At 32.5% G+C, this 56,559-nt stretch overlaps 1 protein-coding gene across 3 annotated transcripts; it reads right to left on the bottom strand.

The window, feature by feature from the left end:
• Positions 1–556: 556 nt before the first annotated feature.
• On the bottom strand, positions 557–47,340 carry LOC132733776 (serine/threonine-protein phosphatase 1 regulatory subunit 10-like). Of its 3 annotated transcripts, none has more exons than XM_060720458.1 (20): positions 47,256–47,340; positions 34,088–34,185; positions 32,346–32,432; positions 30,177–30,361; positions 29,748–29,819; positions 26,574–27,050; positions 19,083–19,158; positions 17,918–18,090; positions 17,073–17,281; positions 16,085–16,217; positions 13,259–13,438; positions 12,773–12,837; positions 12,433–12,486; positions 11,171–11,371; positions 10,291–10,362; positions 6,632–6,913; positions 5,689–5,755; positions 4,909–5,082; positions 3,562–3,693; positions 557–3,040 (listed from the first exon to the last, which is right to left on the bottom strand). In XM_060720458.1, the coding sequence occupies exons 1-20, from the start codon at positions 47,256–47,258 to the stop codon at positions 2,919–2,921; spliced, it is 2,862 nt and encodes a 953-aa protein (XP_060576441.1). In that variant the 5' UTR covers positions 47,259–47,340; the 3' UTR covers positions 557–2,918. The 3 variants fall into 3 exon arrangements, with proteins under 3 accessions (XP_060576441.1, XP_060576440.1, XP_060576442.1); XM_060720457.1 differs by having other exon boundaries at positions 13,259–13,441; XM_060720459.1 differs by lacking the exon at positions 10,291–10,362 and having other exon boundaries at positions 13,259–13,441.
• Positions 47,341–56,559: the final 9,219 nt, after the last annotated feature.

A 56,559-nucleotide genomic window follows, 5' to 3' on the forward strand; every position in this document is an offset into this window, starting at 1 on the left:
ATTATTTTTGAACAGTGATTTTAGCAACCCATATGTTGGGCGTGTCTTTATGTTCCGAGTTTGTTAATTTTGTTGACACACGCTATTGTATATAAAATGACGACCATTTATATATTCATACGTTTTGATTATTAAATATAAATTAATTCAATCATTCACGACTTGCAACGATGGCAGTAGAGTTACAGTAAAATGGAAGGGGCGCATATTGTAGTCTGGTACTGCGCATGTTTGAAGGAGTAAATTCGACCCATAATTTTATTGTATGCAATGCGTCAGTAAATTCGACCCATAATTTTATTGTATGCAATGCGTCAAAAAGAAAAAAAAAACATACAAACAAGATTTCAAGACTTCTCGGGGTTTATTGTCACAGAAAATGCTGTTAAAGCAGGGCAGGAGTGTTGTAAAATGCAGACTGTCTCTGGCCACCGTACTGTAAAAGATTTAATTAGGATTAGTTTTAACATCTCGAGACCCTCTGACATCCTCGCAGACTTCCAGGAATATTGGTGCCAGTCGACACTATTGTGACAGAATAAAAAGAGCAAAGACATTGTTATGGATTTTCAAATTTATTTCATTTCATCACAAGGCATTTAGTCTGTCAAATTTGAAAATATAGTCATTTTACATTTTCAAAACAAAAGTATATCTGCATACAAAAAAGTTTACAAAGAAGTAGCTCTATCAAAATGACAGAATTTAATCAAATGAGATGTACCAACACACAAACAGTGTACAAACAAACAAACAAATCTACAAAATAGAGGCTGCCAGTAGGACAGTACACTCGACTATTTTAACTGTTTAATACTAAAAAAAAAACCCTGGATAATATTAGGACTCTCAAAAGATCAAAGCTATATTCAAAACCCACGCTTTGGCAACTCACCTTAAATTATGATCCCAATTACATGAGTAACGTTTCCAGTGAAAACTTTCAGTTTTTGTGAAGATAATCTTGCATCTAGAACTTAAACCAAAAATTTTCTAATTTGCATGTTCACAAAGTGCTAAAATTAAGTAAAATTCTGTCCCAGAAGTATGGGTCTTGGAAAAAAAGCCTAATCAGTCTGAAAACATGTATGAAATCTTAAGTGAAATTTCAAGTGAATATCTTCTTAGTTATAAAAATTGACATTGCAAGCAAAACTTTAACCAAGTGTAACTAACTATTTATTGAACAGCCAAGCCCAAAATGACCACCTTTATACTCATTTTCATCTGACTGTAGGGGCATTTATTATGCAAATGTAAGTAAAAGAACCTACTTTCATTTTAAATAAACATATGCAAAATTTTGAACAAATATGTGAAAGAAAAGATATTTATGTATTTTTTTTTAAATCATTGAAACTAATTTCTTAGATAGAACAAGGGCAAACCCTAATAAACTACAAGAAACAAATATACATCATGATTCTAAACAGAAATAAATGTCATTCACATTTGAAGGAAAACAAGAAAGACGGAAAAAAACCAGCAACAAAAAAGAGAAACAAACAAAACTAAGAACTATGAATGATACACATATATATCATATATTCTTCATTGCATACACTACATGTATTAAGAAATGAAATTTATCACAAATAATCTCATTTCAAATTTCTTCTCAAACCCATTTCTTGTGTTGACCTGAATTAATAAGAAATCATAATGTCAAAAATATTATTAAAATTAGCAAAAAAACTTTTTACATATTTCTTTATTTCAACAAATATTTATATTCCAATTTCCAATGATTAAATTCAACAATTAAACCTTGACTAATGAACATCATTTCTTAATGTACCATATTAATACAGTCAAAATATTATACAATATTTAATCAGTAATGATCATTTTGCAAACTGTACAATTTAGATTGAGCACCCTAGCTGTGTGAATACAACTTCACACCGAGGAACATATTTCAAAATAAATTTTTTACATTACTTCACAGAATATCACTTGTAAAACTGTTCTAGTTCAAATATTTCATCAATATTGCAACAGTAAATACTTTTATGATCTTGGCCACATGAAACTGTAATCTTACTAAATATCTGACCACTTCACTAGTGTCCCATATTCACTAAATATCACCAATGCCCAAATGTCTTCAACCTCAATTTTCATTGAGCAAAATAATGTTCAAGCAGACAAATGGGTTCAGTTTCCTGCCTAGATCCCAGCTAAACATATATATTTGCTTGCCATTACTGTTTACCCCACTGCACTGATTATGATACATGCAAAACTTGTTTCTTCTCCACACAAAGTTTTACATTTTTTATATTTTTCTTTTGGTGCTTCTCTTTTCATGTACTTATTAATCAAAACATAAATCCGTCGTAACTTCCTGGTACATACTGGTCAGGTTTAACGTGTGTGTAACCTATAACAACAATCATCAACAGATTCCAGTCGGCATTATTTCAGCTTCCTCCTTCAGCATTATAAATGACAATTTCAAACTACATCGTACATTTATTATTCAACACCACATGTCCTACCATTTAACCCTGTAAGTTTTTCTGTTTGTGACGGATTCTCATCTTCAAGGCTGAATTTCACACTTCTTAGACCATTACTTGTCCTACACTAATTGTAAGACTCACATTCAAAATAAAGACCCACATTCAACAATTTCAGACTGGTCCGACATCTTTGATTTTTCACACTTTCTTCTCTTGACTGGTTAACAACATTTTTACATATATTAACTAGACAAGAGCTTCGCTTCACAAAATCACGCCATGCCCAAGTAAAGACATGTAGCACCTTAGCTTTTGACAGTTTTTGGACTGGTTTACTATACTCTGTGAAAAACAGAACCAGTCCAGGAATTTTATCTTCCAACAACGTCCTGTCACAAAATGGCAGTATAGACTTCATGACACCATTTTTGTAGATCTAAAATTCATTGACTATCATGAGTTGCCTTGGTTGTTTAACATTTCTTCTGTCAATGGTGGACCATTAATCCCTGGATGTAAGAAAGTACAATTGTTCCCCATTCTACACTGACCGCTGGCAAAGTGTCGGCATAATACTGAAAAGAACCAAAAATAATTTTCTGCTTAAAAGAAGCTTGTCTGTAGGTGACGGGCTGTAAAATAACAACATTCGCAGTGTTGGGCATTCTTCATGTACTTTAACACTTCCTATTGGTCATCCAGTTTCATTATCTATCATAGTCTCTCAACTAAAGTCCCTAGATAGCATGGGTTTGAGTGTCATTGGATTTTCAGACTATAATTCCAATAAAGCAAGAAAAAAAGCATCTACTCAAAAGTTTTTAGTCTATATAAAAAGAAGTAGTTTCTCTATCTTGGTTAGAATATATACATATCAATGTGCGGATCTTGGGGAGCAGGGTCATGACTGACACTTGGGATTTAGTTTGTATGTAGAACCCTTCTGTGATTTGGATATCAATTGAATATGTTTAATTAGTTAAATTCATGCAAAAACTAGTGAAATGAACTATTGAAATTAACTGCTTTTATGCACAGTAAAGACAAGATTTTTTTTTAAAATAAGTGTCAATAAAACTTTTTTTCATTAACTCACCTCTGAAATTACCTCCCCTTCCTCCTCTAGGGCCTCGACCTTGTCCCTGGCCCCTCATTCCTCCTCGAAACTTTCCTCCCTGTTGTCCCATTGGTGGAGGACCTCCCATGTTTCCTTGAGGACCCCAATTACCTGTAAATATGATAGGCAAAAAGTTTTCATACCTTCCATTTTTAAGGAAAATATAAACCAAAAAATTAAATGATTATCGATAGAAATTTCGTGAATTGAACATTTTCGCAAAAATAAAATGTTTGCTTATTATCTACACTATATTATATCTCATCAGAAATGAAAGTTAAAAATTAGAATTTTGTGACTATTTAAGCTTGCCAATAAGTTCAAGGTGTTTTTTTGCCAAAATGTGACCTCCAGAAAATACCTGATTTCATACAGTACATGTAGAATTAGTATGTACATGTACAGGGGAATATTTCTAATCTGGACTCCAATCACCTTGGTATTTCTAACCAGTGAGAGGCAATTAATTAGAAGTTGGCCCAATGAGCTGCATCCCACAAAATACTCTCCTGCCCCTAACACATCATATTTAGTATTTACACGTTTTTAATATTTTATTGGCTGGTCTGGATCCATGCTGGTCACAAACCCATTATGTTGGTTTTGTTGTGACGCGGCTCAATTAGCCCTGAGCCAGACCAATCTACATAAATTTATAGTCTGACCTTGCAGAGTATGTTTTATATTTTGATTAACAAACAGAAAGAAAATGTAGACTTTGTAACACTCTAGAGAATGAATTTCATTTAATATTAAAATGTCCCCTGTACCAAGATATTAGACAAATGCATATTAAAAACTATTTTTGGAAGAGACCTAAATTAAATGCACTAAAATTTACAGTATTATTTGAATATGAAAATGAGGGTAGTTAAAAGTTTAATGATATCTGTTTTCAAAAGTTTTAATAAAAGAGACAATGCACTGTATCAACAATAACCTAATGTCCACTCACTGTATCATATATATTATATCTATATGATATGTTATTATGAATAAGAATTGACTTTGTAACAGACCTATTTCATGTATACCATGCTTACATCATGTTATTGCTGTTAATATAATATATTTAATGTATATGCATCATATATATTAAATACTAGTTATGTAATAATGAATAAGAATGAACTTTTAATTTATTTCAAGTATATCGTGCCATTGATGTTATGTAACTTCCGACTCTGCAAATGCTGATTGTATTATTACTGTATACTGAATACTGATGGGCATACTGCCTTTGTATGAATAACCGTTTGTATGAATAACCGTTTGTATGAATAACCGTTTTAACCTTTATCTTTCTATGTGTAAAAGACATGTTACCTGGAGGTCCAAATCTGTTTGGTCCAGGCCCTGGACCCATTGGTCTTTGTGGCATGAAACCAGGAGGGGCATTACCCAAAAGCGTTCTTGGACCCATGGGTGGACCGCCTGGAGGCATTCCCATCATGGGCATACCTGGCGGAGGTCCTTGCATCATGCCATCAGGTGGTAAACCTACAATAAATAAAACAACATACATATATACACTAACATCAAAATATGATTTACACTCGGACAGAAAACAATCTTTTCATATTAAAATGTGATGGAGTTATATTTAGATTGCATAGAAGTAATAAAATGTCATTTATTACATACAATGCTGCCATTTGACGATTTAAGAACAATAAGTATATTGTATCCAAATTATCATAAACAATATGCAAATTCAAGGCTGAAATGTAACAAAGTGAAGTGCGAATAACAGGTAAACATGTTCCTGAACAAATAAAAATATTCAAGAAGTTTTTTATGATCCAATGGCCAGAAAATATATCATTGAATACTTTTAAATAAGAATTGATAACATTCACAGGGTTTCATGATCATGGAACAACTAAATACAGGTACATTAAATTTTGTTAGACCTAATACTTAATATTTTCCATTTATAAATTATTAATAACCAGGAGTTTTCATTACGACACCCCCATATATAATAATGGACTGCATTAAAATTGAAGATGTACAAGTTCATTCAGGTAATTTAAGTAGATTTAGCACTATCAACCAAACATTATATTTAGATCTCACAGAAACATTGACAAGACAGTGACTTACCCATTTGTGAGTTCATAATTTGTTGAATTTGCTGTAGCTGCTCGTAACTTTGCTCGTTTCCACCACACTATAAATAGACACATATATTATATAGATATAAGATAATGATATAGACATTTTAACAACTTCTACTCACATTGTCTGAAAATATGGAAGAAGGAAATATAATATTCAATGCTCAAAGATTAGTCAACACTAAAACTGTCGTTTCTGAGACAAAATACTGTTATAAAAGAACTCAAACAAGAGCAGTCAATAGCAGAACATGATCAACTATTCTCAGTGCTTGAGCCTGGGTAATATTGAATAATTTAGATTCAAAAAGGGCCATAATTCTGTCAGAATCCATGATTAGAGTTATTGTCCTTGGACAGTGACCTATTTTGGTCTCAAATATGTGTGTGAAGGTTCAACCCATTCCCTTTTAGTAGTTTTGGAGATACCACCTTGCAAACAAATACTAAACCAAAGTATGATGCCGACACCAGGGTGAGTACAGTAGCTCTCCCTATTCTTCAAACAGTCTACCTAAAAATGTTTTAGTTATTAAAGTGGCCTTCTCTCTTGCATTTAAACTTTTTGTACTGTTCTTCACTATACATGTACCAATAATGATGATAAAAATCTATAAATAAATATGATGTAACTTATTTCCCTTTATTGACTTTATTTTTATAAGGTAAAATTTTACTGATTTTTATTGAACCTGTGGGATTTACAACACATAACTAAGACAAGTTTAATGTACTTAGGTCATATGAAATAATAACATATTTAATATTCATTATGATATCACTTTCACAAACCAAAAACCCCAAACATTCAAAAGTGGCAATGTTTGTTATTTTGGCCATTTTTTTTATGTTTCAAAAATTACTCGGGTAATAAATGAGGACAAGTTTCAATGAACCCTGAGATTTACAGCTTGTAAACAAAAACTTACCATTATATTATTCAAAATCTGTTGAACCTGTGACATCACTGGGTCATTTGGATTACTTTGGGTATTTTGTAAGTGACTCAGTATATTGGCTAGGTCAGGCGGCAACTGAAGCCCTGGGGGTAGATTGAAGCCCCCGGGGCCTGGGGCGGGCGGTTGCTGGGGATTCATAGGTGGCTGGAACAGAGGATCTATTTTGGCTTCCATGGGAGGGACTGCAGCCTTGTTCTGGACAGCCTGGGGGTGACTGTCATAATTATACAGGAATTCTTCACCTCCTGACATCTGAAATGAGACAAAAATAATCTATCAGAAAAATCTGAAAAAAATATCTTAACATTTCTTTTCCCCTTAATTCTCACATTCAATAATTACTACACTTTTTCTTGATTAATTTTTAGGTCTCAAGGTTCTAGCTGTCTATAAATTCTACTGAAATTATGCGATTTATAAACATACACTAATCACAATATAAAATATGTGAACAAAGAAAATCCTGTATGAAAATGGTATTTTATTTCTATAGTCTAGCCAGCTCTGTTCTCCAGCCTACCCATGTTTACAATATGTACCTTTTCACCTTTTTTTTAACTATACATTAATCTATTTTTTGGTATGTCACACCAGGAAAACATTAACATTAGATTTACAAGCAGTAGAGTTTTACATTACTGAAATACAAACTGGTTCCCGTTGAAAAAAAAAAACCTCCAAGGTTAAAAAAACAAACAAAAAAACTTTAAGTTGACAAATAATATGAGCCGCGTCACAACAAAACCAACATAATGCGTTTGCGACCAGCATGGATCCAGACCAGCCTGCGCATCTGTGCAGTCTGATCAGGATCCATGCTGTTCGATTACCAACCCTACTACAATTAGAGAAACTGTTAGTGGACAGCATGGATCCTGATCAGACTGCGCAGGCTGGTCTGGATCCATGCTGGTTGCAAACCCATTATTTTGGTTTTGTCGTGACGCAGCTCAATTATCTAGGTATAAGTTGGGTTTTGAAGTCATATTAACACAGTAAAGGTCAAATCCCAAAACTTTTCAGATTTACTGACTGACACACAAAAAATCAAATTTATATTTTCAGAAAATACCAGGAGACTTGCCTTAGAACAATGACCTTAGATGTTACACCTAGATGCAATCACATTAAACTTCACCTTGATATGTATCTGTTATTAATTATTACCCTTTAACTTTTTTTTTCGCTTTTTTTTTAAACAAATACATCTAAAAATTATTCAAATATGCAAATTTATTTCATCTGTTTGCCCACGTTAAAATCAATCTGTCATTCAGAACAGCTAAACGTGTACACCAATTAACAAAATTACATCGCTTTTATTAGACATCTAAATTTTCCTATGATATATTATCCTGGTATGTTTTCACCAACAGCTTATGTTGATGTAATGTGGTGAGGAATTGAGCGTATAAAACAGAAAATAGGTCAGTCTATCTTAATTACAATCAATCATAAGATACTTCTAAATTACTTCCTCCTATAAATTTGTTTTATCTTTTTGGGCGTTCCATGTCATAAATCTTAAAGAATAAAAAATGATATTAATAAAAAAAAAAAATTAAAAACAAATTGCAATCTGTGTCAAGTTGTCATGGTAATTTTTTGTTACATATCCTTCAATGCTCAAGAGTTATGACCTATTAACATGAGAAAAACAATGCTGTTCTTATTTTCAAAGGAACCTCTGTTATTGTAAGTGGAAAAGGTCAATGACTTCAAATCACTTGACAACCCCCCCCCCCCCCCCCCCAATCTTCATGCAACTTGCCACTCATCTTTGCCGTTCCAATTACCAACAGGGACTTTGGATTTTATCATGTGATGAAGCTATCCAGCTGGAGGATTATGTCTGTGATTTTACTCAGCAGCACATTAAAAAAGAAAAGCCATATGACCTTAACTAAGTGCCAAGGTCATTGGTTAAGAATGTGCTCAAGGCTTGTCAGACATGTTCAATGTCATTTGGTTAAGAATATGCCCATTCTAGGACTGTTAGACAGGGTCAAGGTCATTTGGTAAGAATATTATCATTCTGGGACTAAGTGTCAGACAGGGTCAAGGTCTTTGAGTAGGAATATGATTTTTCAAAGATTAAGTGTTTAAACCTACCTGTCTGTATTTGAATCAACACCTAAGTCTTACTTCTAAATGATTTCTCTATTAATTGACCTTTGTGATAAATTGATAAATGAAATTTGTACACAAATTATTGGTCCTAAAGGTTCATTAGTCTCAAAAACTTTTTTTTTTCTAGTTTGTCATGTTTAAAACCTCGGTGGAAGGTGAGGCCCTTTGCCATGACAATGCAGTAAATGACACTGAAAAAAATTATACAATCATTATACAAGGGTTCACCCCTCATTTGTACATCAGAACCTATTCTAAATTTAATAGACGTATTTCATATTAAACTGATGACTTTGTCCTCTATATTTATACCTCGTAGTTTATTACTTTTATACCAATAAAAGCCACTTTAAACTCTAATAAACATACAATGTAAGAAGGTAATCTGAGGAAAATTTATGACTCTCTCTTGGCATTTAATTTTAATTTCCTCCCTTGACTGAATGCAAATAAGATCTTTTATAATGCATATACATATAGGTCTCTTTCTTTCTATTATTCATAAATACTGGTTATGGACTTAAAAGCAATTTCGAAATAGAATAAAAAAGGTCAGAGGGTGTTTTGACTTCACTACTTGATGTAATTTTCATATCTGATAACAAGGTATGTAAGAAGATTAAAGAACAATAGAGGAAATTAAAACTGAATTGTCCTAGGTATACTAGTGATAAAAATGAAGACAATGAAAATGTCTGTTTTTAACTTTACTGCTTTTAGTAAAATGATGTCATGATAATGATGATGATAATAATGGTGATAATGATAATTATGATGATATCAATAATAATAATAATAATAATGATGATGATGATGATAAAAATCAGGATAACAATGATGATGATGATGATAAAAATCAGGATAACAATTATGATGATGATAATAATAATAATGATAATGATGATAATTTTTGATGATAATTATAGATGAAGTCAAACAATCACATTATTTGACTTTTATTCAGAATATTTATACCTACTTACCTGCATACAAAGGGTGTAAGGGACATTTTGTGATATTATACCTTATCCTAAATGGATTAAGCAAGTTTATAATGATGATAACTCTTACACTATAACCATGCATCCGCTATTCATAAATTGTGTGTCCGTCTTTAGCAACTGATAATCTATGGGGACCGTTGTGATAATTTGAAAGCATCTACCGTTATATGATACTGATGATGATGATGATGATAATGATGATTATAAAGCAGATGATGATGACGATGATGCAAACTAACATTGAACAAAATTATACATTGAAAAAAAAAACTGTAAAAAATCCACCAGCTGAAATTCTGACATATTATCTATATTCTTTACTAATTAATTCCTTGTGTGTATGCAAGAACGTTAACTGTGCAAGAAAAACGAATCTAACTTTTCAATGAAAGAAGACAAATTCTGGTGATTTTGTACAGAAAGAAAAAAAATGAAAAGAATACAAAATAAAGATTAACAATCATTCAAACTAAGAGAACTAAACAAGTTTCCTACTCTTTGTTCAATTTTCCTTTTGTGTACAACAATATGTAAAAATCTCCTAAACATTTCTATCATCAGGTCGGGCTGTAAATGGTATAAAAATTTAACATATAAATAGGTCCTGATATTTATAATTATGGCTGCCACTTGTATCAAGGGAGCTAATTATTGTATTAATAAACCATAAACATCACAGTAATAAACCATGCAATATTATCAAAACATGATTCATTAAATGTAGAATCAAGTATCTATTTCTAAATTCTTATAAGTTCATAGTGAAAGAATTATTTTCAAATAGTTGACTACAGCCAGTTGTTAAGTAATTTACTGGACATCATTTGGTTAATAGTTATAAAATCTGACGTTGTATTATGTGACAGTACCATCTTTTCTGGGCAATCAATAAATCCACACCTCTTTGGAAAACTGATTTTTATTTGAAAATTGAATAAACTGACATCAGCTTTAGTTATTGAAGCATTGGTAAAGGTCCTGCTCTGCGTGGACAAATGAAAGAGTGAGGTAGATAAATGGAAGGTAAAAAAACTCAGCTCATATCCCCTGTACTGAGAGGGAAAAAGGTACATTTTTCATTTCTTTCTCTCAAAGGACACATACCAGATTTCAATATTTTAAAATTGTAATATTTTTAAATAGGGGAAGAATTCCACCAGCACAAAATACTCGAAAGGGTGTGAGAAACTATATTGCATTTTACAGTAAAGAGTTACAGAACAAAACATTGTAACAAAGTACTCCCAATTGGATATATTCATGCTATATATTTCTTACAAAGCGACAAAGAATTTCCCCATTTAGGCGGGACAAAACTTAGTAAATACCTGCATCATAAAGCAAGTTTTTATATCGTAACAAAATAAAATCTTACATCATCAACCGGAATAATTTTCGGCTCCTGCGGTTCCTCGTGTTCGGGATCCGGTTCCTGTGGATTGTCGGGGAGCATGTTTCGGTTGAAGAATAAAGCCTGTAACACGCTCTGTTCCCGTAGTTTCTGGATTGTCTTCTCTTTACTGTCTTTACCGTAATCAAATACCTTGTAACCCTCAACAATCTTTGGTCTGTACCACTGTTAGCAAAAAATTATTTATTTAATACACTCCAAATATTGAAAAATCTTCTCTTTATATAATGATGTTCTTTTTTCTTCATTTTAAAAATTTTAATGAATACAAATACCTTTGTTAAAGTTAAGTAATTGAGTTGTCTCCCTTAAAACAAACTCAAACATAATGTAAATCTAGTGCCAAAAAACTATTCCAAATACTCATGAATAAATAATACATAATAAATTTACACTAAGCATATAACTTATAAACTTACAATTCAAACTTGCAAGTTGTAGAAGAATCTGATTGTTTTTTCCTCTCTATTTTGAGCTATCATTTTATTCATTATTAAGGGTGTTTTTTTTTCTTTCTTTTTTTTAAAGATTTAATAATAATCAAGTGTCATGCTATGAAAAATTAGCTATATTCTTGTTATATTTTATATTGTGTATATTAAATAAGTGAGTGAAATATTTGTATTGAATTTCATTTTAAATTTTATTTTTGTATTTTCTGATTTCAAAATTAGGCATACATTTATAAATGATAAAACTAAATTATACACTTTTTTCTTTGTTAATTCTCAAGTACATTTATGTGGTCAATTAGAATGTCTTAAACAGGTGACATGTTGTTACAGAGAAGCCAACGTGCTAAAAACCTTTTACACCAGACAAAGAATTGCAAAATGCTTGTTATATTAACATCTGTGATAAACTTTATTCTTTTAAAAACATAGACAATTAAATTTCTTGATAGTGATTACAAAATATGTAAGTTATTTCTAAAGTATTTTCAGAATTAAGCCAGATCTTGTAGTTCCGCCTCTCCAGAAATAATGTTTAATTATTGGTCAACTAAGTTAAACCAATGGACAGTGAGAGAACCCCTTAAAAGATCCCTTTTCCAGCTGGCAGTATCATTCTGCCTGATTATAAGTATATGTGTTTACAAATCAAATAAAAACTGGAAAAGTGGATTAAACTTTCTTATATTTTTATATCTAGATATTCCCCATTGTGAAAGATTCTGCCCCGATAATCGAAAGCAGAACACAAGGATGATTAAATAATGTACTTACTGTAATTTGTTCCTGCATGTGATCATTCTTCATTCTTACACTTGACTCAAAAGCCTAGAAAAACAGTAAATATAACTCTTAAGTTGTTAAATTTGTGCAATGAGTTTGCTAGGTTTTCAATAACACAGTCTGTTCAAAGTTTTAAGAAATTTCAATATAAATATACAAAAGTTGAGCTTCCAAAGATATAATGTTTGGTCAGAGTGCCCGGGCAGACTGCACGGGCATGCAGGTTAACCTGGCTCTATCATGATGGTGTAAAAAGCTAGTCACTTTTGACTCTAAAAGTGTAAGAGTTAAAACCAAAGATGGGCGGTTTATCAACAGCATTAATACATACCCTCCTATCTGCCATCATTTCATTTCTTTGAGCTTGGTTGAAATCTTTGGGTCTATTAACATTCACTGTAATTAAGATAAAAAATAAAAAAGATTAAAATAACTTCACATTAATTATACATATTTTTACAAATTACATGTACTCAAAAATTACCTTGAATCACAATGTAAACAGAGAAATTATAAAATCATATTATGATGTCATAAAGGTTGTGCATAAACTCACCTCACAAAAAAATTAATAAAAATAATTCAAATAATTCAAAACCATTACCAAAAGCAAAATTAAATAGAAAATGTGTTTGCCAAAAATATTTTAAACAAAATCATATTTTTAGTTTCATTTGACCACTATCAAAATAGATGATAAATAAATGAATAAATGAATGAATGAATGAAAGAAAGAATGAATGAATGAATGAATGAAATGAATGAATGAATGAATGAATGAATGAATGAAATGAACGAATGAGATTGATTTATTAACCTCTTTCATCTTCATCCATCTCAAAATAGAAAATTTCTTTAATTTCATTATCATCCTTCCATGTAACTGATTTCTTCTTCTTCTTTACTTTGGTAGCACCAGTTGTCAACAACCCTTTCGATTCTTTCCCTGCAGACGACAATTCTGGTGACGGACTTCTGTCTTCCACCTTCTCAACTTCTGCTAAAAAAGAGTATATTAAAGCTTATATATTAAAGTTGCATGTCTCTGGAGTAAATAGTTCTCCATAAAATTATTCATTTTATGGGTATCATAAAATTATTTATTTGAGGGGTATAATAAAATTATCCATTTTAGGGGTATCATAAAACTATTTATTTGAGGGGTATAATAAAATTATCCATTTTAGGGGTATCATAAAACTATCCATTTTAGGGGTATCATAAAATTATCCATTTTAGGGGTATCATAAAACTATCCATTTTAGGGGTATCATAAAATTATCCATTTTAGGGGTATCATAAATTATCCATTTTAGGGGTATCATAAAATTATCTATTTTAAGGGTATCGAAAAATTACCCATTTTAGGGATATCAGAATACAAATTATGTTTTAAAGTCCTTTGTTCGACAGAACAGAGTCCAGTCAGAGTGACTTCCTGTTAACAATATTGGCTATTAGTATTAACAGGTGGCAAAGGCTTATCACTTTCAGCTCATTCATTCTACAGGTTAATATCTTCAAAAGTGTACAAAGTAATTTATTATTATGAAAATGTATTTTTCTTTTCCTCTTTTTTTTGTTTGTTGTATAACAAATGAACTTTTTCTTTGTCTAAAGTTTTGCCAAGGTTGCCAAAGTTTCACATTGCTATATAAATCTTACTCTTGCCTTGGTAATAAATTTTCCCCGTAAAAAATTCAACAAGTATAATCTATCATACTATAAAATATCTGTTGTTTTTTTCTCAGCTTAATGCTTATATCTGTACTGCTTTAAAACAAATACAAATATAAATTAAGCTATTGAGGAATGGCGACTGGTGACTATGGGTGAAGTGGTTGGCAAACCATTGAATGGTTTACTGTAATTGTTGGGTGTTGGGCCATTGTTTTCTGTTACTGTTGTATAATTAACACTACATGAAAGTGTATGTATAACTGGATAGGTGTATAATGACATTTTCCAGCATCAATGCAAGCATTAGAAAATTTAGTTGGCTGAACAGAATGTTATCCAGATCAGAATGGATTATCCCCCTTAAAGGTTATAGGAGCCGCATCATGACAAAACCAACATAGTGGGTTTGCGACCAGCATGGATCCAGACCAGCTTGCGCCTCAACACAGTCTGATCAGGATCCATGCTGTTCGCTTACAAACCCTATAACAAGTAGAGAAACTGATAGCGAACAGCATAGTTCCTGATCAGACTGCACGGATGCGCAGGCTGGTCTGGATCCATGCTGGTTGCAAACGCACTATGTTGGTTTTGTCCTGACCCAGCTCATATATCTCTTATATGATCATTATAAAATTAACAGTGAATTTTGTATTATATCATGGTCAATCATTGAAAGAGTTATAATACAAATGTCTCTGCTATCTAACACTTAATGAAAATTGAACAAAAATAGAATAAAATGTTCCAGAATAAAATAGTATGCTGCTAATTAACTATTTTCAACACTTTTTCAATTATTTTGTGGAAGCACAATTCGCTCTTAGGCCACTATACAAGCATATTTCTTCCAAACTGGTATTTTGGTTAGTATTCTTTTTTCGTAGTTTCAAAACAATACATTATGCAGCAGGCAGATATATAGCTTTACACACATACCATGATATTATTAACCTTATATACAAATTGCTTGATTAGGGGACCACACATGATATTAATGTGCAGTGTCAAAACCACAAATATATCACCAGTTTTTAACATAATCGTCTCCTAAACCATGTTCAGAAAGTGTGACATTATCTATTTAACAATGTCACACCTGCTAATGGCTCAGCTACTAATTTATGCGTATTTTAACACTTGTAATTAGTTGAAACTTTCATGTGATCGTGTAGGCATCTGTAAGCATACAGGAGTGAAGTAATTGTTATCTCAGGATTCTAGTGGGTGTCATAAATAATAATTAACACTGGACATAAATCATTCGAGGATTTTCAACAACCTTTTTTTTGTGTAATTCAACTAAGATACCATATTGTTTCTTATCTATTAGCATTACTTTTTTTATAAGCACCGCCACTTACCCCACCAATCCCTTTTGCTTAATTCACAAATAAGCCATTCAAATTTAATTCACAAATAAGCCATTCAACTTTAATTAATTATTATCGTTATAATTTTATAGGAATATAACTGCCTAACTTAAAGAAAAATAGAAGTAATTAAACTTAGCCAAACCCTGAAAAAATATTTATGTCCGAGTTATTATGCTCATTTTATCCCTGTCCAGTTAAATTAGAAATAGATTTCAAAAGATTGATTTCTATAATAGTGACTGACCAATAATTTATAATGAAAATTGTTTAGGATAAAATTAAAAACTACCTTAGTTTAAAAAGAAAAAAAGACTGCCCCACTCTTTTTAAAAAATCCAATGCTAACTAAACATTCTGAATATTTATAGAAATTTCCTAGGGTCAAGTGGATTCTTGAGTATTTTACCATAGTAAGCTGTAGAATTAAACAAAGTCTTTCACCTGTGCACTAATCATTTACACTTGTATGAAGGTATTGCACTTTAATTAACTCATTTTTAACAATTAAATTTTTTTTAGCAATTAATTTTTCATCTGACATCTAAGTCTGATATTAGTACTAGAAGTATCTCAGAGTTTCAACAAACCTGGCTTATTCTCCTTCTCTTCAGACGGCTCAGCTTTTATTTCAGCTTCATCATTAGTTTCATTGGTAGGGTTGGTAATTTTCTCTTCCCCTTTTGTTTCCTCAGCATTGTCCTCTTGAGTATCTTTGTAAAACTGGTGAAATAATAATGATAATTATGTTATCAAATGATAATTTTGTGGAACTGGTGGAAAGTAATGATAATTAGGTTTTGAAATGATAATTTTGTGGAACTGGTGAAAAGAAATGATAATAAGGTTACAAAATGATAATTTTGTGGAACTGGTGAAAAGTTATGATAATTAGATTTTGAAATGATAAGTTTGTGGAACTGGTGAAAAGTAATGATAATTAGGTTTTGATATGATAATTTTGTGATTTATGATAATTTTGAAAAGTAATGATAACTAGGTTATGAAATGATAATTTTGTAAAAGTAATGATAAACTAGTCAAATGATAATTAAACAAAAATTATGAGTAAGGTATGATAATTTTGTAAAAGTTCTGATTTAGTGGTTAAATAATAATTATTTGGTTAAAAAAAATGATGATTTGTTTACAATAATAAGTTAGTGACATTTATGACAATTTGGTCAAAATATGATAATTTCATTAAATAATGAAAATTTCATAGAAGCAAAGATAATTTGATTAAATAATGATAATTTTGTTAAATAATAATTCTTTTGTTAAATAATGATAATTTTGTTAAATAATGACAATTTAGTTAAATATCGAGATTTTGTTAAACAATGGTAATTTTGTTAAATAATGACAATTTATGTAAATAATCGTGACTTTGTTAAACAATGATAATATAGTTAAATAATGGAGATTTTGTTAAACAATGATAATTTTGTTATATAATGATGACCTAGTTAAATAATGATAATTAAGTTAAATCATGATAATATGACTGCAGTAGTAAGGCAAAAGTGATTGGAAACCATTTGTCAATGAAGGCACCCTAAAATATATTAGACTTACTGATGGAACTGTTGGAAGATTCTTGGCAATTGCAGATGTGGGTGAAATAGGGCTTGGGGGAGTAGTTGGTGGCACGCCTGAATTTGAACTTTTGCTTGGAGGAGTGGCTGTTGCCCCGGATAATCTACGTTTTTTCTTCAGAGCACCGTACGGTCGTCCAACATCTAAACTATTCATGAACCCTGAACTCTCGTGTATAACATGATTGGCTGAAAACATGAAGAGATATTTCGTGTATGAAGTTTATACGTTTTAAGGATTATGAACCCCGATAGATTAACAAATACTGGCTAAGGTCGTGTAATATTGTAATAACGCCCGGAAAATTGCTCTCGCCTCTTATCTACAGTTTACATATACTTATTTACAATTTTGTTGTCTGAAAGCATGTTTTCCATTGTAATGTCGGAGAAATATATAAATATGGCAGCTTGCAATTTTATGTTCATTCTAAATATCATCTGTCACTTTATTCTTTATCAAGAATACAATTTTGAATAAAATATACCAAAATTTAAAATGGTTGCAACTAAAATGTACAAGATATAACCTTTTTGTACTAAGCTTACACAGTATGTGTTATTACAACTTGCAAATAATGTTTTTTTTTCTAATCTAAAGATTGTTTTTGAATATAAGATTAGACAGTATTATAAAACAAACAAATTAATTACTGCATCAATATCATATTCTTAAGAAAACTAATGTAAAATTTGGCAGAAGGAAACAGTTGAACCATGTATTATGTTCTCTGATATATAATTTACATGCTACAAATAAGATATAAGTAAATACGACATTTTCTACATAACAAAATAAAATATTGTAATGTTACACATGCTTACGCTTTGGTCTTGCGGGTATGATTTTTATTTTTCCATGAATTTCTCCAGGGGACTGTGGTGAATTTGAAGAAGTGGAGCTCAATGACGATGACGTTGATGGTGATGGAACACTCAATGGTGGTGGCATATTTGGTCTTGAACGCTTGCTTGGTAACTCAGACTTTATATCAGACCTGCATTGGACAGAAATCAATTTAATGTTCGAGAAAATATATTTATACAAGAATGATTTAAAAAAAGATAACAAAAGACACATTATGTAAGATATCTTTTACGAGTATTTTTCATATCGTAATTTTAAAGTTAAATCTGGCTCTAATCTAACAAACAGACAGCTGTTAAGAAAGTTCTAGTAACAGGATCATTTATAATTATTTAAAACACAAAAAAACGTGCAAGAAAAGCAAAGAAATCGGTTTATGTATCTGTGAAAATGAAAACTGGTCAACAGCTGGTATTGATCTTTTTCAGCTCTTTCTAACAATAATAAAACTATAACGGCAGCCAATAATGAAATGGAATAAACCCCTTGACAAATGCTGAATTAGAAATTTAACTAGCATTAACCATTACCATAATCTATTAAGACCTATACCCTAAATCCCTTACAACTTCCACCTTATCCCACCCACACCTGACCCTGGTTTTAATAAATACAATGTATAGCTGTGAAAATTTTTTAAACACTCGAGACTTATCATGACAAGATTTGCAACATATTGTTCTTTCAAAATCACTTTATTGATTTTGGCCGAGCCATTATAATAATATCAAAGAAGAGTTTCCGTTAAGACGATGAAGGAATATTTGACCATATAATTTCAAATTCAATTTCACAGCTTAAACTGGTCGGGCTTTTGAACAATCAGTAAAAAGCCCAACAATGACGTGAAGACCATTTCTCGAGTTCAAGACCCCTCTGTACAAGGCGATAAACTCAGTGCCAGACAAATGCTTAGCCGAAAGTGTCCATTTTATTAAACAAAATTTCCAGATTTTTTTTCACCAAATATGTGCCCTCAATTAACAATATTCTCCTTCATATATAAATTCCTTACACTTATCAATGACAATATCCCTTAGAAGATTTATTCCATTTCACTGATTAAGACAAAGAATACATAAATAAATATGGTACGGTTCCATTTTGTATGGCAGTTCTTACCCAGTTCGTTTTGGGATAGGCTTAGTGAGATCAGCATTTTTGGGCAGTTTTGACAGGACACTAGCTTCTTCCAGACCTGAGGGGGTAAAGTAAGAGAGAAAAATATTAATTTCACTTATATATAGAGATAATATAACAAACACACATTATATATATTCCGTCTTTATTGTTTATTGTCAACAACATTTTATATAATATAACATATAAAATATATGTAACATATAAAATATACATATGTAAAACTTGTGTAAATTTGTTAAATATCACATTATTTTGTAAATAAGAACACATCTGGTACATATTTGCTTAAATTAACCTATACATCAAATAAACTCCATATCAAAAACAGTAGTCTTAGAAATACATAATAACAATAATCTTTTATCATTAAAATAACATAACAATAATTGTTGTAAATGATTGTAACGATGCCCATAGAAGTTTAATGAGGGAATTTAGAACTACCCATTTTAATTTAGAGGAAGTATTTTTTGTTCTTGTTTTCAAATGTATCTTTTTTGCCAAAAAAAGGGAAGTAATCCATGGTTTGTACATAAAGCATTGTTGTGCATTCTGCCTCTGGCTTTTTTCTGGTGGCATAGAAATGTCAGTAGTAAACATTTTTTTAGAGTCTTATACATTATGCAATTAGCTTTATTAAGTATATACAACTTTCACTTTGAAATATGAAAAAGTATCATGTTATCTAATAAATTTGATATTACATGTATAATCAACAAAACTGAAATCTTTTATTTTCTTCCGGCTTAGCTTTCAAAGGAAACTTTTATTAAAGTAGCAAACCTCGAATTCACCCCCTCCCCTCTCCAAAGATATTAGAAAAATATTTTAAATCAATACACGTAGTTGTCCATTGTCAAAGGTTCACATAAAGTGATCAACAAAGCATAGCATGAAAATATGCAAAGACTGAAGTATCACTTTTTATTGAGGAACAGAAAAAAAATGGTTAAACAAATTTCCGACGTACATGTATCTTACATAGGACATGCAAAGAATCACAAATCTTAATATGTCTTAAAGTTAAGAATTTTCTTAAACACTTCTTCTGCTCAACTTGTATATAGGGTATGCCTTGATTTGAATGTGGAATAGTCCATTTGAAAATAAAGGAATTTCAGTCTCAAGTAACAAACATTGAGGTACCAACAGTATTGTGACTATTGTTAGATTGAGACTGCGATGATGGACAGGCAGGCCTAGCTCTATACTGATAACTAAGGCTTACAACTTTCAATTTCAGTAAGTTATGGGTAAATGGGATTTAAAAAATAATAAAATTGTTCACTTATCTGGAGGAATGCCACTTTAAAGTACCTTAATTGATAAAGTAGTATTTACTACATAATTTTTATTATACATATCTCCCTTAACCACTTACTTCCCTTGTCATTAGATTCATTGCAAAGATTTAGTCTTTATTAAAAAAAATTTTTTTTATCTTTTTATACAAAAAAAATAAATAAAATAATACTCTGCTCTGATGAACTATTTCTATAGAAATCGAATAACAAATAACAATACATCTAGTTCTGACCAGGTCTATATCATAAAATAATAATATGCATAGAAATATTACACACAAAAACAACAGTATTTTTATTAATTTTAAAAACTCATATATTTTTTCATAATTTCAATCAAATAACTATAAAATTTCATAAATAAATATCTATGAAATGAAAATGAGTGACATAAATTGTTGACTTATTGTAACTTTATTTAAAGAAATAATTTCATACAATCTAGCAATGCCTTGTGTTTCTATTAACTTACTATATTGTAATTTTTTCATCGTATAGACTTGTATCATTGTGTTGATGGAACGGACATTTTTATTTTCACAGATTTCAATATTAAAATATAAATGTGAGTGGTCAATAACACAGAATTTGTCCGGACAAGGAAATTCACAAAGTCAGACAGACCTTGATCAAAACTGGAGTCATTTTTTTTATCAGGAATGATTGCAGTGTCACAATTATTTTTTTTCAAGGCCTTATAAGACCCATTTTGTAATGACTATAGAAGAATTTTTTGTGTCCCTCCTTAAAAACAAAAAGAATCATTTATCTTATTATCAAAGTCTCAAATTGCCAGTCAATGTTTCAACTTTTTCTCAACTGTGACAGACAAAGAGTAAATCATAAAATTCATCTTGCTTTCAATACAGAATTTTTTTTTTCACACCTTCAGCTGTTGTTTACTTTTTATATTTTGTATAATGGCAATAGGTATAGAGTCATTTCATAGTTAAAACACCACCCTGTTGACTGAACAACCAACAATCTAACTATAAATAATAATAACACCATTTAGATGATTAAAAAACCAACAGTATGGCTAATGAACACCATTATGGCTTAAAAAGCCAAAAATATGGCTAAAACACCATCCAGATGGCTGAAAAAAATCATCAGTATGGCTAAAACACCACATTGATGGCTAATTACCAACAGTATGGCTAAAACACTAACCATATAAAAGCATTTACTTTTTATATTTTATTACATCTGCAATTAACCTGGAAATTTACAAATGAAATCTACCACAATTGAGAACATGTATGCTTCCTGGTCAAAAGAGGTAGGATTAAAAAAGATTTACAGATTAAACAGGTGTGCCCAATTAACATTGTATACATAAACTGATATTCCAAAATTTTCATTGGTCAATTTTCACAAACAGGAACATATATTGTACTATTGTCGTGCATTTTAATATCTGAATTTATTGAGCATTAAATTTCACAGGCCAAACTAAATTATTATTTTGTATTTTGTAGAAAAGAAAATTTCTGTCATTGTTTCTCTATGCATGTGACTTTATTTTAAAGGACAACATTTTGAAAATTAGATTTAATGGTTTTTATTCATAACTGTCTCAAGGCACATTTCCCATTTTATTTACAGTAATTTAAGTAAGCCTGCACTGTAAAGGTAATATTACAGCAAATTTCTCAGTTCTATTATTAAAGCAAGACCTCAGATGCGCTCCACACACTACTTCATGCAGAATTGGCCACTTGAGTACAGCCACCAACCTTCCACAAGCTAGCTGCATAGCTTCCTCACATATAAGAATTCATAATCTGTCAGGCCTGGTCCCTGGCACAATTTAAACCAACAGCTGCAAGGGCAAAGTTGCAAGTGAATTTAAGTTGGCAACAATTACAAGCTACCCATACTAAAGCTATTCAACCCTTGCTCCACTAAATACAATTGTATATTAAATGGGCTTGTCCATATTTCAATCTGGACAAAACCATTCTTCATTTTTAGGGAGAGTTTCAAAGTAAGTAATGAACGAATAGCAAACAGTGCAGACAGCATGGATGTGCCATCTTATCTTGGTCTGCACTGTTTTAATTGGTAAAAACAGTTGCTCCAAGCAAGCTTAAGATTAATATGGTGTAGTATAGTAATTATATTCTCATCTTACTGCAGTAATGGGTTAACCCCTTATATAATTTACTAGGAGTTAATATTTTACTGCACTAAGGTGATGATATGTGTTTACTTGTGTTACATTAAATAGCTAAATGCCTTTTAGGAAAACACAAGAGATCAATAATATTTTACCACAGGCTGTGTATTTCTATATATAAGTCAAGTAGATATTACCGTAATATTCCTCAAATATGTATCAATCACAATATACATACCATATATTTTCTAAAATTATAATTTTACTTCACAAAAAATACTAAAGTTTTTTTTTTCATTCTTTTACCTTTCCTTAAAGAATATGACATTTAAATAGCTAAAATTTCTCGATTGCCTTGTCCGTTGATTTGTTAGCTGTCTGATGTTAATTCACTGGGTTTTCAGCACAAGGAATTTTAAATGAGTTACTATCTGTAACAGGGCCTTACAGCATAAAAGTGCATGCTCACCTGGCTCTTTAGTAGTACATGCAAATATATATAATTCTTAATGTGCAAAAAATGTTTATAAATCATTTTTATTTTTACTAAAATTTGCGTTTCAAAGCTATATTTTAAAGTATTTTCCTTATTTTATAATATTTTCCTTAAGATTATTAAAGCTATATTCTTTAATATTTTCCTTAGAAGATTATTTAATTTTTTTTAAATTTTTATTATTATTGAAAATTTTATCAATTTACTACTTCAGTGCTGTTTGTATATACTATTTATTTCGCATGCTCCAATGCCTCATGCATATTGCCGAGTCATGAATATTTGAGAAAAATACTCATTAATGTTAATTTTGAAAACTTGTAAGATTTAATGCATGACGAAATGATTCTTTAACTTGCTTAACAGGTAAAGGGAGGTAACCAGTACAAAACAAGTTTAAATGTACTGAGTTGACAGCTTAATGACAGTTTGTAAGAGTTTAACCCATTTCTTATCTAACAAAGATCGATTGAATGACTTGTCAGAATAATTAAAACATTTAAACATATCTCTACATTGTTCTAGGGTGAGTCAGAATCAAAACAGAAGTGGCACACTAAGTACTAACTAATTAAAATTTTCTTCCTGTCATACATTACCGTATAAATTCCAGTAAACAGTTAAATGCACAACTTATTAGACTGTTACCATAGTGCATCTGCAGAATGGCCTTAACCTTGATTGAATTTAGTAGGTTAATAACTTCACCTTTACTGCTTTTGTGTAATGGCCAAGTCTACTTTAAACTTGGGCCAGTCCATTGTTTGTTTCACCTTTACCATACTGTTTTTGTGTTCATGGCCCTGTCTTAGATTGAATTTGGAACAGTACATTGTTAGTTAAACCTTTATCTTATTTGTGTAATGGCCCCTTCCTAGGTTGAATTCAGAACAGTCTTGCTGGTTTAACCTTTATCTTACTGCCCTCTTTTTTTACATGTCAGGAAAGTGGGCTTACTCTTTAACATGGCATTTGTGCAAAAAAGATAAGTACAAAGGGGAAACAGTCTATAAACAGCCTGTGTTAGAAGGAATAAGCTCCGATTTACTGCCTTTTGTCCTTTTTTAATGGTCCTTGTCCTAGTTTGAATTTGGCACAGTCCCATTTTTAGGTAATAAAATTTATGCATGTAAAGAGACCATGCTCTCCCTATAGAGAATTCCCAGAGTAACCACTTACATGCAGTTTAGCACTACTAAGTGAATTAAATGCATCATATCTTGGCAAAAGAAGCCAGCAGGCTTATCTGCAGTATTCGGCCATTTATCCAGCTGCAGGGATTTACAGCAAGATCTACACTAATTACATTAACCTCTTGCACTCGAGTGTTGACAACAGTCCAGACACTTTTTCTTGTTATATAACTAGTATTGCAAACATAGCTTGGTTTTAACACCCGGTAAAGTCTGCCATGTTTATAATAAAGGTCTGCATTGCAAATTATGAGGTAGTAAGTTGGTCTGAAGAAGTCTTCTTTTTCATACATTATTTTTTATTAATCACCTATTGGTAGCCTAACTGAACTGCTTTTTGCTATTGATTGATTGCAGCACAATGCTGTTCAATATTTGTATATACAAAGCTAAAGATTATGCAATTTAAAGTTTTACTTCATTTTCCAATATTTTCCTAGCCAAGACCGACAAATTAGATCTATCAAAAGAGGAAAAGAAAGCTAAAGAAATGTATGCAATAAATATCTTCAAAAAAATTTAAGGCAAATTCAAAGGAGCATTACTTTTAATATCTTCAAATACATCTTTAATCTCAATTATTTACAAGACAGTTCATTTTCAGGAAACTGTGTATGAATCTGCATAATCAGAAAGCAATTCTCATTAAAATTGGATTGCACATTTTATCGTTTAATGTAGTTGCAAAATATATATATTTTTTTATTATCAAACCTACATCCATTCTAACAAGACAGCATGAAAGTACATGCATCTTTTTATTGCATTTTTGTAGTTATGCAAACCCTTTTAAATTAGCTGAACCCATGCATCAATCACTTCTTAAGACACAAATAGTCATACAAACTATATACATGGTACTTTTCCTTTCATTATATTGTGGCCAAGATTCAGATAAGGATGCGTTCCCTATGAACTGAACATAATATAATATTACTGTTAAATATTTTATCTATTCACCTTTTAAAAATCTCATCAATAACTTTGGATGAAAGGTCATTTGAGAGGATAAATATATCTTTTGAGAGGTCAATGAGAACTTCGCTTTTCTTTTGCACTCTTACCTCACAATATCTGAATATAAATTTTAATTTCTCCCACACTATAGAATTGGTCACATGTGGCACACCTGTTTCACATTCCAATTTTGTGATAATTAGTGTATTTTTTTTGGACATTGTACATTTATCAAAAATTTTCCAATGACATGAACTTGAAATAAATATATGGAAGCAACTCGCAAGGTAATTTTCAAAGATTACTTTTTTTACATATATATTTTTCTGTACTTTCATTCTTGCCATTTTGAAAAGAAAATCAACAACATGAATTTGAATATATCCTTAATATATGTTCTATACATTGTTTGGTAATGTTCAGGGTTGGTGTTCTTACCTGTCAATGACTCTCTAATTACCTGGTTGCCAATTTAGTGTCCCTCATGCAACTGCGCTGTAAACTTGCTGAAACTTCATACTAACTACCTAACACAACTAAAACAGGTTTTATTCAAATTGTAGTAAGCCATTAAATCTTGAAATTTGATTTTTTGAAACCAGTCAAAATACTGTAGTCATACCAGTCAACAGTCTCGCATTTGATTGGCTGGTTTTAAACTTGAAATTTTGAAATAGACCAATCATAGCAGTCATAATTGCTTACAATCAATACAGTGGAAGAAGTAATGTTCTGACTTGATTACCTTGAACATCTGCTTCAGATTTAACCTAATGTGTAGTTATTCAGTCAAAATATGTATATTTCAAATTTATCAAAACTTATGTGTGTGTTAGTTCACTATTTACTACTTGTTTCTTTTCAACTTTAGTTACGAATAAGCTGTATTGGTTTTCTGAATTTTGTTTTGTCCTCACTGAATTACTTATTTTACCTAAAATTGCATTCAAGAAATGCAAGTCAGCCATTACAGAAATGTAATTCAGCCATTACATAAATGTCATTCAGCCATTACAGATAATGTAATTCAGCCTTTAAAGAAATTTAATTCAGCCATTACAGACATTAATTCAGCCATTACGGAAATGTATTTCAGCCAAGATGCATAAAAAATGTCTCCTAAAGAGCATATCATGATTTTTTTACATTTTTTTATATAGAATTTGTAACTTTTCTTAAGGCTTTAATTATCAAAGAATTTATCTTAAAAATGAAATACAAGTTTTATCAAGGTTGGGACATTTTTTTGTCAGGTGAATGATCACAGTAACTTGTCTGTTAGTAATACTCAAACCCTGTAATTCCTTCCTTTTTTTTTTTAAAGGCACTGCTAGATTGAGCTTCTTACACGATCGAAATCATTTAAAAAACACAAATCTTTATTCAACATATAACAACCTGTTGATCTAAATTTGCTTGGCGGTCTTTTAACAGTTGACATCCTTTTCTTATCTGTCTCGTCTGATTTACTTGTGGTCCGTTCCTTATCATTTCCTAATTTAATATGCAACTTGAGCCCCGAACCTTGCCTTACGGTCACTTTATCGTCACTATCGACACTGTCATTGGAATTAGAATCCGTGTTCTCCTCTTCTATCTTTCTATCGCGGTCTCGGTTCTTTTTACTTGAATCTGACTTATGATTGTGATGACTAGATTCGTGTTTAGAGTCCCGGCTCTTTGATTTACTATCACTACTATTTCGATGTTCGCTGCTCGATCTATGCTCCGAGTGGTGCGATGATTTGTGTTCACTATTAGTTTTGCTATCACTTTTGCTACTGGACGATTTTTTACTGTCTTTTTTCTCGTCTTTGTCTTTCTTCTCATCCCTGTCTTTGTCTTTTTTGTCTTTCTTCTTCTTTGATTTGTCATCTGAAAATATCATACTCGCTGGATGAATTTATATTTCATCCTTTTATTACTCAATCATTTTTTGAAAAAAAAAACCAACAAAAAAACAAACAAAAACACATGTTACTAAACAATATATATATAATACACTTAAAGTTCTTATGACAGAATTGTTTATAGCTTCAAATCCAACACTTCTGAATTTGCACTTTTGCAAACTCCTTCTTTGTAAGTCAGAAATATCTATTATGGTTTCAAAAATCAGAACACTTGTATTTTGATATTGAAATCAAATGGACCGATTCAAATTCAAAAGCTGGGCAAGTCCATTAAACAAATTCAGGAGGATAAAGGTTAAGTATAAGACATCATGTATAAAATTACATGTATAAGCAATCAGTATATACAATAGTAATATGTAGGAACCTAAAGTTTTAAAATGCATTTTTTACCGAGGAAACTTTCCATATTCTATGCACAAGAGTTAATTTAGTAGTAATATGTATAGTATGCATTTTTTACACAGGGAACTTTTTTTCATATTCCATGCAAGCAATTAATCACCGAAGCCCAGTTTGTCATGTTTGAGTAAACCTTTTTCCAGGGTCTAATTCACTATTCAATTATACCTACGGCCCCTCCAGCCACTGCATTGACCACAGGATTCAAACAAACATTGGTGAGGGGCATGTATAGACATAAAATTTGTAACCAAAAAACACCAGTCTGGCCTTTCCCTGAATTATATGTCATACCTACAATGCCAATTTATATAGCCTTAAAAATTTTTTATAACTAAATATGCAACATGTGGGACATATTCCTGAAAATCAAAGTTTATAAAGCTGTATTTCAGTCATATATTTATGTTAATATTGTTTTGCAGTTTTAAGTGAAATTAAAACATTTATTTTCAAGTAAAATCTGACATGACATGTATTAAGTATAGACAAAACATAGAAATCATTCATCTTAAATTACTTACTTACCAGACCTGAAAATTTAAAGAAAACAAGTACAGCTAAATGTAACATCATTAACCTTTACAAACAACAGAAAGATGTTTTTCTTAAGGTGAAGAAAGAATATCAAAATTTTGAAATTGTACAATTTTCATCCCATTTTTTTCTAAAATTCTACCAATGTTTATAATATTCCTCCTATTTCCACATGTTTGGACAAGTTTCATCCCATTTATTTTATTAAAATTTTAGCAATGCTTAGACACAAATTCCATTCCAATTTCCACAATTCTAGCCATGTTAAATTTAGGACAAATATGACAGAAACAGCTTAAACACTGCTAAAGTTTATTAATTTTCAGATCTTTAGCTTTAGAATTATGAAATTTGTATGGAATAATGTTAAAAAAGTGTCTGGTTAATGGTGCCAGACCAGTAAGCAGATGACAACCTTGGCAATGAAACTTTAAGATAAGAGATTTAAAAGTGATCCCCTTATTTTATAGTATTATCATCAGAACCATATGGATCCTACAAATCTAATTGTTAAACACTCATTACAACAAGCCTGTCATGGCATTTTGACAAAAAATAAACTCTTTTTTTCTGCAAGGTCAGAGACTTGGATTTTTGTTGGTATTCATAATCATGATTGAAACAAATTTGCATTAGAGTTCAGGGATGCTATAAGGGATAGAAGTTGTGTGCAGAATAAACCTGAAATGAGATCCATTTGTTTAGAAGATGCACTGATCCTTTTGTAGGTTCACCAAAACACAAACACTTATCATTTAAAGTTACACTTATCATTTAAAGTTTTCTGATGCATAAAAATCAAATTATCACACTGTTTTATCAAGAAGGAAGAAATATGTATAATTTTGTATATCTTGTTTTTGAAAATTTGTTTATTATACATTGAATTGGACATCAAAATTTAAACATTTCAACAATAATATATTACTATATGAATTATCATTAGCATGCAATAGGTGTATAAAATCCCAATCGCCTTAAAAAACCATGGAATAACACAGCATCAGTATTTTAAATTAATACCTATCCTCTACAAAAATATGCATCCCTCATGGAATATTCAAAACATTTATAGCGAAACCATTAACACTGACATTTAAAAGTATAAAACCTCCCACAAAAACTCTTATCTGCAAGTCAGACGGTAAAACCCCTGCTAAATGTCCATTTAAAATATTCCCTTCTAATCTGATGCCCAAGTAAAACAAGCAAATTGACCCAGAATGGTGGAACAAACAGTAGGTAAATTTTTTTTCCCATGATACCCTGCCCATAAGACGTGAGGGTAAAACAAATGACCTGTGCATTAGCAATTATCCATGTGCTTCAGTCACAACAACCACTTTTGTCAATTATAATCCATCAAATATTCTTTTAAGCACCAGGAGAGCTGTATTTTCTGATCTTTTATTGGCATAGCAAGTTCACTCACTTTTCAGACAGAATGAATATTAAAGGGGGTCAAACTATTAAAAACTTTGGCTTTCATAAATGACAATTTCGAAATTTTTTTTGACTCTGTGGCTTAATTATAACATACCATCCCAATAATTAGAAGAACAAAAACCATCTTTAAGAGATGACTAAATATGGTATATATGTATTTCTTAAGCAATATCATTATGAAATAAAGCACCTGAAAGAAAAATAAAAACTTTTAAAGGGCATGCAATATTTGTTATATAATTTATTTTACAAGTGTTACACACATCTGCCTTACCAGAGTTATTATTATTTCCCTTCACTTTTTTCATCCATTCATCAAAGATATTGGTAGCCAGAGTTTTAGTATCTGAAAATTGGAAAGGAAAAATATAACTATCTGAAATGAGATTCACAACTAACTTTATACACAAGTCATTTTGATGTAGTTGAAAAGATGAAATTGCTTCATTTTTAGAGTTAAAGAAATATTTTTTTAATACAGCAAGTAAATGAAGAGGAGAGAACACATGTCAAACATCAGGATGGTCTGTTTACTGGGTTATTCAAGGATATACCAGAATATCAGAATATTTTCTTATTCAAAGAAATGTTATCTTTTTTTTCTTTCTTTTCTTTTTTTTTCACTTTTATAATCATTGTTTACATTGAAAATCAGAATCAAATGTTAATATTTATAACTTTGTACAGAAAATTGACTACTTACTTTCATTGTCGGATTTACACAACTGCTTTATAGTTTTGGCTGCGTTGTTGGTCTTCAGAATATCCACGGTAATTGGCAACAACTGATACACCTTCAGTATCTCCACTAGTAACGGGAAATTCTCCGACTCCTTGGCGTCTTGTAACCATTCATTGATCGTGTCCCAGCCTCCAGAACAAATTAATCTGAAAGTCATAGTTAAAACAAAATGTTACTTCATTTTTTCTTTGGTGCGCTTTTTTTAAAATAATTATAATAAACATTTTCAAGGTCCTTATTTTTCCAGTTACAGAATCACTGTTAAGGTCATTTATGATGAGTTTTCAAACTTTACAGGTAGATAAAAAGTTGCATCTCTTTACATCCAAGCAGGAGGAACCTATGCAGGAACTAATGATGTCCAATATGCTAACACAATAACTTTCAGACATGAAACATTTCCATGGCAAGACCTGGCTAAAGGTCTGTAAATCCAACCAATGATCATAGACATCTCTCAAAACTAAACAGAAGTTTAATGGTTTAGATGTACTTGGGTGCAGGTATTTAAATTTTATGTAAATTGATATGAATACAATACTGTAGCATTGTAACATTAAGAAAATATATATTTGAGAACAATTACAGAAATTATATCTCTCTGGGTCTCATATCAGAAAGGGTAAGCTAAGATAATGCAATTCTAACCATGTAATCAATGCAGAAATGTGTCAAGTTTTTAAAAGCTACCACATTTATAAGCTATTTTTACTGCTTACCCAGCTGTTCATTTTATCAGTATTTCTCTATAGAACTACAATACAGTTGTTTTCTAAAGCTTTGAGTCCTTATCAAAAATTAAAAACTAAGACCATGCTTCTACATGGCTGTGAAACAATATTGTTTATATATATAAAATATGTATTGAACAAAAGTGGATACTCCATTGATAACTGGGCTGAAATACAACCTTCATATTAAAGTTAATACATCCATTATAGAAATTCTGGCCTATTTTGTTGCACTTTTTCATTGCCCTATGCAGCTAAGATATGCATGGACAGAAATTATTGGACAACCGGACGGATAATAATCATTTTGGATAACATAGGCAATGTTGCAGCTATAAAATGATTTTGTTTTCTACGCTATAATCGTAACATGTAGAAGAATGACAGATTTAGCCAATAATACCCCGGTATACAACCAGCTATTTCACTGTGTATTGATTGTCTTATTTATAACTCTTTATATTATTTCTGACAGGCTTTGAAGACAGCTTGCAATAAATTTGAACCACTTATCAGTCTCATTCCTGGAACTAACCAGTACTGATGTTGCTTTTTTTTTCTCTCAAGGAAACATGGTCGAGCACACACACCCACGATCTATAAATTGTCAGGCAGACACATTAACCACTGGGCCAGCAACTCTATTAACAAACTCTTTTGAACACCAATAGAGCCAATTAAAGTTCTAAGCAACCAGTAAAGACTCAGATAAACCTGTTGATTGCTCATTTTTAGAATTCTGCTCATTTTTAGAATTCTGAAATTAAAAATTCTGTTGAAAATATCAAACATTAACATTTTGACGGGACAAAATGATATTATAAATCCAGCTTGATATATGCGATAAGACTGTTTAGTCAGCACAGTCATCAAATTTAGCACTGGCCCGATGGCCTATGGGCAGTGTGAATATGTTCGGGCCAGTGTAAATTTTAAGAACATTTAAATATATAGTAGAATAAATTCAAAACTGAAATTCGGGCCAGTCAATTCAAAATCTTAAATTCATTGACTGTTAGCATACATGTAGAAATATATTTATATATCACTTATTTCAATCAATCAACCTTTGACTTCAATTGTTGTAATTATTCTTTTTTTCCCAAAAGAAGTCTGCCGAGTTACTTATGACTGCCTAACTAATATTTCCGCTCAATTCTTATGCAATTTGTTAAAATCTAAGATTTTAAAATCCACAGCTTCTTTATAGTATACTTCTGCAAAGTTTCATAATATAATATGTGGGAACCAGTTCTTAAATCAAATAAACAATTTTACATGTATCAGAACATTTAGCATATTTCTAAATGTTTATCTAGTAAGTCAACAATTCAGATATTAAGAATAAATCAATGTTGAAAAATCGTGTTTCCATGGCGACATTGAACACATATCTTACTTCTCTAGTATCTCAGCTGGTGTCTCAACTTTGAGGATGTTAATGTATACACACTTGCTCACTAATTTGTTGGCATCTTTCATCAAACTGAAAATAGAAAGAAACCAATATAAGAACATAGCACTGACTCAATTCTAATTGTTGTTAAAATTTTATTTTATTAGCAATTAAAAATGAAATCATTCGAAAACTTTTGTGTATATACAAATCCTCAACTTTTGTGTATATACTACTTTGTATTTAGTTTTGTGAAATTTCATTTACAATTTAGTTTGAAAAATCTAAGACTAGAAATGGTACATATTACATAGTTCAACACATATGGAAGTCTTTTCTCATGAATCATTTATTATTCTTTTTACTTTACAAATTTAAGATTAGAAATGGCACATATTATGTAGTTCAACACATAGGGAAGTCTTTTCTTATGAATCAACAATTATTCTTTTTTACTTTACACTTTTCATTATTTCATAAATTATTAATCACTAAAACGATGTCTGGGCTATATGCCAATTAAAGGAAGTTTTACCTCACTACAAGTCCTACAAATACTGCTACATATTCAAGGCAGGGTTTACCACACAACATGCCTTTTCAAGAACGCTGTATCAACTACACAGCGTTTCAAAGAAGTTCTTACCTATGTATATCCCAAGGAAGTTATTCTGTAACTTAAATGACTGATATTTTTGGTAAGTTTTAACTCACTATATAACATTTTAATGAATTTCATAGACTATATGCATATTTCAAAGATTTTCAATGCTTAATTAGGCAATTTTAGTCAGCTACCCATTACATATTGTTTCAATTTCGTTTTACTTACAATATTTAATATCAAGGAAGTTATACATGAACTACATAACATTTTCTAGAACTATTTCCACACCTCAACAATTCATAACATTTCCTAGGAGTTTAACCACACTACATAACATTTCCTAGAAGTTTTACCACACTTCAACACTTCATAACATTTCCTAGGAGTTTTACCACACAACATAACATTGCCTTGGAGTTTTACCACACTTCATAACATTTCCTATGAGTTTTAACACACTTCAACACTTCATAACATTTCCTAGGAGTTTTACCAACTTAATAACATTTCCTAGGAGTTTTACCACATTACATAACATTTCCTAGGAGTTTTACCACACTTCATAACATTTCCTAAGAGTTTTAACACACAACATAACATTTCCTAGGGTTTTTACCATACTTCATAACATTTCCTAGAAGTTTTACCACACTTAATAACATTTCCGAGGAGTTTCACCACACAACTTAACATTTGCTAAGAGTTTTAGCACACTACATAGCATTTCCTAAGAGTTTTACCACACTAAAAATCATTTCATAGGAATTTTATCACACTATATGCTGTTGTATTTCTGTTTCCACCAAATTATATGCTTTCTCAATTAATTGTGGTTTAACCACACTGTGCCTTTCTATTGAATTTTTTTACCACATTATATGCCATTGGAATGGTTTTTTTTACCACATTATATGCCATGTCATTGGAGTTTTACCACACTATATGCCATGTTTTTAGAGTTTTACCACACTATATGCAGTGTTTTTGGAGTTTTACCACACTATATGCAATTTCAAGGGCATTTTATTTCATTTTTAATATCTTTAAGGATGTTTCACTTTACTGCAAGCCATTTTAAAAATGTTCCACCCCCCCTCCACCCCACACCCAGGCAAAAAAATGATGATAATACACTTACTTAGCAACTCTGACGGCTTCAGTTGTTCCAACAATAGCACCATTGGGTCCTAGCAGCTCATTTAAGGCCTTCAGTAATGACTGTGGATCTAGGGGAGCCTGAAATACAAATAAATAAATTTCATCAAATCCCTCGTACATCAATCTTACATTGCTATGTCATCAAATGAAAATATATTAGGAATATGTGACAATTTGGGCAAAATGTTTAATTTTTGCATTTCTTCTTAGTTTTGACAAAAAGGAAGTGTAATTTATCAATTTGGACATTCTCATTATGTGCTCAGTATTAGCAAAATCTCGTAATAAACCAAAATTTATACATTCAGCAAGCAAAGATTTGTAAGAAAAATCGTCATGTTCTGAAATATAAAGAAAACACATGTATGATTAATTTAACAAAGTACATATAAAGATCTAGTCATACAATTAATGTGTAAACATCAAATTTAGATTAACGCATACAATGTATATCATAAGCAGAGATTAAAAATTTCACTTGTCCACTTGTAATTACTAGTAGAATTTACTTAAGAGCTTGATACTGGGCGAGTAGAAAAATGTTGCTGCATACAAATTAATTGACACACAGGGCAGGATTCACTTTTACCCTAGAACCTTGATTTACTATAACTAAGCATACATTTTATCCTTCTCTGTTAAATCATCTCAGCTCAACACACTATACATCCACCACTGCCAATACATGTTACCTCAGGCCACTTTATTTTCCACCATAACTAAGCACATTTTACATCCTTATTATAAAATACATCTCATTTTCTAGAGTCAACTGTTTTATACATCTCAAGCCAGAACACTATACTTATTACTGTACATCCTCCAGTGTTGATACATCTCACCTCAGAACACTATACACCCTCCGCTGTCAATACAGCACACCTTAGACACCGTCAATACATCTCACTCAGAACACTATACATCCTCCACTGTCAATACAGCACACCTCAGGACATTACACATCCTACAATGTCAATACAGCTCATCTCAGAACACTGTACATCCTCCAGTGTTGATACATCTCACCTCAGAACACTATACACCCTCCACTGTCAATACAGCACACCTTAGAACACTACACATCCTCCACTGTCAATACAGCACACCTCAGAACACTACACATCCTCCACTGTCAATACAGCTTACCTCAGAACACTGTACATCTTCCACTGTCAATACATCTCATCTCAGAACACTAAACATCCTTCACTGTCAATACAGCAAACCTCAGAATACTATAAACCTCCACTGCAAATAAATCTCACCTCAGAACACTATACATCATCCATTGTCCAATACATCTCACCTCAAAACACTATACATTCTCCACTGTCAATAAATCTCATTTGATAACACTACACTTCCTCCACTGTTGTAACAGCTCATCAAAGAACACTATACATCCTCCACTGTCAATACATCTCACCTCAGAACACTATTCATCCTCCATCAATACAGCTCATCTCAGAACACTATACATCCTCCACTGTCAATACATCTCACCTTAGAACACTATACAGCCTTCACTCTTAATATGTCACATCTCAGAACACTATACATCATCCACTGTCAATACAGCAAACCACAGCACACTATACATCCACCACTGTCAATACAGCACACCTCAGAACACTATACATCATCCACTGTCCATACAGCAAACCTCAGCAAACAAGGGGGAGTGGTGGCCTAGTGGTTAAGGTGCCTGTTTTCAACCCTACTTGGGTCACGACCATGTTTCTTTATATGACACCAGTACTGGTTGGTTCCAGGTAGCGGACTCCAAAGTGATTAATATAAGTTGCAAGAACTTGTTTCGCAATCAAGCTTCAGTGGTTTTTTTCACCAAAATATTCGGCGAAATTCTCCCTATTCCCCCCTCAGAATAGTATGTTATTTTCCCCCCTCAAAGCTGAAATTTCCCCCTATAATATGGAAGCCCAAATCTGCCTGCAATGAATATCATTTTTTGCAACTAACTGCCTAAAAATGCTTTATTTTATGCCTGTAAGACTTACTGTTAAGCAAGGTTTTTCATATAGGTAAGGGGAGCTACTCCTGGTATCCCAACAAGTTTATCATGTGACACATTAATATTTTAGATCCATATAAAAATCCCCCTCCTGTTGCATTTTTCCCCCTCCAATGGGCACTGACCCCCTTCCCCATAAAGTGAAAAAAACACTGAGCTTAAATGAATATGTTTAAATTAATACAGCTCACCTCAGAACAATATACATACTCCACTGTCAATACATCTTACATCAGAACACTATACATCCTCCTATGTCCAATACATCTCACCTCAAACCACGATACATCCTCCAGTCTCAAAACAAAACACCTCAAAACACTATACATTCTCCAATGTCAATACGGCACACCTCAGAACATTATACATCCTCCCCTGTCAAAACAGCAAACCTCAGAACACTATACATCCTCCACTGTCAATACATCTTATCTCAGAACACTATACATCCTCCACTGTCAAAACAGCAAACCTCAGAACACTATACATCCTCCACTGTCAATACATCTTATCTCAGAACACTATACATCCTCCATTGCCCATACATCATACCTCAGACCACTATACATCCTCCATTGCCCATACAGCATACCTCAGAACACTATACATCCTCCACTGTCAAAACAGCACACCTCAAAACACTATACATCCTCCACTGTCCATACATCATACCTCAGACCACTATACATCCTCCATTGCCAATACAGCATACCTCAGAACACTATACATCCTCCACTGTCAATACAGCACACCTCAGAACACTATACATCCTCCCCTGTCAATACAGCAAACCTCAGCACACTATACATCATCCACTGTCAATACAGCACACCTCAGAACACTATACATCCTTCACCGTCAATACAGCAAACCACAGCACACTATACATCCTCCCCTGTCAATACAGCAAACCTTAGAACACTATACATCCTCCACTGTCCATACATCATACCTCAGAACACTACATCCTCCCCTGTCAATGCAGCTCACCTCAGAACACTATACATCCTCCCCTGTCAATACAGCAAACCTAAGAACACTATTCATCCTCCCCTGTCAACACAGCACACCTCAAAACACTATACATCCTCCACTGTCCATACATCATACCTCAAAACACTATACATCCTCCACTGTCCATACATCATACCTCAAAACACTAACACATCCTCCACTGTCAATACAGCACACCTCAGAACACTATACATCCTCCACTGTCAATACAGCTCACCTCAGAACACTATACATCCTCCCCTGTCAATACAGCAAACCTTAGAACACTATTCATCATCCACTGTCAATACATCTCATCTCAGAACACTATACATCCTCCAGTGTTGATACATCTCAGCTAAGAACACTATACATCCTCCACTGTCAATACAGCTCACCTCAGAACACTATACATACTCCACTGTCAATAAATGCCACCTCAGAACACTATACATCCTCCACTGTCAATACATCTCATGTCAGAACACTATACATCCTCCACTGTCAATACATCTCACCTAAGAACACTATGCATCCTCAACTGTCAATACAGCTCACCTCAGAACACGATAATATTCCACTGCAAACTTTATATTCACTTGTCTCAGCACACTGGTCCAGCATCCTCTTTTGTCAATACAACTTTCTTTTTGCACACTTCTTGCAACATACATTTCACCTCAGCACACTTTGAATACCTCATTCCTCCACTCATACTTTATTTCCCTTATTCATGCACAACTAACAACACAACATCAACAAAACAAATTATGACTGTAGCATAACTGGATCACAGATCTCTATGGAGCTACAACTCTGTCATGCATTATTGGATTACAGATCTCTAAGGGGCTACAACTCTGTCAAGTATGATTGGATTATAGATCTTTAAGGGGCCACAACTCTGTCAAGCAGGATTGGATTACAGATCTCTAAGGGGCTACAACTCTGTAAAGCATGATTGGATTACAGATCTCTAAGGGGCTACAACTCTGTCAAGCATAACTGGATTACAGATCTTTAAGGGGCCACTTCTCTGTCAAGTATGATTGGATTACAGATCTCTAAGTGGCTACAACTCTGTCAAGCATAATTGGATTACAGATCTCTAAGGGGCTACAATTCTATCAAGTATGATTGGATTATAGATCTTTAAGGGGCCACAAATATGTCAAGCACAATTGGATTACAGATCTCTATGGGACTACAACTCTGTCCAGCACGATTGGATTACTGATCTCTAAGGGGCTACAACTCTGTCAAGCATAATTGGATTACAGATATTTAAGGGGCCACAACTTTGTTGTGTATGATTGGATTACAAATCTTTAAGGGGCTTCAACTCTGTCAAGTATGATTGGAATACAGATCTCTTAGCGGCTACAACTCTGTCAAGCATGATTGGATCACAGATCTCCAAGGGGCTACAACTCTGTCAAGCATGATGATATCAAGATATTTGAGGGATTCAAAATGTACAGATGATTCAAGTTTGTTCAAGACTGATTTTAACTAAATAACAAAAGATAGGAAATTAAACTATTAATGAATAAAACCTTCAAGTTCATTGTGTTTAGTTTAGCTAAATAGATGTATAAGATTAACTTATGGGCTCTTTAGGTTAACACTTAGAGGTGTTCTTGTTTCATTGTTCTATTTCAATAGGTCAATACCCTAATGAACCAATGAGGAATTAAACTTGAAAGTATGAAATACATAATTTATGGTTATGATAGCTCTAAAAAAATATAGAGTCAGGAACGAACACATACAGTACATGTATGAATTCTAACATATGTTGACCTTGTACTTACATATGTGATGTACTATAATTAAGTTAAATAAATTTGTTATAAATAAAGTCATACAAGTAGTATAAAAAGATGCATAAACAAGACAGAATTGATGACTAGATATAACCATCAATGTACTTTTATGAAACTATTAACCTTGAAAGTGCTACTGTGACCTTGGACTTAATTCTGCTCATTACAAATCATCTTCATAAGCAGAACATTTAAGCGTAATTATTTCATGTCCGTCCATGAATGACAAAGCTATGCCCAAAAGAAGACAATCTATTCACAACCCTCAAGTTTGACATACAAGTGACTGGACACTTGAAGATGATCCCTTTGCACGACACATGCACATCTAGCACATTAATGCCAAATTATCATAAAATCCATCCTAGAATGGCAGAATTGTTGACTGGACACAACCTTCAATACACTTCAAAGAAAAATCATACCATGACTTTGGAATACAAATCATGAAATGTAACCTTGGCCTTTGAGCTTGGGACCTGATTCATACTTGCAACACATTTAAAAACATGAATGCATGATAATTTTTAAATCCATCCAAGAATGACAGGATTGTTGATCAAACACGAACATCAGTGCATTTTTATAAAGATTCATATCATAACTTTTGGTCTACATTAATGACATTAACTTTGAGGTAGGGACCCAATACTTGCGCTCTGCACATTGTCATTATATATATATATAATTCAAAATCCATCCATCAATGACATCTAACACAAACATCAGTGCATTTTTTCCTATAAAATAACCTTTAAAGTCAGAGTGTGGCCTTGACCTTTGAGCTTCAGACCTAGATGATGCACATGACTACACATTTATTTCAAAGTAAATCCATAAATAACAAAGTTATGGACTAGACACAGTTTTGACAGACGGACACTACAAGAGCCACAGGTTGACTTTTTAAATTTTTGCAAAAGCAAACAAATAAAAGGTTTAAATAGATCTTTAATTTTTTTTATATAGATAACAAGTAAAACAGCCAAGGTATGTCACTATGTCAAACTCTAGGTCAGCTAATATCAAAGTTCAATTTCACGTCTAAAACTGTGCATGTGGTCCAAATTTCATAGCTGTACATCAAAGAACAAGATAGTAGGTCACTAAATCAAAATCTAGGTCAGCTGATATACAAAAAAGTAGGTCACTAAATCAAAATCTAGGTCAGCTGATATACAAGAAAGTAGGTCACTAAATCAAAATCTAGGTCAGCTGATATCTAAGTTTAATTTTACATCTAAAACTGTGCACATGGTCAAAATTTCATATATGTACTTCAAAGGGCAAGAAAGTAGGCCACTAGGTCAAAATCTATATCAGCTGATATCAATGTTCAATCCGAAACAGTGCATGTGGTCCAAAGCTGTAATTCAAAGAACAAGAAAGTAGGTCACTAGGTCAAAATCTAAATCAGCCGATATCAAAATTCAATTTTCGTCTAAAACTGTGCATGTGGTCAGTTTATGGACCCTGGAAAGAGACCCCAGAGACATGTATTGTTTGGAAGACTGATGATGCACATGTAACTTTAACCAAGTAATTTCTAAGTTTACAAAGGACAATAATGCAGTCAAAATCAATACTAGAGTTATTCGCCTTGGGCAGTGACCTCCCTTAATGATCCCGAACACATGCATTAAGTGAAAAACCTAAAGTAGTTTTGAAAACTGATGTTGCATGTTAAACTTTAACCAATTTTTTTTTTAAGTTCACAAAAGGCCATTATTCAATTAATATCCATGTCCAACTTGTGGGCTTAAAGCAGTGTCATCCAATAATGATCCTGAAGACACGGTCAAGTTTTAACTTCACAAAGTGCCATAATTCTTCCAAACCTAATGCTATAGTTATGGCCCTTCGATTATGACCCCCCTTTAAAGATCTCAATTAAGTGTGTGAAGTAAGTTGCTTAAAACTTCAGATGATGACGAGATACCATCTTGTACAAGGAGTAGCACCCAAGACTTTAGTGTTACAACAAAATCTGAACAAGTAGGATAGCCGAAAACATGTACATGCTCCAATGACACAGATAGCTTTACTTCTTTAACAATACATTATAGTTCAAGGTCATCAAGTTCAAACCAGCAGTTCTTGAGAAATAGTCTGATTTACCTGGAACAAGGTTTATATTCAAGGGATAGTCACTATAAGCAATTAAAGCACAGAAATGAATGTCATGTGTAATGAGAAAACAAATAGAAAATAGTCATTTCTTATATTTGATCTCAATGTGACGGTGACCTTGACCTAGTAGCAACATACATGGGTCTTGTACACAACGACAGAAAACAATTCTGCAGTTTTAGAGTTCATCAACGTGTGTGGTAGGTCATTTAGTCCAATCAATACAACTTGGTATCTATGAATGAAGTAAGATATTATACACATCAAATACATTGCTTACATATTTGTAATTCTAAACAGCAGTATGCAAGATATGGTACAGACCAAGCTTTCTTCTATTTTCTGACATTTGACCTTGAGATTTGACCAACATACTCTTTACATCATAGTTTCATGATAAATGGCCCAAATAAACTTACTTATTTGACCTTGACCTATGTATTTCTTAAACATCCAATACAATGCAATTCTTTAAAACGCTCAAAAGTACCAACAAAATCACACATCAAGTGACACACCAATTATGAGGACATCTACTTGTGACCTGGACATTTGAGTAATTTCGTTTCACAGCCATAACCCACTGATAACATACCAATTCAAATGACAATTGTGACCCCTGACCTTTCATGGTTAAGCATTGCAGTACAGCATTGAAATTACCTACAATTATTCTTAAAAGCTTCTCTAAATTTACAAGAATTTGTAAATGTTTTCAAGTAATGTGGCATGCTTACGTAAAATTAGACTGAATTCAATATTTTCATGAAATCATATTTATACCCCACTTCTTAGCAAGACGGCTATTTTTACATATTTCTTACTATTTTACAAAATAACAAGTGCCACTGACTAGCTCGCAACACTTTGTGAAATCGATAGTTTAATATACGAGACTACTATAACTTTGAAACCATTTTCCAACTTAATTTAGCCAGTTAAATAAAGCATTTCACGCAAGTATTGAAATACTTGGACTACTATCACCTTTTTTTTTAACTGTGACCTTGACACATTACCAGTCACTACAAAGACCTTAACCCTTTCAAGACAAAGAATACACAGCCTGTCAAATGTTCTTGACCTCGGATAATACAGTGTCAAATGACCTTGACCTCGGAATACATAGTATATCAAATGATCTTGACTAAGAATACATAGCATGTCAAATGACCTTGCCTTCATACAATGACCTCAGAGAAAACATAGCATATCAAATGACCTTGACCTTAAAGTCGGGGTATACATTGAATGTCAAAACGATCTCAACATTACTACTCGAGTTTGAAACAAAACTATTAGAGAACAATGACCTTAACCTTAGTCCAGTACTACTTCATCAGATGTACAAGAGATCGATTTCCACAGCGAAAATTTCAGCATCAAGTTACTGCCAAAAACCACTAAGGTTTTATTTACTCATCATTAAATCACCATTTTCAATTTGATTTTTGGGAACTATAATATTTAAGACAGTAAGAAGAACGTCATAATCAACGACAAATTTGTGAATTATGTGTGTTGTTTTGTCCCATTTATAACACATGGGCTCATAATTAACAGTAGTATTTGTAATGTTCAGATTTAGATAATAATAATTCATTACAGTATCTAACAAATTTGCTAACATTTGAAAGTGACAAGTAAAAATAATTATAACCAATATACAATTTGTTTCTAGATATTACAAATACTTCTGTTTGTGGGTAATTTTTTTGTGTCCCATGTAATCATGGGCTCATAATATTGAGTATTTCTACCAAAACACCAATGTCATACATCAATATGAAAGGCAAAAAAAAAAAATAATAGAAGTAAATTTAAGTTAACACAGCTACAAAAGGGGGATAATTTTAAAACATGAACATTTTTTTTAATTTCAATTCATATTGGAATTAGACCTTATGTTTCAGATCCAGTTTCAGCACTTTCAGCTTAAACTGACAAGCAGAAGGAAAATCAAAAATTTTGGACTTAAAGCTGCATGCCTCCAGATATAGACAATCAACTCGAGAAAAATGTATTTAATTTTTCAGAAATGTAAAATGGTAATAATTTGCATGTGTGATTAATGAGTGACCCCGCAGTATTTATCACCAATTTTCTATTGAATGACTTTATCGCTATTTTAGCATATTTTGACCTCTTTTTGATTGTAAGTGGAAAACAACTTTCTTCGTTTACTTCACAATATACTTTTAAATACATTTTCGAAATTTTTTATGAAAAAAAAGTAGGAATCTGGAGGCATGCTGCTTTAATTTAATAATTATTTTTTATCAAGAAAAATATTGGTGTTTTCGTAGAAGATTAAGCTATATAAACCACTGTAATACACATGTCACTGCAGCAAAATTTATTGTTTTCAAATAAGCTGCACATGATGTATATACATGTATAAACGATGTATACTTAACATGTATACAACAAATATGGGTCAACATTAAGTGGACCAAAGAGTTTTCTCCCTTTCATTATAAGTATGCATTATTTCTCAAGATACAAGTCATGTACAATTTATTCCCCTCAATTTTAATTTCAGCCTGTCGCCTAGACAACCAAACTCTTGAATTGAAAATATCCTTGGAAGGAAATATGTACATCCCACATATACTTCTCATCAAACAAAAATGCCAAAAATAATTCTCCCCACCCCTATCCCAAAAGCAGACAGAATCAAGCCTAATGTTTTAATCTATAACCATACCAAAAAATATTTTTACTCAAAGCATAACCAAAATTATTTCATTTTGAGGACTAGGTTTTCTTTTTACATTTTAGCCTTAGAAGAAGTTAGCACAGCAAGAACTATATTAATCAGTATCAGCTTTTGAATACTATACTTTTTACAAAAACATGATATTTTACTTCAACTGGGTTGACTTTGGACCAGTGAACAGAGTAAGCAAGGCTGTAGATAAAATAAAAAAAGTTCAGTTTCACAGAGCTTTTCCAAAGATAACTTCAGTTTGATGGTGGCAACAATTTCAAGGTTATTCACAGGTTATTGAACAGCTCCAAAACGTCGGGTGATGATTTCTTGTTCCCTGTTCACAAACACTGTTATGGCACGCTATAGAAGGCAACTTTCACCAACTGTTAAACCAGGACGCCTGACCTGCCACAACTCTTTGCTGAAAAAACACTCAGAAACACATATTTTTGCATATCATAATACAGTAGAACTTCTATGAGTCGAACTTCGATTAGCCGATTTTCTCGATGTGTCGAAGAAAAATGAAAGTCCCGACTTTTCCCCCTATATTTTCCTTATAAAAACCTATTTATGAGTCGAGATTTTATGTGTCGAATTTTTCGATGTGTCGAAGTTTTTTCGTGGTCCGTATAAAGTTAATCTAGTGCAATTTACCACAAATAAGTCGAAGTCGTTCAATCATTTTGACACCTTCGATCTCGAGACATTTTTCACACCTTATCTGGCTGCGAAGACGATTTCCAATCAACTTGTGTGACAGGTGTTGATTACTCAGTCGTGTGTACAAACAGCCTTTGTTTGGGATAAAATGTGTGATAAAATACTTTAATTGTTTCTATTTTAATTGCCGTAGTGGTATTTGAAAGTAAACAGTAAGAACTACTTTCATTTGAAAACATCCTTGACCCGGTGTCGCGTGAGAATAACAAGCGAAATATTTACTATAAGCCGGTTTAGTTATCGCCCTTTCGTATTGTTACGCCTTTTGTAACTCTGTTGTATACGTCAACGGGTAGTCCAAATAATTAGCCGGGAAAACATTATTTAACATGCTATATTTCTTATTGTAAGATGTAAATATCAGATTAATGATGGAAAAACATGAAAATGGTTTCGTTAAACATCTTATAATTAGGACTAGTCACGGGTCGAAATTTTGTCATGGAATTGAGAGCGATTCATGAGTCGAAGTCCCGATGTGTCGAAGTCTTTACGCAAGTCCCTTCAACTTCGACTTACCGAAGTTCTACTGTATATATATTTATCAACAGTAATTTAGCAATTCATTTTGCTAGGTCCGATTTCACATCAACATTTTATTGAAGGGTTGATGATATGGCAACTTTTCCAGCTTGATGCCTTACTGCATGTTATTTGGTACAAGATCTGGCATGTTGACGAAACCACCAATCTTCTGAGTTATCAATTACTGTACGCGGCAGTTTATAAATTCAACACATCAAGCTAAATGCTACATTTACACAAAATACAGACAATGTCATGATGAACTTTTTGATGTTGATAATACGCAATCTGAATTATTTTCCTGCATGTTAAAAACAGTAAATATGCAACGCCTCAAGTATTAAGCAAATCAAAGTCTTTCATTTAATATGACAATGTAATGCCGTAATATGGCATGATTTTGAAGATAATCATCTCTTATTAAAAACACTTGGCATAAAAAGTTGTTACTCAAGATACATAAGGAAGTTACAACACTTTCGCACAAGACCCTAAATAAATTTTAAAATACAGTCTCAAAATTATAATTTACGATCATTTTAACTTTACACAACTATATCCGAATAAAATTAATACTTTACCATATCTATACATTACCGTGTTGTTTTAAAGGAAACAAGACATCTAAACACTCGTAGTCAGTCAGCCCAGCACCAAACACTCTGAAACAAAATTCTAAACCTTCCCTGCTTACAACAGGTATAAAAGACGGGACCTAAAAATTACATGTTAACAGTATGGGACAAAATCAAATTCCGCTACATTTCTTATCAACAAAATCATAAAATCATGGACATATACTCGTATTTCTTGATAATTTCTTTAAACCAAAACAGAATCACTAACAATCATCTGTTAATAAACTTTTATACATTACGCAAGTTGTATTAGGTAATTTGTCTTGAATAGACTATGTCCATTTAATTATGATTGAAAAATTTCAAAATTTAGAAAGGCGAGTACCTATGATTTGCTAATACTGAGCACTTGAGGGAAGGGTTCTTTTCTTTATTTTTTTAAAAATTTTAAAATTTTCAACAAGAGCGATCAGTAATCACATGTGTCGCCTCATGATGGCCAATTTCATGTTTGGACAAATTTTGTGACAGACGGACAGACAGACGGACAGTGCACAACTAGACTTGGTACTGATCATTCCTGTAAAGTTTGGATAAAATTGCACCAGTAGTTTATGAGGAGTAGTCCGGACAAGCTTTTGCGTATCTGGCAACACACAGAAAACAAGAGCGATCAGTAATCACATGTGTCGCCTCATGAAGGCAAATTTCATGTTGGGACAAATTTTGTGACAGACAGACGGACAGTGCACAACTAGACTTGGTACTGATCATTCCTGTAAAGTTTGGATAAAATTGCACCAGTAGTTTATGAGTAGTAGTCCGGACAAGCTTTTGCGTATCTGGCAACACACAGAAAAAAACACCTTTTTATCAAAGGGCCATAACTCGGCCAAAAATCATTCAACCGGAAAACCCGTGCAATATGCGCAAGGACTTGAGCTACAGATCAATCCTGTAAAGTTTCATTGAAGTTGCATGAGTGGTATAAGAGAAGTAGTCCGGACAAACTTTAAAATTAAAAATTATTAAAGGGCCATAACTCTGACAAAAATCATTGAACCCGAAAATGCTGACAATATGCACAACTAGACTTGGTACTGATCATTCCTGTAAAGTTTGGATGGAATTGCACCAGTAGTTTATGAGAATTAGTCCGGACAAGCTTTTGTGTATCTGGCAACACACAGAAAAAGAAACCTTTTTATCAAAGGGCCATAACTCGGCCAAAAATCATTCAACCGGAAAACCCGTGCAATATGCGCAAGGACTTGAGCTACAGATCAATCCTGTAAAGTTTCATTGAAAATGCATTAGTGGTATAAGAGAAGTAGTCCGGACAAACTTTAAAATTAAAAATTATAAAAGGGCCATAACTCTGACAAAAATCATTGAACCGGAAAATGCTGACAATCAATATGCACAACTAGACTTGGTACTGATCATTCCTGTAAAGTTTGGATGAAATTGCACCAGTAGTTTATGAGGAGTAGTCCGGACAAGTTTTGTGACGGACAGACGGACAGACAGACAGACAGACAACGGAGAAGTGATCCCTATATGTCGCCACTACTCCGTAGAGGCGACACAAAAAGCAAACACAATGAAATTCGTTTTAAAAAAATTACCATTCTTGCAATCACTTCTTTACTTTTCAATGTTGATTAAAAGTTGATGCTTTAGAAATAACACATCACATACTGAAAATAGAAAGAAATAAAACATTTACTTATATGCATCACAATAAGTTTGTGCTACAATAAATGTTCATACTATTAACTAACTAATAATATATACATAATTGTGTAAAGGCTTGAAATCCTTATACATAATTTTTGTTCAAAAGCAATTTTATTTCTTAGGCTCTTAATTTGGCTAAATGATGTTGTGTGATCAAAAACAATAATTAGACTTTTGAATGTGTTATGACATTGAATGTAAACTTGGTCCAATCAAAGCATGGACATTACGGCTATATTGAAAATTATGTGACAGTGTCATATTATTTTATTTTTCTGAATACCAGTTGTAGAAATTGACTTTTATCTATTACAATACCACTCTAAGACTTGATTCACATGTGCAGATGTGTCTTTATGTTTAGATACAAAGGCCATAGTATAATAACTGATACAGGAAACATGGTCACAAAATACGCCCATCACCATAGCTTTCAAGGAGATGTGGGCGATAAGAAGTGTGGCAATTAAGTTGGTCACTATACATATTTTCGCATTTTTATCTGAAATTTTACCTCCATACGTGACCTTGTAAACATTCGGGTCAAGTTATATTTGAATCCCGCTCCATAGAAGCGGTTTTCAATTACATGTAGCTCTAAGTTTGACATTGAGTTCTTGACCTTATCAAACTTTGAAATAAGTTTTTGTAGTTATTTTTTTTAAATACTACCTATTAAATTAAGCATTAGCCATTACCTATTTCTGAAAACATACAAAACATTTATGATTATCATTTAATACCATCCTTAGAGAGAATGTATAATATTTAAAGTAACCTACTACACTACCTTCCTATACATTGTCTAAATTATAATGCTCAAATCATTTCATAAATAAGTTATTACTAAAACATCTCTCTTGCTAGAGATCATGACCTTTAGACTGTCTCCCACCAATTGAATCCTTTTTTAGTACTAATAATGTGTTGTAACACCACAAATGCTCCCGCATGCAGCCAAATTTTAAATGTTAAAAAAAATAATATTTAGTTCCAAATTTGTTTGCACAAACCATTTTTCATTCTAAGTTCAAGGCCCTGAAACTATTAAATGTTTAACTCAAACCATTTTATACAAAGTTCAAGGCACTGAAACTATTCAGTGTTAATCTTTTGCAAATTGCATATTTGAGTCAAAAGAAAATTTCTTATTTTCTCTTAATTAAATGACAACTCTTTAAAAAATCATCATACCAAAACCAAATTCGAACTTGACTTAAATTTTCTTGTTAAATACCGGCACATGTGATTCAACCGTATGCGCACATTTTTACAAAAGTAAGTATGCGGAAACTGAAAATTTCAGAGTTTTTCAAACATTCAAGATGCAGCTTTGTCAAAAATCATCAAACCATGACCAAATTCAAACTTGACCTGCTTATTCCTATGATGTATCTATATGTCAAATTTGAGTTGAATGTGTACTACTGTTTCAGAGACAATTTATGGAAACTGAATTTTTTATTTCTTCCGAAGTTTAAGGTGCATAACTCTGCCAAAAATCATTAAACCATTAACAAATTTTAACTTTACCTGCGTAATCCTTTGACTTATCCATCATGTCAAATAATTTGAGTTTATTGTGTACAACTGTTGGGGAGACAATGAACGGAACCTGAATATTTCTTTCTCTTTTTTCAGAGTCAAAGGTGCATAACTCTGCCAAAAATTATCGAACCATGACGAAATTCGAACTTGACCTGGGCATTCCTTTGATGTATCATGTCACATTTAAGTTGAATGTGTTCAACTGTTGGGGAGATCATGAAAGTAAACTGAACATATCTTCAAGGGGCATAACTCTGTCAAAAATCATCGAACTATGACCAAATTCAAACTTTGTCTGCATTTTCCTATAATATATCCATATATGTCAAATTTGAGTTGAATATGTGCAACTGTTGCCAAGATAGTGAACAGAAACTGATTATGACGGAATGACGGGACACCAATGTCCATAACACTATATACCCCAGCCATTTTATAGCAGGGGGCCCCGGGCATAAAAATTGCAAAACCTGTAAACATGTACTAGAGTTGATTCTCTTTCATTTTTTACATTTTGTAACTCATGTGCTGGACTATTTTATAGTAAGGGAAGAAAAGCCATCACCTGGGGCAGGGCAAATTTTGACCCCAAAGCTATAATAATTTGAACAAGAATTTGTAACAGTTACCAACATCTCCCGCCTAAAGAAAGTATTACGATATAGCACAAAATTGTGCTAGTTCAAAAGACTGAGATATGGATCTTGACTTTCAGATTTTGATCAATGCTAGATCTGCACAAGTAACAATAAATTCATTAAAGAAATTCAATGATTAAATGAAATAACTCCCCTGTATGTATCAATATAAATACATTTGTATAGTTGTTATCGCTAGTTCAAAGCCACAAAATGTGAAAAATTCAAAATCAGTACAGGATATGACCTGTTAAAGGGCATATTTCGTGTTCAGTCATCAATCAAGGTATGTTGGCAATTCACCAATGACATTTATTTGCATGGGCCTCACTTGGCATCATACCCGGTAACAGACTACATGTATTTTAGGCTATGACCTCCAAGTGTGACCTTGACCTTTGAGGTAGGGGTCTGGGTGTTGCGCACAACACATCGTCTTATTTTTGTGAACATCATTTGTGCAAAGTAATTTTAAAATCCCTTGATTTTTCAAGAAGTTATGGACCAGACACAAAATATACCCTATAACAGACTATGTTAATATTTGCCGTTCAACTGTGACCTTGAAGGTAGGTGACTGGTTGTTGCGCATGACATATTGTCTCATTTTTGATAGCATTTGTGCCAAGTATTTTCAAAATCCCTTCATGGATAAGAGAGTAATGGACCGAACACAACATATACTCTCAAATAGATAATGCTGACCTTTCATCACCAAGCTTGACCTTGAAGGTAGGGGTCCGGTTTAGCACATGACAAATCATCTTACAACAAACATTTGTGCCAAGTTATTTCAAATTTCATTGATAAATAACAGTTACGAACCGGACACGAAACGGACTGACAGAGCCTATTTCTATATATACGAAAAGGCGGGGGACAATAAAGGTCCACTAGACAATGTTTCATGCTAAATATCTATGCTCTAGCCCTAGTAATTTGAAGAAAAAGAGTCTTTAAATTTTTACATGTAAGGAAAATACTTCACCCCCGAGATGGGGCCAATTTTGACCATAGGGCAATTTACTACATGTATAAACTAAACACGTTTTGACATCAGATGAAGTGGATATTTTATGTAAAAAGTTCTATACACTAGGACTAGGAGGTCACAATATAATTATATAGTGTCTGACAGTAATTAAAAAACTGGCAGCATTCCAATATAAGTTGTTTCCTTTCATTTTAGTTTGTTTCCTTTCATTTTAGTTTTTACTATCTGTGCAATAATGAAAATCAATGACCCACCAAGTCTATGCCAATGTTGACCCCAGGGATATAATTTGAACAATCTTGGTATAGGTTGACTACACAATGTTTCATGACAAATATCTTACCCCTTGCCTATTAGACAATGCCTTATAAATGCATAAAAACTAAGTTCTGTGGTTCTTTAAAGGAAGATTTTTTTACATCTTTTTCTTATAACCATGGCAACCAGATTCCTGCTTGGAAGCAAATTCTTTGAACAACTTTGGAAGCAAGAAGATTTTTTAAGTTCATTACAGGTATATAATCTACAGGCTATAAAAACCTTCATGAATGAATTCTCCGAATTCTGTAGTATAATTAAAGAAGGTATAATTTTATCCTGTTGGCCAAAAGACAATTTTGAAGAGCAAACAAGATTGCATTTGAGAAAAATGCTATGCCACCGCATAAATACCTAAGCTCTAGGCCTTTTGTGTCTTTACAAGAAGGTATTTTAAGTTTTTGAAGCCTTATACCTTCAGACAATATGATTTTTTTGATTTTTTACTATATGTATATATTGAAAATCAATGACCCCGGGGCGGGGGCAATTTTGATCCCATGGTTATAATTTAAACAATCTTGCTAGAGGTTCACTACACAATGTTTCATGCAAAATATCTAACCTCTAGCATTTGTCAATTGCTAGAAGAAATTTTTTTAAAGTTTTTACTATAAGTTTTTACTATATACATATAAGGAAAACCAATGAACCCCGGGGCGGGGCCGATTTTGACTCCAGGGCTATAATTTGAACAATCTGGTTAGAGGTCGACCTCACAATGCCTCATGCAAAATATCTAAGCTCTAGGCCTTTTGGGTCTTTACAAGAAGGTATTTAAAGTTTTTACTATATGTACATATAGTGAAAATCAATGACCCCCGGGGCGGGGCCGATTTAGACCCTAGGGCTATAATTTGAACAATCTTGGTAGAGGTCTACCAGACAATGCCTTATGCAAAATATCTAAGCTCTATGCCTCTTGGGTCTTTACAAGATTTTTTAAATTTATTCTTATAATTCCTTTTGGTTGCCATGGCAACCAGATTTCTGCATGGAATGAAATTCTTTGAACAACTTTGGAAGCCCTTCACCCAAGGATCAATCCTGCCAAGTTTGGTTGAAATTGGACTAGTGGTTTTTCACAAGAAGATTTTTTAAGTTCACTATATTATCTATATAACACACAAACACACACACAGGTGAATCGCTATAATTATGCCACCGCATCGCAGATGCTGCGGTGGCATAAAAATGTTCAAATATATGAATATTTTAAAGTGTCATACTATAAAAATCATAATGATTTTGAAGAGAAATTTTGGAACATTAGTTGAGATGGTAGTTTTTGTGTGCTGCTTTAACCTTTTACCCCCCATGAGCATATAGTGAAAAATGGCCGTTTTCAATGAAAAGCCTCCTGTTACAATATGATAAACAAGATCAACAAGGAAAGGCGGCGCTCAACGAACGCAGTTCAAAATGCTATAAACTATGAAAAATGCTTCAATACTGATGAAACTTGGCACAAATGTTGACTGGGTCATAGCCTCTATAACAGCATGCAAGAAAGTGGTGTTTGGGGCCTAAAAAGGGCATTATTTCACAGTTTGAGGCCTCAAAAAATGGGGGGGGGGGGGAGGGGAGGGAGTTGAAAAGCCGTCAAAACATGTCTACATGAGGTAAAGGGTTAAATGAGACAAAATTTACATCGGCTTACAGGGCCAAAAAACCCTTGTTTGCAGAGGCCGAATATAGGCTGCTTCCCCAACCAAACTAGCCTCTTTTTTCCCCCCGTTTGGTCCTCAAAATTCCCAGTCTTTTGAACTTTCCCATAGAAGTTGGAACAAAATTAAATGATGGTGTTGTATTAAGGTCTTTTACTGCCTTGTTAGTATTTCCCAGTGCTTTTTGCTTTTCTGTTTTGAAGAACTTGTTAAAATTTTGTGTTAAATATGAGACCCCTTTTTCCAAAGTATGCCAAAATCACGCATATTTTCCCCAAGAAAAGGCTGAGGCCCCTTCCCCAAAAATGGTGTTTTGGCCCTGGCTTATGAAAACTACTTTTTTGAAGGCGAAGTTATATCTAATAGATCTATCCGATATCTTGTCATAAATTAATATAAATGGCTGAATATCATCCGTAAAATTATTTTGAAAAAAATATAAATTACATTAGAATCTATCACTCTTGGTGAAAATGTTATTTTATTTAACTTTTAAGACATGCAAGTTACTGACATTAAACATCATTGCATTCATTTGTAACTGAAAAAATGCTGTACGGCTCTCCTCAACAGTGCATTTAGGCTAGCAATACGGACCCCAAACACCTAGTCATTTCTTGTCCGTTTAATTATCAGTTCTAGGATTTCCTTTTTTTTTCACTTTTGGGGGAAGGGGGTCGTGCCCTTTGGAGGGGGAAAAATACAATAGGAGGGGGAATTATCTTTGTTTATTTATTTCATATAGTGATCTTTGCGGTAGAAAAGCGGAGCAACTCTTGCAACACGAGTTTAAAATACGTCGCTTTTCTTAATAAACAGATCTAAAATATCGACGCATCACATGTTTAACTTGTTGGGTCGCCGCGAGTAGCTCCCCTTATCTACCAGAGAACAATTTGTTAACAACCTTGCTTAACAGTTAGTCTTACAGGCATAAAATAAAACATTTTTCGGCAGTTAGTTGCAAAAAAATTGATATTCACTGAAGGCAAATTCAGGCTGCCGTATAGATGGAAATTTCTGCTTTGAAGTTTGAGGGGAAAAAAAACACACTATTTTAAGGGGACAATGAACCCAAATTTCGCTGAATATTTTGGTGGAAAAACCCACTGATTTCATATTTATGGACAGTCTTTAAATATAATGGACCGTCAATAATCTTATAGAAGGATTTCCCATTACATAATATCCGAAAGTCCGCCACTTTGGAGGCTAGCCTGGATGATAAGATCAGCTGATACCACAGTATATAAACGATTTGAACCCCAACCGGATCTTGTGAGAAGATTTTAGTGTCAGCCATATTCTGCCACTTCACTTGTTTACGATATTGGTATTTATATTGATACTGATGGACGTTAGGTTAGTAAATCTATATTTATATTATAAGAGAGAAACTTTATTAAACGTCTAAGTTATACAAAACATAAACGTTAGCACGAAGGCTATAAAATAATCGAAACTCACGAACAGCTTTCAGGCGATCAAAACTGAACACGAACAAAAATCCGTCTTATTCCAAGGTTGATTTAGTTAAACATTGAATTGTGATATTGAACTACTAAAGTAATCAATAACAAACGAAAATTTAGTCATATGCATAACATATTGCTGTATCTTGAACATAAATTTAAAAGTTTTACCAAGGAGGTCATTTCAGTAAACTGAACGTTACTTGCTGGTGATTGTGAACCCTACTTGTGAGTTTACGAATTTTATCTGTACCCTGACTTGTGAGTATTTATAAAGATTTATTGGAGAAAACGTTTACGTTCATTGTGATTTTGTGTCAATTATTGCCAGAAAATATAAATGATTGTAATAGAATTTTAGTATATAAGGTATTTACCGAGAATTGGTTTAACTGATAATATTCATTTTTATTGTTAATCATTTGTGTATTAAAATATATAGTGCTATGTATATTCATGGAAGAATACAACTGTTCAGTAAAGACGAAGAATTTCAATGCCATTATTGACCACATAATTATTCGCCATCTAGACTGCAACTTGAAAATAAGAATAAATAATGATCAGAATAAAATTTCCTACTTAAAAAAATTCAGCGTCACAGCCAATAACGTAAACGAAAAAAAGAAGTTTATAACATCAATAGCTAAAACACTGACAATTAAAATTTCAAAAATTCACGAATTTTCACCGTTTAAAAAGATGCCAAAATTGTCGATGCCTATTAAAGATATACAAGAATAAAAGTCGTACATGTCAGAAATAGAAAGTCAATGAATTTCAAGCAGAATGAAATCAACGGTAAGTGTAAAGCTTTCAACATGTTGAAATAAGTAATCTGCAAAAATCTTGTAATGATATTTCGAGGTTTATTGATACGTGACGTTATATAACGGTCACGTCAAAACTAGCAACAATGCCGTTGAACTAAATATAAAAAAATTATAGTACATATGTAATATTTTAGCTTTATATCTTTCCAAAGAAAAATGAATGGTAAGTGAAAATGAGGTTTGTTAATTAATTATTCCTATCAAGAAATAATTGACTTTCTGATTCGTATAACCAGCCACTTCATGCTGGTATTTTCGTAGACAGTGAAAACATGACGAAGCTCCATTCATATGCAGTTTTAGTTACTTACAAAGAACTAAAACATGTACCCTTCTCTTGTGACACAATAACTTCATATTCTGCACAATAAAATTTGGAACATACGACAAAAACACAATAAAAATCATCAAAAGTGACTCGCAAGTAATGGTTCAGTGAAAACACAAGTAGGGTACAGATCATTAAAATTGTTTTAGCAAGACGGGTACAGTTATCAGAAATGTCGCCTCTATTATTTACTGTGTTTTATCAATATTCAAAGATATTTTCACAAGTGTCTGTCCGGTAACATGAGGTTAAGATAATAAAGTAAAGATTCAGATATGAGTTATAGTGAAGTAAAACAATTTTAGGCATAAATTTGCTTGTGTAATCGGCGTGTGTTGACATAAACAAAACATGAGGCGAAGAGCACAGCGTTTTATGCGCATATATTTTACGAAGAAGGTTATGGATGTATGTATAAGCAAAGATAAATTATTTCTTAATATGATTCAAATGTTAACATACAGTTACATATTAAATTCAAGCCGATATTTAATAGTTTAATGTGTCATCCCGCCTGATTGTACGTTTAGATGCTGAGATCTTCTCACAAGATCCGGTTGGGGTTCAAATCGTTTATATACTGTGGATACGCTACCTTGAACATTTACAAAGGCTGTCAAATTTTATTGTAATCGGACAGATAAATGATAACAGAATGGTATTGAAGTGTGCAATTATTGGTTGTTCAAATAGGAAAGATCGTGAAAAGGACTTGCAGTATTACAGATTACCTGCTGTGATAAAAAATCAAGGAATTCAATGTGAAAAACTGAGTGATGATCGGCGAAGAGAATGGCTAGCCAATATAAACCAGAACTTCAAGGATAAAAATATTGACTTTTTTATCGGCAAATTTACAGACAGTAACTTGAACTCATTATCATTAAGTATGAAAATATTAGGTGTGTTAAATTTTAACTTAAAATTCAAAACCGCAGGTTAAATAGAATTAGGTTACCGAGTACATGATTAAATGCAACAGTATGGTAAGATTCAGGGCAGTTCGATGACTTTGAATTTTCGCTTTTTATCTGAAAAGTTTAGTCATCATATCCTAGAGTCATTAGTTTTGACGCCCTTAAGCTGTTTAACTAGTGCATTTTTTTATATTTAATTTGATCATTAAATAAAATACAATATAAAGTTACTATGGCATGTTGTTTATCACTGCAAACCTTTTTTATGTTTGTAAAATGTTCAAAATCACTGAAGTTTTGTACTTAAGTAACTGACCCTGGAGGCATCCATTGTTGTTTACAGTCATATGAAATGACGCCCTTTCATTGGGTGGTTATTTTTAAAGGATATTTCACTGTAATGCAATATGTACAGCAAAAGAAGTTTTTAAATGAGCAAACATTTAATGTAACAACATTGTGAAAACTTAAAATTAT

This window comes from Ruditapes philippinarum, unplaced genomic scaffold (assembly GCF_026571515.1).
Source record: "Ruditapes philippinarum isolate M1 unplaced genomic scaffold, ASM2657151v2 ctg487_1_1_1_1, whole genome shotgun sequence".
In the NCBI taxonomy this organism is placed as follows: domain Eukaryota; kingdom Metazoa; phylum Mollusca; class Bivalvia; order Venerida; family Veneridae; genus Ruditapes; species Ruditapes philippinarum.

Excerpts from the sequence above, each read along its gene's own strand:
- LOC132733776 (XM_060720457.1), bottom strand. Across the intron at positions 13,442-16,084 it reads AGAGAAGGAGAATAAGCCAG|CAGAAGTTGAGAAGGTGGAA; the intron begins GTTTGTTGAAAC and ends ACTCTTTTTTAG. Across the intron at positions 3,694-4,908 it reads AAACAGATTTGGACCTCCAG|GTAATTGGGGTCCTCAAGGA; the intron begins GTAACATGTCTT and ends TCATATTTACAG.